The 72,089-nt window shown below is 43.2% G+C and overlaps 1 pseudogene; it reads left to right on the plus strand.

The window, feature by feature from the left end:
* The first annotated feature begins 3,368 nt into the window (after positions 1–3,368).
* On the plus strand, positions 3,369–20,576 carry LOC129029970 (protein ILRUN-like; annotated as a pseudogene).
* Positions 20,577–72,089: the final 51,513 nt, after the last annotated feature.

The raw sequence follows: 72,089 nt of genomic DNA on the forward strand, positions 1-72,089 counted from the left end.
GTTTTTGAGAGACTGATTAATTTTTCATGCCTGTAATTCCCTGGCTTAGCCCCATGCAAGGACATGACTACTGAAGGCCTGTCGTAAATCTAATTATTTTTTAGAAGTTCTAGTATTATATGAGCATCTGTGATGCTATGGATGGGGCTGCTCACTAGTTCTGATGGCAAAGCGCAGGACACTCTCTGTCCTCTTCAGGGCCCTTTCCTCCCCTTTTTTCTTCCACGGCTTTGCCATGTTCTACCCTTCTTAGCACGGTCGATATAATCCAAGGTCACCTATTCCTGAAACAGCGTAGAGATTTATGAAGCAGGAAGAGATAGCAAGGGCTCCTGATTTGATACATCTCAGGAAAGAATCCAGTTTCAAAAAATGAGTCTAGTTTCACCTTAAAAGAAAAAGAAATGTTTAATATAAGGAAAGTTGATTCCCAGGGTTTGACTCAAGTCTGTCAGCTATAGTAGCTGAGCCTTCAAGGTCTCAGGAGGAAGGAGAGCTCTAGAGATCTGAGCTGCATCACTATGTTTTCAACGGAGATGCAAACCCCTAAGGCCAGTACATGTCAAGATAAATTTTCTCTGCTTTGAAAAGAGAAACAGTTTCTCTTTTCAGTGAATGTTTGATACTTTTGAGGCCCCGATTCCCTTAGTTCAATGCCAACATTTTTCTTGTATTAATCTTATTTTCTCTCTCACATTTAGATTGTAAGTCCCTTGTTCTTAGCCCAGTACACAGTACAGAGAAAGCCCTTAAATGAAGAATGAATGTCTGGCTCTGTTCTCTAATATGGGGTCTTATGTCATGCTAGCAGGAAATGCTTGTTTTTACAGTGTGCAATTTAGGCATATTTATTCTCCTGCTGGTAGCTTCTAGGGATTAACCAAAGACCAAAACCTGTCTACTCAAGCCAAAGGGCCTGACAGTCACGTCTGGAGGCTCTGACACTGCCCAATGGGGGGACCAATCGCCTTTCATGGAAATATTTCCTCTTCACCCATTTATCGAAGATTTATTAATGACCTATTGTGGGCAAGGAACTCTACAGGGCTCCAGGGATATAATGTTAGGTAAGCCATGGTCCTTCTCCCATGAAGTGGGGGCAATAAAGTAGAGTTACCTGCTTTAAAAAAAAAAAAAAAAAGTGTGCTGAATTGTGTTTTTATTTCAGATAAGTTAGGAATAATTTTTTTAGTATATTTGTAGTAGAAGCATGCTCCTTGCAATATGTGGGCCATACGTATATTACAGAATTATTCCTAGTCTATCTGAAATTCAAATTTAACTGGGTATCCTGTATTTTATTCCTGTGTTACAGTGGCACCCACTGTTGTAGTCAGACTGCTGTCTGAGTTCAGGAGAGATAACCTAATTCTGCCTGAGCAAGGCACGGCAAATTTCTCAGTGGTACTGGAAGAGTAAAGATTAGCTCATTTAATCTCTTGCAATTGTTGTCACTATTACGCCCTTTTTTTTTTTTTTTTTTTTGAGATGGAGTCTCACTCTATCACCAGGCTGGAGTGCAGTGGCATGATCTCGGCTCCTTGCAACCTCTGTGTCCCGGGTTCAAGCAATTCCCCTGCCTCAGCCTCCTGAATAGCTGGGACTACAGGCGTGTGCCACCACGCCCAGCTAATTTTTGTATTTTTAGTAGAGACGGGGTTTCACCATGTTGGCCAGGATGGCCTTGACCTTTCGACCTCGTGATCCACCCACCTCGGCCTCCCAAAGTGCTAGGATTACAGTCATAAGCCACTGCACCTGGCCTATGCCATTTTTAAGCTGGGAAAACTGAGAGCCAGAGGTTAAGCAGCTTGCCTAAGGTCAGTTAGCTAGTAAGTGTCTGTGCTGGCATTTGAACCCGGGCAGACTAAGCTATTAGCACACATGTAACCACTATGCTATCCTTATATTGCTACTTCTAATAATTTATTTATGTGATTTGCTGTACAAACCGTTTTCATATTTCTTGGCTTAAGTCTTTCACGTGATGCACACAGGGACTGAGAAACTCAGTAATGAATGCCACTTTGCCTTCAGTCAATGCGATTTATGTATTCATTCAGCACATGTTTATTAAGCACTCTGTGCTTTATGATCATATTGTCAGATTTGCTATCATGCTCTCTTTGGTATAAATTGGGACACATAGATTAGGTAAATTGCCTTTAATATTAAATATGTCATCTGGGCCAGCCCTGGAACTCCTAGACCACCTCCTGTGTCTATGACAGAACCTAGTTCTGCTTGGTGGGTATCTATTTCTCATTCAATAAAATGAGGAAAAATGAAAATAAATTCATACTATGATATGATGATCTTATCATCCATGTGAAGTATAGAAATACCATCCTTTTAGGTCTTTAAAAACAAAAGTGACCTTCCTATTGGGAGAATGTGTTATAGTATGTGGGTCTCACCCTTGAGTGGCCATCAGAGTCCCTTAGGGGCTTGTGGAACACAGACGGCCCAGCCCCACCCCCAAGTTTCTGATGCAGCGGGTCTGGGGTGACCCTGAACATTTGCATTTCTAGCTAGTTCCCAGGAGATGCTAATGCTGCTGGTCCAGGGACCACCTGCGGAGAACCTCTGGTACAGCAAAGGGAAGGGTGAAATCAGAAAGCCTGGGATCAGTGTCCAGCTTCCAGCCTTGAACAAGGCCAAGTTATAGAGCCTGATGGAGTCTGTTTCTTCATCCAGTTAGGCTCTTGGAGCCCTTCTGAGAATGAAATGGCATAAGGTAAAATAATAGTTATTTTTCTTGCTCTTCTCCTTTGGAGATACTACAATTGTGCTTCAGCGACACACACAGCATCGTGAATTACCTGTCTTGATTGCTTCCGTCGGTTTCAGCTGAGAAAAGGCTCCTGACTGATGGATGATGTGGGGAGTGCAGGAATCCTATTTGGCTTGATGCTCAGCCCAGAGATGCCAGTGGTGAGGTGAGATGCACATTGGGGTCCTGCAGGCCGTCCCTGGGCCGTAGGACTACACCCTTGTCTTTACTTGGTTTTCCCGGAAGCAGACCCTGAGACAAGGTGCAGTTTGTTTAGGAGGCGATCCCAGAAAACGCTGGCGGGAGAGCAGGAAGGGAAGCCCGGAGGGAAGAGAGGCGTTAAGAACTCCTCCATCAGGCCAGTTATCACAGTGGGCATGGTGGCCTGGTCCGGCTGGGGGAGCTCTGGCTTTCTTTGGAGGCTTCCCTGGGGATCTTTATCTGTCATTCCTGCAGCCTGAGAAAGCCCTCAGGTGGGAGGTAGTTTAGCTAATGCAGACAGCCCCAGGGCCTGGGGTCCAGAGATGCCCATGGCAATCTCCTCCATCTGCGGGCCTCTAGCCAAAGCTCTAAGGCACCCACTGTTACTGGCCATATGCCATGCGCTTCACGTGCGCCAGGCAGAGACGAGCTCAAGAGCCGCTGGTCTCCACTGCAGGTGGCAAGGCGGCTGGAACAGCGCACTTCAGTCATTCCGTGTCAGTCTCCACGCCTGGTAGCACCAGAGCCTCCCAGGCGTCCCCGCAGTCCGAGCCAGCCTCAGCACCCAGCGCTTTCTTGCTGTCGCCTGGTTGTTCCCGCCGCGGCCGAGCTCAGCACCTCTCACACTCCCTGCCTCTCGAGGACTCTGCTTGTTCCTCATCACAGCACGGTTGCTCTCGCAACCAAGGCGGTGTCGCCCCCGCGCCTCACCACGTTCTCTGCAGAGATCTCCTGCGGGGCGTCCGGGCCTTGGGAGGGCATCGCGCATCTCCCGCAGCGCCCTCCCGGACTAGCGCAGCGGCCTGGCATCGCTTCCTGAGGTTTGACCCCAAGTTTTACGGCTTAATGAGGCACATAAATAGATAAATTGTCTTTATCACGTCAGCGATTGCTTTCACTCGGCAGGAGACCCACATATTACTGCACCTTTGGGATTCCCCTTCCTAAGTCGGAGGCAATCACCATTATTCACATTTTACAAAATAAGAAGCACAAGCTCAGAGGGGGTTCAGAGAAGTTTAAACATGTATCCAGTGGTTAAATGGTCAGGTTAAGACGACCATTGAACATTTAAGTTTAATGATTTATAAAACCATATAGACAGCGTGGGCATGTGATCTGTGCGCCGTGGTCCCCACCGAAGCGGTGAGAACGCGCCTGGCCGGCTCAGCCACGCGGCGCGGTGGCCTAGGCCCTGCTGCAGGCTCTGGATCCAGCAGTCACGGTTTCGCTGCGAGGGCGCCTCCCAGGGGCTGCTCCAGCCCAGGGCAGGGCGTTTCAGGGGTGATGGGACAGCCCTGCTTTTGGGAGGCGCGGTATTCAGCCGAGGGCCACCCCTGGTAGCCCTCCCCAGCCTCCTTGGGAGCACACAGCTGTCGAGGATGCTTCTGGGCATCCTTTCCCTCCGTTCCACTCAGGGTCTGTGGTGCTCCACAGGGAGTCTCCAAAATGGCCCTAATGACCTAAAGACCCCCACCTCCTGCTCTCCACATCCTGAGTGGGCCCCTCCTATTTTTTACCCGAGCAAATCTGTGTGAGTGTGAATAAATTATCTGTGTGAATGGAATATAGAAGAAGTAATGATTCGTGACTTTTGAGATTAGGTTATAAGGGACTACAGCTTTCATCTTGGGCTGTCTCTCTGTCTATCTCTGTCTGTCTCTCTCTTTCTCACCTCTTTCTCTTCTCTCTTTCTTCCTGTCTGTGTCTCAGATCACTTGCTCGGGGGCAAGCAAGTGGCCATGTTTGAAGTGCACTCAAGCAGCTCGGTGGAGATGCTCACATAGTAAGAACTAAATAAGGCTCTCAGTGCCACTGAGACCAGCCAGCAATCACATGAATGAGTTTGGAAGGGATCCAGGAGGCTTCAAATGGCTGCAGCCCGAGCCTATACAGCTTGACTGCAAACTGTAATTACTGTTTTTATTTGTTTTTTTTTTTTTAGCAATTGTATGTTACCATATGGGTAGAGTTGGGTTTTGCCTTGTTATATAATCTAAACATCTTTTTTTGTTTAATAGGTGAATTAACTTGATAAGTGTTTAATAGGTGAATTAACTTGATAATTAACTTGATAAGGTATTTGCTTTTGGAGAGGCGAGAGGTGGTGGAGCTAGAGGGGTGGGGGTGGGGAGAGTGAGTGGCAGAGTGACTTTACCCCTGTGAGACCGAGAGAGGCCCCGGGGCCTACCTCAAAGGAGTGGGGTCACAATGCTAGCTAGCAGCCAGCCCCCTCCTGGTCCCTGGGCCTGGCAGCACGGTGGCAGCTCGGTTGTGAGTAGGCGAGGAAGCAGGTGTCCAGCTCCCTGCCGTGGAGGGCATGGATATGGACCGGGACCTGGAGCTGATGCAGAATTTCAGCTGCCTGAGCACCACCAACAAGGACGTGCTCATCTCCGAGTTCCAGAGGCTGTTCAGCTTCCAGCTCAACCCTGGCAGTTGCGCCTTCTTCCTGGACAGGACCAACTGGAACCTACAAGCAGCAATTGGTGCCTCTTATGCCTTTGAGAGCTCAAACATCAGTGTGCCCTCTATGTCCTTTGTTGAAGATGTCACCATAGAGGAAGGGTAGTCAATACCTCCTGATACTCAGTTTGTAAAAACATGGTAGATCCAGAATTCTGGGACGGAGGCCTGGCCTCCAGGGGTTTGTCTTAAATATGTCGGGGGAGACCAAGTTGGACATGTGAACATGCTGATGGTGAGACTGCTAGAGCCGCAAGAGATTACAGATGTTATTGTCCAGATGTGCAGCCCCGGCAGAGCAGGAATGTATCAGGGATGGTGACGGATGTGCACTGCTACAGGACTCTACTATGGAGATGTCATCTGGGTGATTCTCAGTGTGGAGGTGGGTGGACTTTTAGAAATAACACAGCAGCTGTCATCTTTTGAAACGGAGTTCAACACACAGCTGCATAGCAAGGTAGAAGGAAACTTCAACCCTTTTGCCTCTCCCCAAAAGAACCAACAATCAGATGAAAACAACTTATAAGTCCCTGGGGGTTCCAAGTTCTACTCGATCAGCAAAAACACATGGGCTCCTGCTCCTGACCAAACTGAGCAAGACCAGGGCAGACTGTCACAGAACTCTGTAAATCTGTCTCCCAGCAGTCATGCAAACAACTTATCAGTAGTGACTTACAGTAAGGGGCTCCGTGGGCCTTACCCCTTCGGCCAGTCTTTTTTTTTTTTTTTTTTTTTTTGAGATGGAGTCTTGCTGTGTTGCCCAGGCTGGAGTGCAGTGGCGTGATCTCAGCTCACTGCAACCTCCGCCTTCCGGGTTCAAGCAATTCTCCTGCCTCAGCCTCCCAAGTAGTTGGGACTTACAGGCACACACCACCACGCCCAGCTAATTTTTGTATTTTTAGTCGAGATGGAGCGTCACCATGTTGGCCAGGATGGTCTCGATCTCTTGACCTTGTGATCCTCCTGCCTCGGCCTCCCAAAGTGCTGGGATTACAGGCGTGAGCCAGTGTGCCCAGCCCCCTTAAGGCCACTCTTAAATGGGTGTCAGCAAGAAGAAAAATTAACAAAAGACAGAAGGCCTGACTTTGGGGGTGGGGCAAGGGGTTTGTCTGGATTGCAGACCACATTGCACAGACCCCTGGCTCTGACCCCCTCTCATCCTGGAAGAAGAGGAAGAAGCAGAACAGACTAGTTTTGAGTAAACTTAGTATGTATGTGTAAAAAAAAAAAAAAAAAGTACTAGCTCTTAGTTCTGTCCTTTCATTTGATACTAGCTACTTTGATAGTTATTCTTTAGGTTGTTCACTATATTGTTGGTTTTCTCTCTTCTTTTGTGTGTGTGTGTGAGTTTGATGTTCAGGAATGCTCGTGTTTGTGTTGTGGTGTCTAGCCTTATATTTATACCATTATGTAATAACTTTAATCCTCTTTTCCTTTAACAATACCTTATTCCCACCTAAAATGAGCAATATAATCACTGTTTTCTCTTCCCTTCTATCTCTCCTCTACTACCAAATATTACCCAATACTATCTTTCTTAGCATGCTTAGACTTTTATTACATGGTTTGTTGGCTTTAAATAAAATCCTCTGACTCTCAGCTATTACTTATAAATCCCGCAATACATTTCTTTCTTTTCTGTATCGGTACACATCCACACCCACTTTTTTCCCCCTTTTCCCCCAAGTTTTTGTCAGCATGTATAATATTTAGATATTATTTTCTCACTTCAACTTCTGAAACCCAGAGGTTTCAGCCTCAGTAGTAAAGTTAAATATATTTGATATTGATCACCAGTCCTTTTGCCCACATCTCCCCCATCAGCTCTTGCTTGACTACTGTTCAGTCTTCTGGAAGAGTCTTTAAAAAGGCTCGTGGGAATATTGTTTGAGCTTTTTCATGTTTAAAACAATTTATCTGTAGCTTTTATTTTTGAGAGCAGCGTAGATGGCTCTTGGGTCACATTTTCTCCCTTTGAGTATCTTGTAGGTGTTGTTTTACTATCATTTAGCATTAAATCTTTTTGTGACCAGACAAATGTGTTCCTTTATAAGTGATTTGTGTGTGTGTGTGTGTGTGTGTATGTGTGTGTGCCTTTTACTATGACATGCTTCAGTGTTGACTATTCTGGATTAATATTTTCCTAGCAAAAAATGAGCCTTACATAGATATTAGTTTTCTTTAATTTCAGGAAACTTTCTTGAATTATATATTTAAATTAAATTTGTGTGTTTTTTAAAGTAATTTCAACTTTTATTTTAGGTTCAGGGTGTGCTTTGTTACATGGGTATATTGTGTGATGCTGAGGCTTGGGGTACAATTAATCCCATCATCATCTAGATAGTACCCAATAGTTTTTGTTTGTTTGTTTGTTTTTGAGACAAAGTCTTGCTCTTCTCCCCCAGGCTGGAGTGCAATGGTGAGATCTTGGTTCACTGCAACCTCCGCCTCCCAGGCTTAAGCGATTCTCCTGCCCCAACCTCCCGAGTAGCTGGAATTCCAGGTGTGCACTATCATGCCCAGCTAATTTTTGTATTTTTAGTAGAGATGGGGTTTTGCCATGTTGGCTAGGTTGATCTCGAACTCCTGACCTCAAGTGATCCACCCACCTTGACCTCCCAAAGTGCTGGGATTACACGTGTGAGCCACCACGCCTGGCCAGTACCCAACAGTTTTTCAATCACTGCCCACTTTCCTTCCTCCCACCCCCATCTAGTAGTCCCCAGTGTCTGTTTTTCCCATTAATATATCTGTGTGTTCCCAATGCTTAGCTCCCAGTTATAAGTGAGAACATGTGGTCTTCAGTTCACTTAGGATAATGGCCTCCAGCTGAATCCGTGTTACTTCAAAGTATATGATTTTATTCATTTTTATTGTTGTGTAGCAGTCCATGGTGCATATGTACCACATTTTCTTTAGCTAATCTACTGTTGATGGGAACCTAGGTTGATTCCATGGCATTGATATTGTGAATAGTGCTGTGATGAACATACAAGTGCGTGTGTCTTTTTGGTAGAACAATTTATTTTCCTTTGGATATATACCCTGTAATAGGATTGCTGGGTCGAATGGCAGTTCTAAGTTCTTTAAGAAATCTCCAGACACTGCTTTCTACAGTGGCTGCACTAATTTACATTCCCATCAACAGGGTATATGTGTTCCCTTTTCTCCACAGCCTTGCTTGCCAGCATCTACTGTTTTTTGACATTTTTAATAATAGCATTCTAACTGGTGTGAGATGTTATCTCAATGTGGTTTTGATTTGCATTTCTCTGATGATTTAGTGATATTGATCATGTTCTCATGTGTTTTTTGACTACTTGTATGTCTTCTTTTAAGAAGTGTCTGTTTATATCCTTAGTTCACTTTTTAACAGGATTATTTTTTTTTTGCTTGTTGAATTGTTTACATTCCCTATAGATTTGGATATTAGACCTTTGTCAGATGCATAGTTTGTGAATATTTTTCTCTCATTCTGTAGGTTGTCTCTTTACTCTGTTGATAGTTTCTTTTGCTGTGCAGAAGCTCTTTAATTAGGTCCCACTTGTCAATTTTTGTTTTTGTTACAATTGTTTTCGAGGACTTAGTGATAAATTCTTTCCCAAGGCTGATGTCCAGAATGGTGCTTCCTAGGTTTTCTTCTAGGATTCTTAAAGTTTAAGTCATATATTTGTGTCTTTAATCCATCTTTAATTTTTGTACATGGTGAAAGGTACAGATACAGCTTCATTCTTCTGCATATGGCTAGCCAGCTATCCCAGCACCATTTATTGAATAGGGAGTCCTTTCCCACTGCTTGTTTTTGTCAATTTTGTCAAAGATCAGGTGTGCAGCTTTACTTCCGGGTTGTCTTTTCTGTTCCATTGGTCTACGTGTCTGTTTTTGTATCAGTACCATGGTGTTCTGGTTATATAGTTTGAAGTCAGGTAATGTGATGTTTCCAGCTTTGTTCTTTTTGCTTAGGATTGCTTTGGCTATTTGGGCTCTTTTTTGGTTTCATATGAATTTTAGCATAGTTTTCTCTAGTTCTGTGGAAATGATGCTGGTAGTTTGATAGGAATAGCATTGAATCTGTAGATTGCTTTAGGTAGTATGGTGATTTTAACAATATCAATTCTTCCAGTCTGTGAGCATGAATGTTTTTCCATTTCTATGATCTCTTTCAGCAGTGTTTTGTAGTTCTTCTTGTAGAGATATGCTTCAATGTTGACCACTCTGGGCTCATTTTTTCCTGGTGAACAATGAGCCTTATACAGATGCCAGTCCTTTTGAATTTCAGGAACATTTCTTGATTTCAATATTTAAATTTTTTTGTGGTTTATCATTTTGGTTTTCTTCTTTGGGAAAAAAATAAATTTCTTTAGTCATCTTCATGTGTCTTCCAGTTATTCTATTTTTCTCTGTAATTCGTTTTATTTTCTGACATATCCATTTCATTGTATTCTCTTTTCTTATTTGTAACCATATATACACATTTCTAATGCTTTTTCTTAGAATGTCTGATCTCCTTATGTGTCATTTAATTTTGTGTTTAAATTTGTAATGAGTCTTTTCTTTTACTTCTTTGTGGATATCTTCCCTGAAATCTTACATTTCTGTTTCTGGTTTTTCTTACTAAAGTTAATTGCTTTGATACATTTTAAAAATATTTATTCTTTTTTTTTGAGATGGAGTCTTGCTCTGTCACCCAGGCCAGAGTGCAGTGGTGCGATCTCGGCTCACTGCAACCTCTACCTCCCGGGTTCAAGTGAGTCTCTAGCCTCAGCCTCCTGAGTAGCTGGGACTACAGGCACACACCATCACGCCTGGCTACTTCTTGTATTTCTAGTAGAGACCGGGTTTCACCATAATGGCCAGGCTGGTCACGAACTCCTAACCTCAGGTGATCTGCCCACCTTGGCCTCCCAAAGTGCTGGGATTGCAGGCATGAACCACCATGCTCAGCCTAAAATATTTATTCTTATAATATCTTTATATCAATGTTATGTAGTTCTTTTGAAAAATTTTATTTTTCTACATATCCATAAAACTATTGAACTAATTGGCTTTTTATTAGCCAGCTATTTGCAGAAGATGTGTGTGTGTGTGTGTGTGTGTGTGTGTGTGTGTGTGTGTGTTTATAGAGGAGTGTTGAGAACTGGAGGGAGGGAAGGGGAAGACCAGGTTGGTTTCCTAAGCTTCACAATTCAAAGGCTCTCTCACTTCTCTCACCAAAAAGAAAGGCCGCTTCTGCATCTATTGATCGGGTGTATGATTCTTTCCTCTGCTTCTATGAATCAAACATAGTCTAGCAATGTTTCTTCTACTGGCTGTACTTACTCCAATATCTTCAACCATTGCTACAAAGGATGGATATAGTCTTTCCCTTCTAGAGTGAGTCACTCACATCTATAGCATAGCATATATTTTTAATGGTACATTCTGAGTTGTGCCTTTGCAGGGTCCCTTATCACCTGCTCATTATTTTTCTGCCTTCTTCCACATGACATCTATTTTTGACATTTCTTTCAGATATTTTAGCATCTGGAAATTATTTCTATTTTTCATTCTTCTTTTGCTTTTGTTTAATTTCCAAGCAGAGAGGAAAAGTATGCAGACTTATGTAGCTATGTAGTGGAAGTGCTCACTGACATCTCTTGACTAGTCTTCTTTGTAATTAACAACATAGGTTAGCAAGATGACTGAGTGAGATGAAACTAAGGTACGATTTCTGTTCCACATTTAATTTTTTTTTTCTTTTCTTTTTTTTTTTTTTTGAGATGGAGTCTGGCTCTGTCACCCAGGCTGGAGTGCAGTGGTACTATCTCAGCTTACTGCAAACTCTGCCTCCCAGGGTCAAGCAATTCTCCTGCCTCAGCTTCCTGAGTAGCTGAGACTACAGGCGCTTACCACCATGCCTGGCTAATTTTTTGTATTTTTAGTAGACAGGGTTTCACCGCATTAGCCAGGATGGTCTCGATCTCTTGACCTCGTGATCCGCCTGCCTTGGCCTCCCAAAGTGCTGGGATTACAGGCATGAGCCACCGCGCCCAGCCCTGCGTGTTTAATTTCTTGTGACTAGCTGGCTGGTCAGTGAGACCACTTAGCTAGCGAAAATAAGTAAACTAGTCTGACAAAATTGTTCTAATATGCACAATCTAAAAGTATTTCCATAAAAATAAGTATTTTTATTTGCTAATTCAGTTGAACAGCAGCAAAAACAATAAAAATAAAACACCAAGGGCAATTGACAAAATTACAATCTGAGGATTTTACTTTTGAATTTATGACCATAGTCATCCTTCTACATTTTGTCATAATTTCTTACATTCATGAAAGATGACAAAAACGATTTGAATGCAGTTTGTTAATGTCATTTAATATTATTTTAGAGAAATATTAAATCACATCTAGCGCAACTGCTATGGTTGGAATGTGTCCCCTTCAAAATTCAAGGGTTGAAACTTACTGGCTAATGTGATAGTATTAAGAGGTGAGGCCTTCAAGAGGTGATTAGGCCATGAGGGCTTTTCCTTTGTGAAAAGGATTAAGGTCCTTATAAAAGAGACTTCATGTAGCATTTGGCTCTCTTGCCTTCTTGCCTTCAGCCTCCAGAACTTTGAGAAAATAAATTTCTGTTCCTTTTGTTTTTTGATGTTATGACTTTGGATTTCTATTCTTTATAAATTACCTAGTCAGTGGTGTTCTTTTTTTTTAATTTTCTTAAACAGAGACAGAGTCTTACTCTGTTGCCTAGGCTGGAATGCAGCAACATGATCATAGCTCACTATAGCCTCAAACTCCTGGTTTCAAGTGATCCTGCCACCTCAGCCTCCCATGGAGCTAGGACTACAGACATATGCCACTGCACCCAGCTAATCTTGTAAGTTGTTGTTGTCATTGTTGTTTAGTAGAGGTGGAGTCTCACTAAGTTGCCCAGGCTGGTCTCAAACTCCTGGGCTCAAGTGATTCTCTTGCCTTGGCCTCCCAAAATGTGAGGATTGTAGGCATGAACACCTAGCCTAGGTCTGTGGTATTCTATTATAGCAGCATAAACAGACTAAGACAGAAGCTCACTAAACATACTTCCATTAAGGCTGTTTTGGCTAATCTTTTGCCATGGTTTTTTTTGTTTTTGTTTTTGTTTTAAGTAGTGCAACTTGGCTAAAAACATTGTCAAAGTGCTTTGAGGGTATTAGATTCAAATTCTGTTTGTATGGTTTTATTGTGTTTGGGCCCTAGAAATAAAGCTTACTCAGTAGAAGGATGTTTTCCAGTACAAAGAGTTGAATTTTCGGCTCCATGATAGCATGGTAATAAAAAGTTATGGCATTAAATACAGTCTTAGGAGTTGCTTTTCGATTTTCGGCCAAACCCAAAGATCCAGATTATAACTTATGTCTTCATCACTTCTTTGGAAGCTCATGAGCCCCTTCCACTAATATTTCCACAGTAAATGGAAATCTGTCCTCCATAATAGCATACTTGTGGTCAGCTCTTATGGTATTTGGAAGAGTATTTTTTAAAAATTCTTTGCAAACTAAAAGAGACAGACCTTTTGAGTAAATTTTTATGTCTTCTTAGAAGTAGGTATCATAATTCTTGGCCCAGGAATGTAGATAATGTCAACTCTCTGGAACCCAGATTCTTCATTTTTCAAATGCCAGAGACTAGATGAATTGCTTTTTAATGCCTCTCAAGTTGTTAACTGAAAGGTGGGTGTAGAGCTATCTCAGAACACAATAGTTTTGAGGAATAACTTTTGAAAGTCATTGGGTAGGATGACCACCTAAGGCCCATTTGCTTGTGCTAACTTTTTCTTTTGAACATTTATTCAGGGATGAGCAATATTGGGGCTAAAATAGAGGTTATTGGGCAGATATTATTATCTACTCTCAGATAACCCTACTGTTTGTGATTACATGATTTTAATTTTATTCATTTAGGTAGTTAAAAAAAATTAAAGTTGTTTCTACTTGAACTACAATTACTCCCAGAAGGGATTATGCCTTAAGCTTCTGCTACTGACGGCTTTTATTATCATTTAGTACTTTAGACTGAAATCCCATTGGCATTCAATTTTACAAGACTGTTGTGGTTCAGAGATTGCATCTTATAAATATAGGAAGTGGGGTGGGGAGGGATAGGGAGTTGAAAGTCCCAGTTTTTTTGTTTTTGTTTTTGTTTTTGTTTTTTTTTGAGACAGAGTCTCACTCTGTCGCCCAGGCTGGAGTGCAGTGGCACAATCTCGGCTCACTGCAACCTCCACCTTCCGGGTTCAAGTGATTCTCCCGCCTCAGCCTCCCGAGTAGGTGGGATTACAGGTGCCCGCCACCATGCCTGGCTAATTTTCGTATTTTTAGTAGAAACAGGGTTTTGCCATATTGGCCAGGATGGTCTCGAACTCTTGACCTCATGATCTGCCCACCTTGGCCTCCCAAAGTGCTGGGATTACAGGCATGAGCCACTGCGCCTGGCCTATAAATATTCTTTACCAAGTTAAGAAAGTTTGTTTTTATTTCTAGCTTGCTGATGATTTTTAATTGATAAGTAACATTTGTACATCTGATATTCTGTTACATGCATAAAATATGTAATGATCCAGTCAGGGTATTTGGGGTGTTCGTCACCCTGAGTATTTATCATTTCTATGTGCTGGGAACATTTCAAGTCTTCTCTTCTAGCTATTTTGAAATATACTAAACATTGTTATTAATCATAGTCACCCTACTCTGCTATTTAACATTAGAACTTATTCTTTCTAACTATGTGTTTGTACCCATTAACCAATCTCTCTCTATTTCCCTCCACACCCCCTGCCACTACCCACACACCCTTCCCAGCCTCTGGTATCTATCATTCTACTCTTTACCTTCATGAGAGCAACTGTTTTAGCTCCTAATATGAATAAGAACATGCAATGTTTGTCTTTATGTGCCTGACTTATTTCACTTAACATAATGACCTCCAGTTCCATTCATGTTACTGCAAATGACATGATTTTATTCTTTTTAAGGCTGAATAGTATTCCATTGTGTATATGTACCACATCTTCTTTATTCATTCATCCACTAATGGACATCTAAGTTGATTCTACATCTTTGTTATTATGAATAGTGCTTCAATAAACATGGGAGTGCAGATATCCCTTTTATATGCTGATTTCCTTTCCTGTGAATAAATACAGTAGTGGGATTGCTGAATCATACAATAGTTCTCCTTTTAGTTTTTTGAGAAATCTCTATACTGTTTTTCATAGTGGCTGTACCAATTTACATTCTCACCAACAGTGTTTGAGTTCCCTTTTCTTTGCATTCTTGCTAGCATCTGTAAATTATTTTGTCTTTTTAATAATAGCCATCCTAATTGGAGTGAGATGCTATCTCGTTTTAGTTTCGATATGCATTTCCCTGATGATTAGTGATGTTGAACATTTTATCATAAACTTTCATAAACTCATGGCTGGCCATTTGTGTGCTTTCTTTTGAGAAATGTCTACTTATGTCTTTTGCCCCCTTTTTAATGGGATTTTCTTTCCCCACTGTTGAGTTGAGTTCCTTGTATAATCTGGATATTAGTCCCTTGTTGGATGAAAGGTTTGCAAATATTTTCTCCCATTTAACTGGCTGTTTCTTCACTCTGTTGATTGTTTCCTTTGTTGTGCAGAAGCTTTTTAGTTTAATGAAGTCCCATCATTCTATTGTCATTTTTGTTGCCTGTGCTTTTGAGGTCCTAGCCATGACATGTTTGCCTAGACTCAAGTCCTGAAGTGCTTCCCCTACGTTTTCTTCTAATCATTTTATAGTTTCGAGTCTTACATTTGTCTTTAATCCATTTTGAGTTGATTTTTGTATATGGCAAGAGAAACGAGTCCAGTTTCATTCTTCTGCCTATGAATATCCAATTTTTACAGCACTGTTTATTGAAGAGAGTGTCCTTTCCCTGAGGTATGTTCGTGGTGCTTTTAAAAAAAAGTGTTTGTTTTTACCAAGTGTTTTTGCTGCACTACTGATATGATCATATCTTTTTCTTCTTTATTGTATTAATGTGGTAAGATACATTGTTTTATTTGCAAACGTCAAACCAACCTTACATTCCATGAAAACTCCAACTGGTTGTGATTTTTAAAATTATTGCTAGGCTATATTTTCTAATATTTTCTTTGAGGTTTTTGCATCAATGTTCATGAAAAAGCTTGGTTGGTAATTTTCATTTCATTTGATGTCCACAGATTTTGATATCCAGGTTTTCTCCTCATTTAATGAGTGGAATGCAGTCTCTCTTTTTATATTTTCTGGGAAATTTGTGTAATATTTTTGTTATTTCTTTCATAAACATTTATAGGAATTCACAGGTAGAGCCATCTAGGCCTAGGATTCCTTTGTTAGCAGGGTTTAAATTCCATATTTGATTATCTGCCTTTTTGTGTCCCTGATTATTTTATACAAATGCCAGATGAGTATGTATGCTATATATAATTGTTGTGTGAAGGAGTTACATATACAAAGTGACTCTCAAATGTGGAAAGATCCAAGAAACCAAAGAACTAAGCAGACAAATCTAGTTTGTCGATGGAGGGCAATTTATTAGGGAACTTATGGATGGAAGCATGGTCTCAAACAGCTGCAAGACAGGTAGATTTCCACACTATTACTTCCGAGACTCAGGGCTTACATACCATAGGGAAAGGGGTATGTGCTCTATAGAGACAATTGAAGGCAACCCTCCAGAACAGGCAAGGATGCTGTGTGCGTCGTGGCCTATAATCTGGGTGACCACATCAAGGGTGCTTGGATCTAAAGGCAGGATTTATGTTGAGTACATGTTCTCACACTAAGAACAGCAAATAAAGTGGGAACCAGGAGGCATTCACAGGACTGGAGCTAATCAGAAGTCAACATGGCAGACTAGCATCCAAGTTGGAGTCACTTTTGTCTCCACAATAATTGTAGTTAATTTGAATCTCTGTGCGATGTTATCTTCCTCAAGAGAGGATTTACTACTGTTTCTCAGAAGGGTGGGTCCTTTAATAATCAGAGAGTGAGATGACTTGAATCTGGGCCTCGTTCTTTGGGAGGATAGTCTGTTTCTGGCACCCCTATCTCTAGGGTTTACCCCTTCCAAGGTCCAAACTGGAAGCTTGGGTATCTATTAGGGTCCCTTGTTTTTGCTGAAAGAAAACAGCCTTCTTTGCTTTTCCCGCCAGTTCCTTGGAATTGTTTCAAGTTATACTTAGTTTCTCAGCGGTTGCTCTCTGTCCTGACTGTGTGCTTCTCAGTCTATGTTGTCTGAGTGGCAAATGTCCCCAGGAGAAAAAGTCAGATCACATCTTGGGTTGACTTTCCTGGGTTTCCAATCTCTCCGGGATCTTCACAGAGATATTTATTTTATTATCTCCAGCTTTTCTGGTTCTTAACAATGAGGAGGTTGGCCTGAAACAAGTTAATTCCACCAAAGTCAGAAGTTAACATTGCACGTTATCCTTGAATGAAAGCATAAAGGAAAGGTGGCTTTTAAAAAGTAAGTACTCGTTCTTAACAATGAGGAGGTTGGCCTGAAACAAGTTAATTCCACCAAAGTCAGAAGTTAACATTGCACCTTATCCTTGAATGAAAGCATAAAGGAAAGGTGGCTTTTAAAAAGTAAGTACTCCTGTTATTAATACTTACCAGTGCAAGTCCAACAGTCTTAGGGAAAGACAGTTTAAGAAACTTTGAGTATTGAAATTTTAATTTGCACTTTGGGTAATGCATATTCTAAACTGAGAAAAGTAATATCCATTAGTAGAATGTGTTTATCGAAGAATAGAGACCCCTGGTTCTTTCTAGCAGGATAAGCAGTGATTGCTGAACTTTGAACTGGGTAATAACAAGTTGATACTAAGCACTATACTTATTATTTACTCTTTACTCTTGTGCACTTGTATTTCTCAAAATGTACCGTGGAACAGTTGGAGCACAAGTCGAAACAAATCTAAAAATATTCTTGTGAAAAATGAATCATACACCAGCTGGTTGCTACGTTTTTGTTGACAGGAACCTGATGACATGTATTGTGGCTTTATTTTCTAAATAATGATGTGCTTTTTTTTTTGAATATAAAAATAACACCACCAGACAGCAACTTTAAAGCATGGACTTTAGGCTGTTTTTAGCAGTACTGATAGGTTTACCTTTACCCACTTGCCCTCACCTTTCCCATCTGATAGAGTCCTGCCCATATCTTGCATTTATGGGATGAGTCCTCAGGTTATGTATTGAATCTACTCCCTTAACTAGAAATCTTAGACTCCTAAACATAGCGTTTTCTCTACTGAGCTAATAGGCCCAGCTCGTGTAAAACCAGTGCTTAATGTCATTAGTAAAGACTGAAATCTTATTAAGATAAATTATTTATGATGGGTGATGCAAAGATTCAATTCAAAGTGGTATAAACTATCAACATACAGGAGCCTGAGTTACTTTTTGTGCACTTATAGTTTCCTTAACAGAATGAACTTCAGTGAAAGGGAGGAAAATAAACAATTTATATTCTGGGGAATTAAACACATTGATCTTTAACTAGTATAAGCCCAACAATTGTTTAAAGGGAGACAAATCATGCTGTATGTAGCTCTTATTCAACTGTCATAAACAAACTAATGATCAGTGGTGATTCCAAAAGTAAATGTGAACCAGGCGTGGTGGCTCACCTCTGTAATCCCAGCACCTGGGGAGGCCAAGGCAGGTGGATCACCCGAGGTAACGAGTTCCAGAACAGCCTGACCAACATGGCAAAACCCTGTCTCTACTAAAAATAAAAAAAATCAGCCAGGCATGGTGGCAGGCTTCTGTAGTCCCAGCTACTACTCAGAAGGCTGAGGCACGAAAATTGCTTGAACCCGGGAGGCGGAGGTTGCAGTGAGCTGAGATTGTGCCACTGCACTCCAGCCTGGGCGACAGAGCAAGACTCCATCTAAAAAAAAAAGAAAAAAAAAAAGCAATTGTACATTAAATATAATGCTGTTTAAATTTTGAGCCCTTCTGAATTATGTAAAGTGTTTGTTTAATAAAAGTGAAGTACCCTTTAAAACTGTGCTGTCCGATACAGTGGCCAATTGTCATCTGAGTGACTTTGAGCACTTATAATGCAGAGAATGTGCATTGAGGTGGGCTCTAGGTGTAAACCTCATACCTGATTGCTATTCACCTGAGTGAATAACAAAAACAGGAATATAAAATATCTCATTAACTATTTTAAATATTTATATGTTGAGGTGATGTTGCTTGTACATTAAATTAAATGCAAAATATTATTAAATTTAATTCTACCTGTATTTCTTTTTACTTTTTAATGTGGTGACTCGACAATTTTTAGTTCCATATGTGGTTTACATTGTATTTCTATTGGTCAGAACTGCTTGAGAAGCTCAAAAATGTTGGACAACATTTAGGAATGTAAAAGTAAATCTCTCCACATCCAGTATTAATATGAAAAGTGGAATATTTCTAAACACAGATGCTCCCTTCCTGCCGAGGGGCTGCAGACACCCTAACTCTAGCCCACAGAGACCTACTGCAGCTCCTCACCTTCAGAACTGTCGGATAATGAATCTGTGTTGTTTTAAGCTACCGAGCTTGCAAAAATTTATGACAACAGCTAGAGGAAACTCATACAAACACAGAGGATGAAACTGAGACTCCAAGAATTTAAGAAACTTAACCAAATCACAGGTGTTTGAGGAGCGTCTGTGGCTCAGACCTAGGGCTTCTAATTCCCAGTGTAGTGATATTGATCTCACACCACTGATGCAGTGAAAGTAATAAACCAAGAGACCACTGTAAACTGAGGTCACAGCTGTCCCCTCTTCTCAATGCACTGAGGAAAGCCTCCTTAGAGAAAAATCAATCAAATATTAGATCAGTAAATTGCTTTTGAAATTTAAGATGTTATGGTCTCCTTTAAAAGTATTCTTGTAATAAGACACTTAGGAAACGTGTCTTTCCTTTAGTCAGTGGGTGGGAGGACAGCGAAGTTTGAAACAGACTGTAAAAGAGATGAATTTTAACATTAAAGATTTATGCACTCATGACTATGAGCTCAGAAATGAAGGTTAATTGGGGAAATATCCTTGAAGAATTGGAGCAAAGATTGCTGGAAACCACTGCGGGCATCATTATGCGGAATTCGTGCCACATTCTTTTAACTCTTCATGAGGCAGAGAAAAATGCCTGGTTCTCAGCACTCACAGGGTTTATAGCTCGGTCAGTTACAGTGTTGCAGGAATGGGGCCACCGTGGAGGAATCGCAGAGTACTCTATGGTTCTAGGTCACAAACTCACTCCCACATTCTGGGAACCTACTTGATAATGGCAAGCTGGTAGTCAAAAGCCAGGTTGAGGGCAGCTTTTCTTCTTCCCAGCTCTCTCCTTTTCCTGTCCTTGCGGGTCCTTCTGTTCTTCCCTTCTGCCTCTGGCCCTTCTCTCCTGCATCCCATCTGTTACGCCATCCCATCTGTTCCCCTGGCCAGTTTTCTCCTGATATCGCTGGAAGTTCCTGCTGGCCTTTGTGACAGGGTCAACCTACCCAGGACTCTACAGACCCTAGTCTCCACCCACCTTCTCTTCTGTCGCATTTGTCAGCTCAGTAACGCTTCCCAGGTGATCAGTCGCTCAGGTCAAACACGGGGCCCTCGCCTCTGCCCTGTCACCTTGTCACTGGCCTTGTCCCTTCCAGGCCCTTCTCCAGGGATCCTTGAGGGGCCCTCGGCTCAGCGTGCCTGTCCAGCCCTGCGATCTGACACTCTCTCATCGGTCCATGCCCACCTCCCGCCCTGCCTCTTTCGTCCTGCTTTCCTGCTTGGAAGATTTATTCTTGCTTCAGGACCCTTGCTCATGCCTGTACCTTTTGCTAAGAATGACTTTCCTTCAAGTATAGGACCTGGCAAGGAACTTCCCACTGATCTTTAAGACTCATGGCAAGCTTTATGTTTCCTAGAAAGCTGGCCCTGACCTACAGCCCTCCCACTGGGGGAACTGAGGCCCCTGCCACTGGGTGTTGGCGCTGCCTCTGCAGACACCTACTGATGCCTGTGGCCTGGGCCGATGCTGGCCACGCCGCCTCCACTCTGCTGAGTGCCCGCCTCTGCACAGTCTCTGCTACACTTCATGGCTAGAACATGTGTCTCCTTATAGCCGGATCACGTCTCAGCCTCATGCCTCTGGGGACTGACGCACCTGTTACATGGGAGCTGCTCAGTGGAAGATGAGCAAAATCATCCCAGTCACATGTCAAGAGATTTGTCACTAAAAGAACAGATCATGTAGGCATGAATGTTTGAATATTTGTCTCATCATTACATTTCTCTAGAAATACAAGAGCACGTGAATAGCATACTTTTTTTGTTTTACAGAGAACTATTGCTTTCTTTAAAATGGCAAAACAGGCTGGGTGTGGTGGCTCACTCCTTTAATTCCAGGACTTTGGGAGGCTGAGGCAGGTGGATCACCTGAGGTCAGGAGTTCAAGACCAGCCTGGCCAACGTTGTGAAACCCCGTCTATACTAAAAATAAAAAAATTAGCTGGGTGTGGTGGCTCACGTCTGTAGTTCCAGCTATTCGGGAGGCTAAAGCATGAGAATCGCTTGAACCCAGGAGGCAGAGGCTGCAGTGAGCTGAGATCATGCCACTGCACTCCAGCCTAGGCAACAGAGTGAGACTTGCTCTCAAATAATAACAATAATAAATACATAAAATAAGACAAAATAAAATGGCAAAACAGAGTTGAAGAGAAAATGACAAAAACTGGATTACTAATCATTTTACATAAAGTCATCTAGCAGGGAAATATTTCAGGGAGGTATTTTTCTTTTTCTTTTTAACTTCTAAAAAGCTTATTATGGAAATGTGCAAAGATCCACAAAAGAAGAGAGAATAGAGTGTAATGAAGCCCTATGTAACCACCACCTTGTTGCAACAATTGCCAACAGCTTGCTGATTTTATTTTATTTTATTTTATTTTATTTTGAGATGGAGTCTCGCTGTGTCACCCAGGCTGGAGTGCAGTGGTGCGATCTCGGCTCACTGCAAGCTCCACCTCCTAGGTTCATGCCATTCTCCTGCCTCAGCCTCCCCAGTAGCTGGGACTACAGGCGCCTGCCACCATGCCCAGCTAATTTATTGCATTTTTAGTAGAGACGGGGTTTCACTGTGTTAGCCAGGATAGTCTCGATCTCCTGACCTCGTGATCCGCCCACCTCGGCCTCCCAAAGTGCTGGGATTACAGGCATGAGCCACCACGCCCGGCCAGCTTGCTGATTTTAATTCATTTATCTTCACACCTTTTCTTTCCTGGAGTGTTTTTTAAAAATCTAAAGACAAGCAAATCCTAGACAGTATATCATTTCACCTGCCACTATTTCAAGATATACTATTATTAAATATGGACCTTTTTCTTAACATAATTACCTTTATCACTGCCCCCAAATCAACAATAATTCCTTGGTGTCATATAGTACTGTTCATACATGTGGTCCATGTTCAACCTCTCCTGATTGTGTCCAATATATCTGTTTAGAGTTGGTTTGTTTCATTTGGGATAAAAATAAGTCTACACATTGCATTTGGTTGATTTTTCTCTAAAAGTATTTTTAAAAATATTCATTTTAAAATAATTTCAGACTTACAGAAAAGTTGCAAGGATGGCACAAAGAATACTTGGATCCCTTTCACCTAGATTCATGAAATATTAAATCTTTTGCTACATTTGCTTTACCATTCTCTGTGTTTGTCCTATTTTTCTGAATCTTCTGAGAGTAAGTTGTCCTTTAATGTCTAAATACTTTTGTATATTTCCAAAGAATAACTAACTACAGAATAGACATAATCCCACATTTTAACATCATACGATGACATAATTTAATCCACAGCTCATATTCAAATTTGGTAAAACGTCCCAATAATGTCCTTTATAGTGATTGTTTTTCCTAATCCAAGATCCAATCCAGAATTATGCATTGCATTTGCTGTCCTTTCTCTTTAATCTTCTTGGATCTGGAATAGTCTTCATGCTTTTTGACCTTGACATTGTTTTCAAGTACAGGCCAGTTACATGGTAGAATATCCTGCAATTTGGATTTTTAGGATATATTTAAATAATTAGATTCAGGTTATATGTTTTTGGCAAGAACACTTCAGAAGCGATATGTGATCCTCTCAAAGTATCTTATCAGAAGGCACTTGATGCTAGTGTGTCCTAGTATCGGTGATGCGAAATCTGATTGCTTGGTGAACATGGCATCTGCCAGTGTTTTCCACCTCAAAGTTTTTATTTTTCACTTTAGAATTCATAAGTAATTTCTGGGGTGATACTATGAGATAGTGCCAATATCTGTTTCCTCATTAAACTTTCATCTACTAGTTGTAGCATGCACGGATGATTTTCTAACTGCATTATGCCTTCCATATTTATTAGTTGGCTTTCTGTTGTAAAGGCAAACTTACCCTTCTCCATTGTCTCTTTCTGTCTATGTGCACCTTTCCATTCGTACTTTGTTTGGTGGATTATAACCCACTGTGCTTACCACTCATCCGCCCTGATCTGGCCAGTGGGATTCTCCTGTGTCTCATGCCATGCCCCCATCATCCCTTGAACACTCATACTTTCTGGCACAAGGAGATATTCCAGGATCATCTATACTTTCTGTGCTCCATCCCTGCATTTGGCCATTTCTCCAAGGAATCTTCGTGAAAGACCGAATTTTAACCACCACTTCTACAATAATGGATGGTGCATCTAATGTTTTTGAACTAATATTATTTTAAAGTTAAGCAAGAGAGTCCACTTCACAACTAAACAAAACAATTTGAGCTGAGTTAAAAAATAAGCTTAAAAAAACCCCTTCAGATTAACAGTATTTGTTAATTGATACTATATAAAATGTAAACATGTTTTAAAACTCTGGATATAGGCTTAATACCATTTACAATATAAATAATCCAGAGTGACCTTCGAAGCCTTTGAATTCCTGCTTCATTTTCTGAAATGGAATGGGCACTTAGTTGTCTGACTAAATTATTTACCAGCATCATTGAAAGGAACTGTTGTCTCCCGTGAACTGTCTCACTGCAAGGCAGCATGACTGCCCCTTAAATTGAGATGGAAGCTCAAAAATCTTTTGCTTAGATTTCTACCTCTTGTTCTTTGCAAGCTCTCTCCCATGTATCCCTCAATAGAAGATGGAGTTCTGTTGTTCAGATTACACCATAGCAGTGCCTCATCAATTTAAGTGTTCATAAGAGTCACTTGGAGTGCTAATGAAAACTACAGATTCCTGGCTCCCCTTCATAAACACGCAAAGCTGGGGTGGGGCCTAGGAATCTGCATTTTAACAGACTCCATCTGGAGTCACTTGGGGAGAACGACTATCCTAGTGTCACTTAGCTTGCTATGAATGATGGAGGACCTTTAGCCATGGAAGACATGAAATAGTAATTTGCAGTTAGAAAGTCTGCATGTGGCTACTTGGAATTAGCTCATTTTATCTGCATCAGCAGCCACATCTGAATAGTCTAAAGAGAAAAGGACTTTTCACATGAAAAAAGCTAGAGATTTTCTACAACTTGATTTTAAAAAGGTGTGAAACTGTGGCGTTTGAGAATTGAGTGAAAACATTTGTCACAATGACACTGATATCAGAATGCAGAATGAACTGTAGTGACATCAATGTTCTCAAATGAAAAGTTTGGTAAATATCAAAAGGAGATGAAGAGAAGACAGCTCCAGAACTCTGTTCAGCAAACTGAAAAAGGTAAGCTCTTCTCATTGCATTGCTTGCTTCAGTTTTCAACTACTGGTCACTGTCTGAGCTCTGAGATGAAGTGCACATTGGAGAGGATTCTGAGGACTTGGGTTTCTTTTTTTTTTTTTGGTGGAAAAATAATATGTGGTATAAAACATAGTGGAGGAAAGTGAGTCATTAAAATTGAAATGTTTAAGAACTACTAGATTACATAGGAGTATTAATTATAAAATTCTTCCTCCAGCATCCTGCAGTCTACCTTTGGAAAGTCCTGGTGTCTCCTGTCCTACAACCACAGTGCAAGAGTTAATATGGTTGTGGTGAGCCGCTAATGTGCTCACCAGAATGTCCCTGCTTTTCTGACACATAGTAGGATTGTACTTTCCTGTCCTCTTGGTGTTAGTGGTGGCCACGTGACTTGCTTTGGCAAATGCTAAAGTATGAGTTGAATTGACAGGTGCCAATTCCAGGCAGACCTTTAAGAATCAGTGCATAATTTATCATGCTCACTTCCTCTGCCATGGTAAATGGAAATGGTCCAGATGGTAGTAGCTGATCTATTAGTCAGCCCTGGTGCAGGAGGAAGATGTGGAGTAGAGGTCCCAGCCAACCCACAATGAGTGAGAAATGGGCCACATTATTTTACATCACAGATTTGGGGGTTGTTTTCTACTGCACTTGACCTAGCACATCCTGAATGATTCAGTAATTAATGGCAATGGTTCATAACCTTTCCACAATGAGGACCCCTTTTTATTTCAATATCCATTGACTAAGAAATGTGTTGTGTGAAAGCTACTCTGAATGCAATAGCATTTTAAAATACATTTTTATTTTGCTAACCATACATAACCTTTACATATGTTTGAAAATCCATGAGTGGTAGACATCAGTGATACACAATTCTTGGTGGACATATAGACTTGGGAGCTCTTTGCAATGAAGTCTTGGTTTCCCAGTGGTCAGGTAAAATAAGCTTCACCTTGGGAGACAAAAGTCAGAGGGTTTTAGAAATAGAACTCTGCCATTATATACTGTATGGTTTGGGGTTGGGTAATTTCCTTCCCGTATGGACTTCAATTGTCTTATATACAAAGCAATGATATGCCAGCCCTCCACTGCCTTTTATAGGGTGATTAAATGATAATGTGACAATAAGAAATTGTTTGAAAAGCTACAAAAGATATTTTAAAGTTCATAGTATTATTTACTGTATCAAGTCTGTGTGTCCTCAAATGTCATTTAATCCTTGTCTTTAAAAAATGCAGGAAGCTGGTGGTTTAATGGAAATGTTATAGACTATTTGTTTGAGGACAACTGATTCAGGTTCATCTGTTCTTTCAAAATATTACCTCATAAATATAAAATAAATATTCAGACTTTTGAAATATAAGTGGATAAGCAAAGACTAAAAATCATTTCAAAAAATTAAGGAAGACAAGACAAAATACAGGATGTGCTTCCAGAATTAAAGCAAAATAATCAAAACATAAACATAAGTGAATTCACTTATATGGGTGTGTATGTATATGTATACACATATAAACATCAAATTCACTTTCTCTTCTTTTCAGAGTATTGTTACTGAAATACCAGGGGTTCTGTGTAGGTCCTGCTGCTCGCTGCACAGAAAACCAAGAACTAAGACATGTTTTGCCAGGGAAGAAGGATTTGATTGGGTGCTGCAGCTAAGGAGATGGGAGATCATTCTGCAATCCATCTCCTCAACCCACTAAAATTAGGGTTCTATATAATGAGTAAGAAATGTAACCATGTGTGGAAAAATAGGAATTAGGGAGGGGCAAGAAAGAGGAGTTGGTCAACAGGAAGGAGGTGGTCTTATAGGCAGTCATGAGGGGTGAGGGGTCTGACATCCCATTGTCCAGATTCAGTAATTGGTAAGTTTCAGTTTCTTGATAGTATTTGGGAAGGCTGATGGTTGGTTTCCTGAGAGAGGAAAGCTCAAATAAGACAAATGTAACTTCCTCAAGTTTTAAGACTGGGAAGGTCAGTTTCTATGTTTATTCAAAAAAACCATAAACATCAGTTGACATCAGTTCTGTGGGACAATTGGGCCAGTTTCGGTATTTTCATATATATGTGTGTGTGTATCATTCACACACACAAACACACATACACAGGGTTGACCCTTTGTATCTGCAGATTCTGCATCCGTAGATTTAGCCAACTGCAAATCAAAAATATTTTTAAAAAACAATAAAAAATAATACATATTAAAAAACCAATACAGTATAACAACTGTTTACATAGCATTTACATTATATTATTAGATATCATAAGTAATCTAGAGATGCTTAAAGTATCAGAGGATGTGCAAAGTATCAAAGGATACACATAGATTATATGCAAATACTATGCCATTTTACAACAGGGACTTGAACATCTGTGGATTTTGTTACCCATGGGGGTTCCTGGAACCAATCCCTCACGAATAGTGAGGGAGGGCTATCTATATTTTTTGATATATGTAACGGATATATATATTTTTTCTGATACATATATATTTCTGATATATGTATTTTCTGGTATATATATTTTATATGTGTGTGGATACACACATCAAATTCACTTTCTCTTTTCATTGCTTGGAAAAGAAGAGAAAGTGAATTTTGACAGCAGTTGATTAAATAAATTTTAAAGGCAAAAATTTAGGATTTGAGCTTTACATTTTTACAATGGAAATTGTAAATTGGAAATGTTAACACATTAACACAATGTAAGAAATTAAACTAAATTAAATTTCTACAGGTAGAAATGATCTAGGAAAAGCCAAGTTTCCCTAGAGCACATTTGGAATTTTAAGTTCTTGGGACTTTCAGTCCTCGACACCCTGAGGCTGAAGCAGAGCACGGCCAAGACGCTGTGCAGAGCTCAGGTTGCTGGGGAAGGCCTGGCGCCTCCTGACCACATTACCCATCCTTCTTCCTTCAAGAAGCTTATCTGTCCTGTGTCCTAAATCTTAGGGACTTGCTGACGACAACGTGATAAGCTCAGCGTGCAGTTAACATTTCATCACATTTCGTCCAACCCACACCTGGACACACACTAGGTAGTGTGTGGGAATTAGTGAGAAAAACAAAAGGTGAGTGAAAAGCCAAAGCTCACGATTTGAAGAACAGGGCTGAGAAAAGCAAGGGTCTCTCACCCATGTTCTCCAGGCCTGCGCCCCATGTTCAGCTGTGTCCAGCTGTGTCCAGCTGTTCTGCCCTCTGGTTCAGCGTTCAGTGAGCCCCCAGGACTCCCATTTTCTCTCTCAGCGCAGCAATAAAACCAAGAGTGCAAATGGCCTGACACGAGGTCCCCTTATGATGTTTTCCCAGAGCTAAGTTCTAAGAGGTGTGAGTGGCTGCCACCCAAATTGCAAATACTTTTTGGGAAGTCTGCCCCTCATATATTTTGGCTGAAGAAACACATTGATTTCTGGACCCGGTCCCTTTCGGCATGCTCATTTGGGTTGACTTGAGGGTGGATGGGATTATCTAATATGGGCCATATGTTTATTCTTTAGTGTAACCTTTTGGGGTCAGAAAAATAATCCTTTGTATCTAGGAGGCATCGTTCCCTCGCTACGCTTGCAGAGCTTCCCCCTTAATCCCTCAGTAATCCCCAAGAGGCAGTTAGCTCACCTACTGTCCTCATTTCCACCCCAAAAATAGGAGTTTTACTTCTCTCTAAGGCTGGCGTTTCTATTTCCAGCCCCTGGGACACGCACAGCCAACAGATGGCCCTGCCAGGTGCATGATGTGTACAGGAGGGTTCCTACTCACCTCTGCCCCCGGAGGTGAACCGACTGCTTCTCTCAAATACAAACACCATGTGGCAAGGATCACTACAGTGTCAGCCTTGACTTTGTCAAAATCAAAGTGCCTTTTTTTATTTTATTTTTTTGAGACAGAGTCTCGCTCTGTCACCCAGGCTGGGGTGCAGTAGCAGGATCTCAGCCCCCTGCAACCTTCACCTCCTGGGTTCAAATGATTCTCCAGCCTCAGCCTCCCGAGTAGCTGGGATTACAGGTGTGTGCCACCACGCCCGGCTAATATTTGTATTTTTGGTAGAGATGGGGTTTCACCATGTTGGCCAGGCTGGTCCCGAACTCCTGACCTCAGGTGATCCTCCCACCTCTGTCTCTCAAAGTGCTGGGATTACAGGCGTGAGGCGCCACCCCTGGCCAGAGTGTCCATTTTTGAAGTGTTTGTGCCACATCCTGTCCTACGTGACTTGGACTCACCCTAGTCAGAGGGAACAGGAGATTTCCTTTTGATCATGACTCGGCTTTATGCAGGTTTGGGGACAGGGTTGGGTCAAACAATGCCCCTTTTAATGATTCAGTCTAACTGGCTTTTTTTTTTAATGAGAGAAAATTTACATAACATAAATTTACCATTTTAGCCACTTAAAAATGTACAATTCAGTGAATTTTAGTACATTCACAATGCTATGGAGCCATCACCATTGTCTAATTCCAGAAAATGTGCAGTTGTTTATTTGTGGTATTGGGAGGGTGGGGACGGGGCGGATGTCCTAGCTCAAATCCAAAGTGGTCTACTCCTTTGCTCTGGTAGGACAGAACTGCCAGAAATCTACCTGCATGGAGGGCAGAACTTGGCTAAGAAAAGCAAGAAGAGGCCGGGGGCGGTGGCTCACGCCTGTAATCCCAGCACTTTGGGAGGCCGAGGCAGGTGGACCACGAGGTCAGGAGATCGAGACCATCCTGGCTAACATGGTGAAACCCGTCTCTACTAAAAATACAAAAAAAAAATTAGCCTGGCGTGGTGGCGGGCGCCTCTAGTCCCAGCTACTCGGGAGGCTGAGGCAGGAGAATGGCGTGAACCCGGGAGGCGGAGTTTGCAGTGAGCCGAGATCACGCCATTGCACTCTAGCCTGGGCGACTGAGCAAGACTCCGTCTCAAAAAAAAAAAAAAAAAAAAAAAGAAAAGAAAAAAGAAAAGCAAGAAGAGTGAGGTGAGGAAAAGTGTTGGGGAGGAAGTTGGTCCCAGGAGCATGGCCAGGTGCGGGGTGCGCGGGGGCTGCTGCAGCCTGAGTACTCCAGCCAGGCACCTGCCGCCCTGGAAATCTCCCACCTGGCCCCGGGAATTCATATCTGAGTCCTTCCTTTTAAGACATGGGGAGAGGAAACGTGGAGAAGAAGGGGAAGAGGAAGAGGGCGCCAAGTAAAAACCGAGAGCTCACTTTCACTGGGCACCTGGGGCAAAGGTAGGACTCTGGAGTCCACTTGGGAGCAGACACAAAGCAGGAGGCATCATCCTCCATCCTTGGGGTTGGCCCTTCGAGGTTGCCAGCCCCGGAGCAGAAATGGCTACATTGCCCCTGGTACAGGGGCCTGAAGTGAGAGCAGAGAAACTAAGCCCGATGCCTGGTGACAACTGAGCAGCCTTGTCGACAGGTGCACCGCAACTTTAGCCTCCCTGGGAGGACGACCCCTCTCCAGACTGTGAGCTTCTGTGCACCAGGTCCCACCTCCTACTTGTTTTTGTTGTTGTTAGTGAGCAGAATGGCCCATAGTAAGAACCAACTTAGATTAGAGGAACCAATGCTTGAAGGCATGAGGGACTCAGCAATGTTTCAGAGGTGAAGTGGTGAGCTAGCATTTCCCTTTTCCCTTTTCCATACGGGAAAGCCTCCTCCCAGGGATGTGCATGTTGGGAGGAGTGGGGGAGAGAAGAGGGGAGAAGGGAAGCAGGTAGCAGCAGCACAGATCACCCAGGGACACCATGACATGCCGAGTAAGGTGGCGTTGCTGTGGTTGTAGGCGGACATGGTAGGCTGCAGAATTCCTTTTAATATTTCCTGCACAGGAATGCAGGGAGGGCCTGTGTACCCACATGCCACAGGGCTTGGGCCCCTGGCAGGGCCCTACTTTCATGAGCTCCATGGGCCCAGGCATGATGTGGCCATGGATGTGTGGGTGTATCAATGCTGACTTCATGTTAGAGAAAAGCTTGTTTGCTTGAATATAATTATTGCTTTGCTTGCGTCTGTAGATTATTCATTAAAAACAGCCCCAGGAAAACAGGACTTTCAACAGAGATAAAAGAAAATACACTGACCAAGAACTCTGGGAACTGGCTGACCAGCCTGATGAGAATAGCTTGAGGGCTCCTGCAGAAGGCCACACGAGATTGACCAAGAAACTAATGACTAAGACATACCTGAGACTGCGTACATTACACAAAAATGCTTTGATCATCATTTGCACTCCCCTAATTTCCCATAGAAACCCCTAATCCGGAGATACAATTCAGAGAGGTCGTCTTTGAACATGAGTTCACTGCCTCCCCTGGGTAACCAGCTTCTCAAATAAAGCTAACTTTCCCTTCACCAAAAACTTGTCTTGTGAATTTCAGCTTTCAAGCCACATGTAGCCCAGACCCGAGTTGGGTTCCATGGGCCTCCCTGCTGCTGGCTCTCACTGCTGTAACTGTGGGGGCCTCATGGTGTCACGACTGAGCACTTAACTCAGCGTGAAGATGCCGTACCTTCCCTGCTCCGCCCCTCCCAGTTTTGTGAATTAAACAAATGACTTAACTTCTTTGTATCTCAGTTTTCTTATTAAAATAGGGACCTGTAAGAGTTGGTATGAAGATTACACAAGTTAATAGATGTAAAGTGTTTAGATGTAGGCATGCTATGGGCTGAATATTTGTGTCCCTGCAAAATTCCTCTTGAAATCCTCATGCCCACTGTGATGGTGTTAGGAGGCAGGGCCTGGGGAGGGGATTAGACCCTGAGGATGGAGCTCTCATGAGTAGGATCAAAGCCCCTGAAAAAGAGACAGGATGAGAACTGGCTCTCACTCTTTTGGACACGTGAGGACACAACAAGGAGACAAGCCACCTGCAAACCTGGAAGCTGGCCCTCACCAGACATCGAACCTGCCGGCACTCTGGTCTTGGACCTCCTTCCAGAACTGGGAGAAATAATTTCTGTTGTTTAAGTGGCCCAGGCTGAGATAGCAGCCCAGACTGACTAAGATACCTACACCCACTAGCTATTATTACTGATATGGACAGGAGATGGGAAAATACTGGGTAGAAGAAGGTGGTTCCCCAGCAAAGGCCCCACCCTCAAGCCTGACCCTCAGCCCTAAATGAGGACAGGCATTCCTGTTTCCATGCCCAAAAAGTTGCCTTTTGGCCCACCACACCCCCCCATCCTGCGCCCATATAAACCCGAGATCTTCGCAGGCACACACGTAAGCGGCTGAACGTCAAGACTAGCAGACCAGAGATGGTCTGGATGCCGAGGGGAGTTCAGCCAAGGGTGGTGGCCAGGTCCAGCCGCTGGATGGCCCAACTCCAGGGGAAGACCACCTTCCCACTTCATCCTCCCTTCTGGCCCCCATCCACCTCACTGAGAGCCACCTCCGCCACTCAATAAAATCTTGCACTCATTCCTCGAGTCTGCATGTAACCTGATTATTTCAGGACACTGGGCAAGAGCTCCAGATACAGAAGGCTATCACACTGGCCCTCTGCCCTTGTGATAAGGCAGGGGGTCCATTGAGATGATTAACACACAAGCTGTCTGCAGACAGCAAATCTGAAGGAGCTTTGTAACATATGCCCACTTGGGCTTTGGGAGTCACAGACACCACCCTTAGATTCTGCTGTTGTCGGGACGGAGCCCAAAAGTGTTCACCGCAACCTCTGCACCTGCTCATCTGCATGCTCCCCCTAGGGGTTTGAGCTGTGGGTGACCAAGCAGGTGAGCCACACCCCTGTTGCATGCCCTTTGAGGGGAAATCAGGGAGCTCTCCGTTTTCATTATCACTACTATTATCCACTGTGGCTACCTTTGCACATGGATCTCCCATCAAAGGGGGTAAGACAGGGCCAGGAAGAACCTATGAGGCTCAGGGATCTTGATGAAGACACCAGGGATGGAAAAAGAAGAGGTTCAGTGCCTGCTCTTATTTCTCAAGCCAGATTTTCAGGGCACTTGAGTTCAGTTCACAGAAAGGATTGAGAGGTAGGGATCTGGGGGATTGTGTCAGGAAGGAGAGGGCTCAGAGCCAGACTCTTGTTTGAACTGGAGGAAGGAGTGAATGGTCCAGGGAGGGGGTGCCCCTCCTCCCCTCTTCATGGAAGAAGCAGAACCTCCCCAGCCTTGGTCCTCCATGTCCTCTGGGAGTGGGGAAGGTGTGGCCAGGAGCTAATCTGCTGCCCTTTGGAAGAAGGATGGAGGATGGCAGTTTCCATCAGTAGGCAGAGAAAGGCTACAGTGGCTGCAGAAGGAAATGGGGGCTGGGGGTGCTCCTGGGATGTTGGACAAAGCAGAGGCAGTGGGAGCCAAAGCTGCACAATTTCCCTGGTCAGAGGAAGCTTTGCAGCTCAGACTACTGGTGGGAATGTGATGTAAATAACTGATGTAAAAACCTAGTAACTAACCTAGGTCCTTAAGTTCCTCTGAGGCAGGCGCAGGGGCAAGGCTGTTGTCACAGATAGAAGATGAGTGGCAGATTGTACAGGTTTGGGGCTGCAGTAGAGCACCAGAGCTGGTATATTTCCCTCTCTTGTGGCAGAGGCAGATGAGAGCTTTGTGTTTCTTTCAGCTGTTCCTAATCAACTCTCCAGGCTATCACTCGTAAAGCATTCCCACGATTAAAGAAACCTATGAGATCTTTTTAAAGAATCCAGACTATTTCATAATACCATGTATATGTTAAATGCATTTTGCCCACTATGTGTCATAAATGTAGGACACAGCTTCCCTCAGCTGCAATTACAGCAAAATAGGAATGATAATTTACTGCGTGAGTCTGAATGCCCACACAAAGCTTTGATCAACTGGAAAGGTGCTACTTAAATACACACAAAGAGAAGAGAAACAGCATTATTATATATTTGATAAATTATTCAAGAAGCCAGTGCTCATTAACTCCTTACTCTGGTGATTTCTGGTTTCACATTCATGGACTTGAAGAGCCATTTCTGACTGAAAGCTTAATCCTAGGAACATGCAAAAGTATTTTTATGCTTTCCTATGAACTTTGAGAGAATAAGCTCAAATGCCATCCTCTTTTCTAGGCACCTGTGTTAGTCAGCGTTCTCTAAAAAGACATAACTCATAAGATGGGGGAGTTTACTAAGGAGAACTGACCATATGATCACAAGGTGAAGTCTGACAATAGGCCGTCTGCAAGCTGAGGAGCAAGGAAGCCAGTCCAAGTCCCAAAACCTCAAAAGTAAGGAAGCTGACAGTGCAGCCTTCAGTCTGTGGCCAAAGGCATTGGAGCCCCTGGCAAACCACTACTGGTTTAACCACAAAGCCCTAAGGCTGAAGAACTTGGAGTCTGATGTTCCAGGGCAGGAAGCAAACAGCATGGGAGAAAGATGAAGGCTGGGAAACTCAGCAAGTCCACTTCTCCCACCTACTTCTGCCTGCTTTATTCTAGCCTCACTGGCAGTTGATTAGATGATGCCCACCCACATGGAGGGTGGGTCTGCCTCTCCCAGTCCACTGACTCAGATGTTAATCTCCTTTCGTAACACTCTCACAGACACACCCAGGAACAATACTTTGCATCCTTCAATCCAGTCAAGTAGACAGTTAATATTAACCATCACAGCACCTCTGCTTTCTCCCACCACAACCCAAGATGGGACAGATGAGCATTACTTTTCTGGGATGGACGCTGTCCTTGTGTAGCTGGGTCTGTGACAGCCCAGCTAACACTGGACAGATATAAGTATAGCCTATTTCCTGGTACCAACTCTTGAGGAGCTTATTGCTCTTTGTCATAGACTGCCCTGTTTGTGCTCTCCACAACATTCATGTTGAAACTTTAGCCCCCACATGATGTTGTTTGGAGGTGGGGTCTTTGAGAGGTAGTTAGGTTTTGATGAGGTCAGCAGGGTAGAGGCCCCATGATGGGATTAGTGCCCTTAGAGGAAGAGGAAGAGACCAGGATCTCTCTGCTCTAAGCCATGTGAGTATACGGAGAGAAGGTGCCATCTATGAAATAGAAGGTGGCCCCCATCAGACACCAAATGTGCCAACACTTTGATCGTGGCCTTCCCAGCCTCAAGAACTATGAGAAATAAATGTTAAGCCCTCCAGCCTATGGTATTTTTTTATAGTGACCCAAACAGACTAAGACTTCTCTCGGGAATCTTCCTAACCCCCAAGTCTGGAGGGAAGGTCAACAGGATCAACAGGATCAAGAGATCTGAGCCTCTTCCAAACACATCTCCTGGCAGAATTGGAGATCTTCACACACTTTCGACTCCTCTTTTTTTTTTTTTTGAGACGGAATCTCCCTCTGTTGCCCAGGCAGGAGTGCAATGGCGTGATCTCAGCTCACTGTAACCTCCACCTCCAGGGTTCAAGCGATTCTCCTGCCTCAGCCTCCAGAGTAGGTGGGATTACAAGCACCTGCCACCATGCTCAGCTAATTTTTTTTTTCATATTTTTAGTAGAGTCGGGGTTTCACCATGTTTGTCAGGCTGGTCTCGAACTCCTGCCCTCAGGTAATCCATCCACCTTGGCTTCCAAAGTACTGGGATTACAGGCGTGAGCCACTGCACCCGGCCTGGACTCCTTTTTTGAAGGTTTGAGCATGTGAGTGACAGGAGCCCCTTCTGCCCCACCCCACCGCCAGCATTCTCACTTCTGTCTGTGCATTCCTTTCCCAGCAGCACCAGGGGGACATCCCCAGTGGCTTTGCTGAGTTCACCAACCAAAGGTACTTACAAATCCTGAAGTGAAAGAGCACCTTTCCTTCACCCTGAGGGTGAGTAGGAAGGCCCACGTGGCCTCTGGGTTTCAGAGGACATGACATACCCTGGCCTACGCTGACCCAATATCTTCTTTCCCAATGTACCCCTGGTTTGTGGAAATATTGAGTCCCAATTTGATAACACCAATGGCAGGTTTTATAGCAGTATGTGTCCTGGTGAGGGTTCTTTATGTAGTGTTTATCCCTCAAGCACTTATTGTGAATGATGCTGTCAAATAAACAGAAGGATGAGAAGTATAAATATTGTCTTCCGGAGCGGCTGCGTATGGCAATGGTATTTCTCTGACACCATTATCACCCTGCCTGCTAACACTTACTTGTGAAATCCAGAGCTGTTTCGTAAGCCTTTGCTTTGTTTGGGGTTTGGGACACTTATTTTTTGGGGTATTTGTCTACCACAGCCATAAGTTATACCACACATATAACTTGTGTGTGTATTTTAAATAACATGAAATTTAAAAAACGGTTGACTGGAGCCTAAACATTTCAATTCTGAATGATGTTTCATTTGCAGGCTTTTTCAAAATTTATTATTCAGAATTTATTAATATGCATTATTCATATTTTTATTATAATATTATATGAAATAGTATATAGTTATATATTATATTATATATAACATGTACTTATATAATATATAATATATATTTCATATATGAAGATTAATACATGATATATTTTATATATTTCATATATGAAAATTAATATACATGAAATAAATACTTCATTATATTATGAATTTCATTAATAATATTTATTAATTTTGATATATTATATTATACTAATAAATATTAATGATATTTATTAATTTTAATATTCATTTATTAAATATTATTCATTTAATAATATTTAATAATAAGTTAATAATAATAAATTAAATATTATTATTTAATTTCCTAGCTTCCTTCCATATTTTTTGGCTCATTCCTTTGCTTCTCCCTCCACTATCTCGCTTCAGTGATCCTGGGCTCCTGCTTTTTCTGGAGAATAGTCTTGTTTTTCCACGTTTTATCCCTTTGGTCATGCCAACTCCCCCAGCCTAGGCATTTTTGACACTCTCTCTATTCGGGGACCCCATTTCAAGTTACAGACTAAAGGCTTTAGATTTTCCCCATACCCTGAACTATCTTTGATTCCTCGCTTCTTTGTGCTTAGGCCCTGCTGACATCTTTGTTTCTTTAACAGTATACTGGCCACGCCACTTCCATGCTAAGACGTCTCCGCTGACTCTTGGTTGCCTGTGGTATCTCACTGTCTCAGGTCACCAGACGGGAAATTAACACAAAATCCAAGTCTTAATTGCGCAACACTGAGCCCCCAACTCCCCACAGAGAGCCCCGTCAGCCTCCCTTCCCCAGTTCTCTGGGGTTGCCCAGGGGAGGTTCACAGGTAGCCAGGCACCCAAAAATGCCCCTTTCTATATTCTTTAATAAGAGCACGCTTTGTTTATAGCTTTTTTTTTTTTTTTTTTGAGATGGGATCTCCGTCTGTCGTCCAGGCTGGAGTGCAGTGGTGCGATCTCGGCTCACTGCAAGCTCCGCCTCCTGGGTTCACACCATTCTCCTGCCTCAGCCTTGCGAGTAGCTGGGACTACAGGCTCCTGCCATCACGCCCAGCTATTTTTTTTTTCGTATTTTTAGTAGAGTCGGGGTTTCACCGTGTTAGCCAGGATGGTCTCGATCTCCTGACCTCGTGATCCACCTGCCTCGGCCTCCCAAAGTGCTGGGATTACAGGCGTGAGCCACCGCCTGTAATTGTGCCTGTTTATAGGCACTATAATATAATATATAATATATAATAATATATAATACATATTATATATATTTTATATGTTGTATATAATAATATAATATATAATATACAATAATATAATATATAATATAATATATAATATATAATAATATAATATATAATATAATATATAATATATAATAAAATATATAATATAATATATAATATATAATAATATAATATATAATATAATATATAATATAATATATAATATATAATAATATAATATATAATATAATATATAATATATAATAATATAATATATAATATAATATATAATATATAATAATATATAATATAATATATAATATATAATAATATAATATATAATATAATATATAATATATAATAATATAATATATAATATAATAATGCCTGTTTATAGCTCTTTTAAGGAGCTTGCAACAGTATATCAATACCGAGGCTTCTAAATTCCTGGACCACAGGGATGAGATTTTCTTCATCCCGCTATATCATACCCAGCCTAGCATGGTGTCTTATAGGCAGTGGGTAGGTAGTAAACATTTATTTGAGCTTTTAGATGGTAGGAGGATTCCTTGACTTGGGTTTCTTTAGAAAATAAAAATAATATTTTTTACTTTTTCAGAGGAAAGAGAGAGGATTAATTACGGCAGCTTTGATAGGAGGACATTATTTAGGAGTTACAAAGCAATCAGTCAGTTGAGAATTGCACAGTAGGCAGGGCATAAGATGTAAAGAAATAGCTGAAAATACTGAAAGAGAAGGAGCAATAGCTCAACAATATTAATCCTCATTTAGGAGTCCAGTTTTTCATTAGATGAAAAAGTAATAAGTTCTGAGCCCTGGAAGATGAACTTTCTTTACTTAATCAACTCATATTGGTTTCAGAATGTTGATTTGTTACAGGAATACCGAGAAGTATAAATTATAATACCAACTATTCTCTGTAAGGCGAACCAATATTATCTTCTAGAAAAAATGAGAAGTTAAAATTAATTAATTCATCTCTCCCTGTCCTCATCCATCTATCCATCCATTCATCCATGTATCCATTCACCATCCATTCATTCCTTCATTCATTGCTCCATCTATCCTTTCTCCCTGTCTCCTTTTCTCTCTACTTATCCCTCTGTCCATCATCCACCCATTCCTTCATATCTCCATTCATTGCTCTATCCATTTTCCTTCCTATGTTTTCTCTCTCACTATCCATCTTTCCATCTTTTTATCCATTTATCCCTCCACTCATTGCTCCATCCAACCATCCCCTAAACTCCTCCATCCCTCCACTCATTGATCCATCATTCGTCCATCAATTCCTCTATCCATCTATCCCTCCATTCATTGCTCTATCCTCCTTTCATCTTTTCAACCATTCCATCAATCCCTCCATCCATTCATTCCTCCATTCACTGCTCCATCATCCATCCATCCATCCATCCATCCATCCATCTTCTATAGGCCTCATCGAGATGTTTACAAATTAGATGGTATTTTTAATAGTGCACTTACAACAATAAGATTACTAAGGCTTTAGTCCTTGTGACCTGATTGCTGGACTCCTCCTCAAAGGTTGTCCCAGGCATTTCTGAATAGCCTCCATCATGGTACTCAGATATATTCATCTCTCTGGCCACCTTGGGGGACAGTGGGTGATCACTGTGTGATGACTGCCTGGCTGTCTGTGCCTGCTGACCAACCATCCCCTAAACTCCTCCATCCCTCCACTCATTGATCCATCATTCGTCCATCAATTCCTCTATCCATCTATCCCTCCATTCATTGCTCTATCCTCCCTTCATCTTTTCAACCATTCCATCAATCCCTCCATCCATTCATTCCTCCATTCACTGCTCCATCATCCATCCATCCATCCATCCATCCATCCATCTTCTATAGGCCTCATCGAGATGTTTACAAATTAGATGGTATTTTTAATAGTGCACTTACAACAATAAGATTACTAAGGCTTTAGTCCTTGTGACCTGATTGCTGGACTCCTCCTCAAAGGTTGTCCCAGGCATTTCTGAATAGCCTCCATCATGGTACTCAGATATATTCATCTCTCTGGCCACCTTGGGGGACAGTGGGTGATCACTGTGTGATGACTGCCTGGCTGTCTGTGCCTGCTGACCACTACTGCTTCAGTAAAACTGTCTCCAGGGAAGAAACACATCCTTTGACTTCTGAGTCTCAAACACTGGCCAGTTATTTTCTTAATTCCTCATAACATCACGGAGCCAGGCCCTGCATTGAGGGTTCAGGTTAATATAAGGGAAGCGCCTTACAGAGAATAACTTTCCAGTGAACGTGGCCTGATGGAGAGCGTCCCTGACTAGTGTTCAGCCTGATGCCTAAGGCAGAGTGAGCCCAACAACCCTGTGACAAAGACCATGCTCTGAACTCACACCCCAATGCCAAGACCCAAACACACGCAGGCCCAGAGAGCAGAAGTGCTTCCCCATCCACCTTAGTGTAACACAGGGGTGTCCAATCTTTTGGCTTCCCTGGGCTACATTGGAAGAAGAACTGTTTTGGGCCACACATAAAATACACTAACACTAACAATAGCAGATGCGCTAAAAAAGAAAAAAATTGTAAAATAAACTCAATGTTTTAAGGAAGTTTACAAATTTGTGTTGGGCCACATTCAAAGCCCTCCCAGGCCACATGGAGCCCGTGGGACACAGGTTGGACAAGCTTGGTCTGAGACATATTTTGTGTACCATTCTGTTCTGATTGATAGCAGGCTTATCAGCAAGTTAGCCAGCGGGGACATCCATTACCTCAGGAAAGCCCTGCCTATACCTGCTGGGATGTGGTTTCATCCTATGGCCCTAGTTAGACAACTGAATCACTCCAGGATGGTGTAGACCAACTTCAGTGTGGGCTTAGAACATTTTACCTCCAAACACTCTCTCTCATGACACAGTTTATCCTTGTCTAAATTATAGTTCATTCTTCATTTTGCAGTTCTATATTGGTTTTTAAACATTTATATACTCAGTGATTATTTAAAGGTTTCTGAGACCCAATAAATAAAATCTGTTTTCCTTAGCCATTTAAAAGCACGAGGAGACAAAGGAATCTGCAGATGGAGACTGAAAAATGACAGAAGGTGCTGCAAACCACAGATTCCTCATTGCCTGCCTGCCCCACAGTCCTAAGGCCATCTCAGGCTTCCCTACCTGGGGCCTTTCCAGAATCACTGAGGCTCCGGGACCAGAGACACTGGGGGCAGGTGGTTCTCAGAAGGCCAAGGGGGATTAGGTTGCACATGGCCTGGCTGTCTTTCAAGCCTCCTGAAGTGTCCTCGTTGTCTGCGATAATACCCGAGGTTTGTTGCCTCATGCCAAGAAAATTAAGGACATGGACACACACAAGGAGTGAGTTTAAGAGTGGAGGATTAGGCCAGGCATGGTGGCTCACACCTATAATCTCAGCACTTTGGGAGGCCAAGGTGGGCGGATCACTTGATGTCCAACATGGTGAATCCCGTCTCTACTGAAAACACAAAAAATTAGCTGGGTGTGGTGCCCCACACCTGTAATCCCAGCTACTCGGGAGGCTGAGACAGGAGAATCGCTGGAACCTGGGAGGTGGAGGTTGCAGTGAGCCGAGATCATGCCACTGCACTCCAGCCTGGGCAAGAGCGTGAGACTCTGTCTCAGAACAAAACAAAAAAGAGCAGAGGTTTAAATAGGGATAAGAAAGAGAAAGGAGTTAAAAGTGGAGGCTTAATAGGCAAAAGAAAGAGATAGGAGAACATCTCTCTCTCTCTCTAAGAAAAAATTGCAAAAAAAAAAAATCATAATGTTTTAAGGGAGAGAGAGAGAAAGAGAGAGAGAGACAGATGCGAGAATGGAGATAGATGCCGAATGGGAATCGGATTTTATAGGCAGGCTTGAGGAGGTGGTGTCTGATTTACATAGGGCCCACAGATTGCTTGGACCAGGTGTGATGTTTGCATAGTGCGTGGAGAAGCTGGCCACCACACTCTAATCGTATTATGCAATGGGGCCTTCCACTTGGCCGGCACCATGTTTTCTGCTCCCTACTGCACAAGTGGCTGGCGAAGAGAAGGGAAGACGAAGCCACCATTTTGATCATGCCTAGTCTCAGGTAGCCTTTTCCTAACGGCACAGCTGCTAGCATTCACCTGTGAAAGCTTCCAGCTTGCGTGTCTATGTCTGTAGCTCAATTTTACAGGCTGCTCTTTGTTAGAAAAGAAAATGATTTGGGGACTGCTTTTCATGAAAAGGAAAACCTTACCGAGGACTTCCTTACCCTCACTATCTGCCTATATAATTTCTTCTTAACTCTTATATCACTCCAATCAGATAAATCCCACAAGAGAAGTGACTGAGAACATGGAGGGAGGCCTGGTGCTTTACCCATGTGGCTAGAGTGAGCAGCATCCTGGTTTGTCTAGGAAAGAGGTGGTTTCCAGGAGGCAGCACTTTCAGTTCTGAAACTTAGGCAGTCCCAGGCGAATCCGGAGAATTTGGTCACCCGGGTTATGGAACGCCCTCCCCATGATGGGAATGATTAGAAATGGGGAAAGATAATTCTAGTCCTAGTTTTCCCTATATTTTAATTCTCTGACACTGTAGTTCTCAAACTCCAGCTGCATCGGCATCCCCCGGGGATCCTGTGAAAACACTGGTGTCTGGGCCAACCATGGAGTGTCTGGGTGGGGCCTGGGGGTCTGCACTTCTACCAGTTTCCCAGGGACAGTGCAGTTGCTGGCCCAGAGCATGCTCGGCTGAGGACCGCTGCTCTGATGCGTGGAGAAGAAACATGAAGTCCGCAGCTGCCCACATTCAGGGAAGATCTTTGAAAGCTCTTCAGACAGTGCCACCCATCTTCATGAAGCTGATCCCCGGATCTCACTTGCTTGTTTCTCCTCCTTGACCTGCTGATGATCAGTGTAGACTTTAGCCCTCAGAAGCTCTCAAAATGTCAGTGCCATTACATAATTAAATTTATGGCTTTTCTCTACACAGGGCTAAAAAGTCACTCTTGATTTTATTTCCTCTCCCAAAATACGACATCAGAATTTCTGGAATGAGATTAAATAATATCAGTGATATTCTAATAATAGATGGTTAAAGATAGTCCAATAATAAAATTCCCCAAACACAGAGATGTCCACAATGTAAATATATGTTAAATTTTTGTGAAGAGTAAGTCACCAATTAAATCACCTGGCAAATTAAACTTAGTCCAAAATCAAATTATTTTGCTCTTGTGAGTTAAAAGTCCAAAGGTGCTGGAGTGAAAATGCACCATTCTCAATTTCTTACTCTGTTCAGTCTTTGCCAAGGAGTTCTGGATGCTGGTAAAGTCAGGTTTGGGTTCCCTTTAGCAGCTGTACTGCTTCTCAGGGCTTTCCACAGGGCCCTAAGCTGAATTAGTTTAACCTCAAGTCTCCTATGTCTTTACTTTTGAAAGTGTCAAAGAGCCGCTGGGACTCACATACTTCACAGGCCTTACTTGACATTTTTAGAAAATGAACCAATTTCCATCCCTAAGCAGTTAATGTAGAATTATGTACGTAGGTTTGCAAAGATCATAGCAGACACTGAACAACATCTGAGTGAGGCAGACACCTTGCTTACTGCCCCACTGAATCCCAGGCACTCATTCTGTCAGAGGCTCAGAGAATGTGCTCCAGGGCTGTCTTCCTGGGCACAAACTGTGTACTGCACCCAGGAACTTAGAGACCCCCACTTGACTTAAAGTTTTGCTGTTGCTCTCAAAATTTTTAATGATTTTAAAGGGCCTAAATTTTATTTTGCAATGAGCCACTTAAATTATGTAGTCTATTTTGCCATGGTCTTTGAACTCAAACCCAGCTGGCAAGGGAGCTCTCAAGGTGAGCTCAAATATGGCAGTCTGCTGATCCTACCAGGGAGAAAAATTCCTCAAACACAGAATATACCCTGTGTTCTCTGAGAAAGAGAGTAACATTTGAGACACTGCTCCCATCTTGCAAAGATGAGAAATCTGCTACCGAGTGATCCTCGATCACCTGGCTGTATGTGTGGTAAAACTTCCTTACTATCCTGTTCATTTCCCCTTTGAGCCCCAAGTTTCTGTAGAAGTAGACAAAGCCCAACCAAATGAGAAAAGCAAAGGCTATTTATCCAGACCTTGCTCTAGCAGGAGGGGTCAACTACTGTCACTTGTGTTTTGGCAGAGACTCAAAGGCAGGCAGAGCAGTGGAAAGCTTCATGGTAGAAAGAAGGGAAGATTCAGATGTGCCTGACTGGAGGCTGTTGGCCTGGGGACCTCAGCCCCCATCTGGGAGCTGCAGATGGCTAACTAGAAATAGGGCCTTCTGTGTGATGCACTGGGGGGCAATGTTTGGCTTTCTAGGGTTGGTCCTACATTGAAAGTTGGTGTTACAAGAACATCAGGAGTTTAGTCTAGGTCCTGTTGCTCACTACACAGAAAGCCAATCCCTGAGACAATGAATATTGCTAGGGAAGAAAACTTTTCATTCAGGTGACATCAACTAGGAGAACAGGAGGTAAGTCTCAAATCCTTCTGCCTGAGTAAATTTGGGGTATTTATATAGCACAGGAAGAGATGTAGCTGCAAGGGGGAAGGAATGAGGAAGGTGTAAGAAGGCAATCAAGATGAATTGCTTTCTCATTGGGTCGGCTATCTCATTGTCTAGATGCGGTGATCTGGTGAGTTTCAGTCCCTGGAACTCCATCCGATTAGGTAAATGTAACTTTCAAGTGTTAAGCCTAGGAGAGTAAATTTCTATGCTTATTCAAAAAGTCCTGTAAATATCAGTTCTCTTAGACAATTGGGCAGGTTTCATAGGGACAAAAAAGAGGAAATTTGTCAGTCACTAATCAAGTGTCGGCCATGTGGGGCTGATTGTTACAGGGCTTATGGTTTAGCTTCCTGGATTGTTGCTAGAGATAGTGGCTTGACTTCCCACCAGCCTGACATAATAGTAGGCTGGCTTCCTGGGCTGGTTATTGTAGATAAGGGGCTGGTTTCCTGGGCAGGTTGTGGGTCAGAGTTCTATTTTCATACATGGTCAGGCCATTGTCCTTTTGTATATTCATGCTCCTGTTTCTGATGCCCGAGGCCTGGGTTGAGGCTGAGCTTTATTTCCGGACATTGTTTTCTGTGGGCTTGGTGGCTTCTGGCACAGCCCAGGCCTGGGAAGCCTAAGGCAGGCCTCTCCTTCTGTTGAAGTGTGTTCAGCTGGAGAACTGCCCTCAGCCGATTCCTGAAGTGGTGCTTTCCAAACTTTAATGTGACCAGGCATCATCTGAGACTCTTGTTTCAGGAGGTGGGTGGGGCCTGAGACTGCACTTGTAACAAGCCCCAGTGGTCCAGTGCTGCTGCTCCAAGGACCATAGTTGGAGCAGTGAGAGCCCAAATGCACATTGTGTGTCTTAAACTAAAGCTGCTGCTGCTGCTTCAGGAGTATATTCTCTTAGTGGTCTCAAAAGCACTTCATCATCCCTTGCATCTCCAGGTTCTGAGTGGCATTTCCGTCTGCTGTGCATTGTTATTTTTATTTTTGCCAGTGCAAACTGTACCTCTGGTGTGCAGTTCCCCACCAGGCTGCGCATGGGAATCCCCTGGAAAACTGGGTGCCTCTGCCCTACCCCAGGCAGAGGTCCCATCATGTCTGAGGCCCACGTCCCTCCCATACGCAGCCAGGACTCAGAGCACCCACTCCAGTATTTCTCTTCACCCACTCTCCTCAGCCAGCCTCCAGCAGTCTGTAAGAGTTAAACTGCTTTTTAGATGTCTTGCCTTCCTTCTACATACATGGGTCATGCACAGGGCTGGAGACACCTACTGGAACCAAAGGCCCTTCTTTCTGAGGTTTTTCTTTGCCCTCTGGCTCAGGTCTGTTTTTTTCTAATACACTGTTCAGATTTTGCTCAGTGGAGTCTCCCACAGTGGGAGATATGCAATCAATGGGCCCAGGGCTTGCCAAAGCATTCACTGATCCATAAATCTTGTCCACACTCACCTAGTTAGAAAATCTCTCCAACCAATACCCGATCTAGGCCAGAACTCATTATCCTGTTGGGTCCCATTTAATAAACCTCACTCTTGCTCACCTTCCCTATGGGCCCAAATTCCACACAGGTCTTGGGCATGTTTGTTGAGGGCATAGGCAGTACCGGCACCTTAACTATCATAACTGGTTCTACTGAAGCATCATACAGCAATTATTTTTATTTTTATTATGGAAAAGTACACATCACATGAAATTGATCATTTTAAGCATTTTAAAGTAAACAGTTCATGGCATTTAGTGCAGTGATAGACTGTGCAGCCATTGCCACTATAGATAGTGTTCTACCATGTTTTCACCACCTCCAAAGGAAACCCTGGACTCATTAAACAGTGTACTTTCCATCCCTTCCTCTCCCCTGTCCCTAGCAACCACTAATTTGCTTTCTGTCTCTATGAATTTACCTATTCTGGATATTTTATATAAATAATGATAATATGGCCTTTTGTGACTGGCTTCTTTTCATTTAGCATAATGTTTTCAAAGTTTATCCACATTATAGCTTGTATCAGTGCTCAATAACCAGCACCTCTTTTTTCCATCCCAGTGTGGAAACAACAGGGAGATAAGATGTAAGAGTCTGCAGTGAAGTGCAATGAAGGACAGAGAATTTGTCAATTGATTTGTCTATATGAGGCCAAAGATATAAAATACATTTTTTTAAAAAATGTACTTGGCCTGGCGTGGTGGCTTACACCTATAACCCCAGCACTTTGGGAGGCCAAGGCAGGCGGATTGCCTGAGTTCAGGAGTTTGAGACCAGCCTGGGCAAGACGGTGAAACCCTGTCTCTACTAAAATACAAAAAAGTAGCCAGGTGTGCTGGCATGCGTCTGTAGTCCCAGCTATTCGGGAGGCTGAGGCAGGAGAATCGCTTGAACCCGGGAGGCAGTGGTTGCAGTGAGTACGGATTGCAGCACTGCACTCTATCCAGCCTGGGAGAGAGAGCGAGACTCTGTCTCAAAAAGAAAAAATTATGAATACAACTCACATACCTAAAGGATACAATTCAATAGTTTAAAGTATATTCACAGAGTGGTGAAACCATCACAGAATTAACCTTTCAACTTTGGCACTTCACCTCCCAAAATGAAATCCCATACTTGTTAGCATTCATGGCCATTTACCCCTGACATCCCTGCCACCCCCACCCCCTCTTCAGAAACTCCTAATTTACTGTTTTCATAGATTTGCCTGTTGTAGACATTTCATATAAATGTAGTCATACAATATGTGGACTTCAATGACTGGTTTCTTTCACTTAGCATAATGTTTTCAAGTTGTATCCATGTTGTAGCACCTGTCAGTATTTCATACATTTTTATTGTCAACTAGTATACCACTGTATGAATGTATCATTCTTTTTTCCTTTTTTCTTTTTTGAGACAGAGTTTCGCTCTTGTTGCCCAGGCTGGAGTGCAATGGCGCGATCTCGGCTCACTGCAACCTCTGCCTCCTGGTTCAAGCGATTCTCCTGCCTCAGCCTCCTGAGTAGCTGGGATTACAGGCATGTACCACCATACCTGGTTAATTTTTAGTAGAGACAGGGTTTCACCATGTTGACCAGGCTGGTCTCGAACTCCTGACCTCAGGTCATCCACCTGCCTCGGCCTCCCAAAATGTTGGGATTACAGGCATGAGCCATGGCACCCTGCTGAACATATCATTCTTTACTTATCTACTCATTAATTGATGGACATTTGGGTTATGTCTACATTTGAGGTCTTATAAATAATGCTACTATGAACATTCTAGTGTACATTTGTGTGTGAACATTGGTTTTCATTGCTCTTGGATATATATCTAGAAAAGGAATTGCTGGGTGAAATAATAACTCTATATTTAACTTTTTGAAGAACTGTTGTACTATTCTCTAAAGTTGCACCATTTTACATTCCCACCAGGAATGTAAGAGTGTTCCAGTTTTTGCACATCCTTGCTAGCACTTGTTACTTTCTTCTTAAAAAAAAATTATTACCATCTTAGAGTTGTGAAGTAGTATCTCACTGTGGTCTTGAAACGGCCTGAAGGCTGAAAGACCAGACTGCTGGTCGCAGGTTCCTGCAACTCAGACTCAGAACTTCTGTTCCTGTTTTCCCATCCTTTCCAGATTGATTTTTTCTGAAGAATGCCTTTTAAGCAATCGAATGTTGCCTTTTCCAATGCTACCGACAGTCTGCCCCTCCCCTATTCTGAGCCAATAAAAAGCCTGGGATCGGCCGGGCACAGTGGCTCACGCCTGTAATCCTAGCACTTCAGGAGGCCGAGGTGGGTGGATCATGAGGCCAGGAGTTCAAGACAAGCCTGGCCAAGATGATGAAACCCCATCTCTACTAAAAATACAAAAAAATTAGCTGGGCGTGGTGGCACCGCCTATAATCTCAACTACTTGGGAGGCTGAGGCAGAGAATTGCTTGCACTCAGGAGGTGGAGGTTGCAGTGAGCTAACGTTGCGCCACCGCACTCCAGCCTGGGCCACAGAGCGAGACTCTGTCTCAAAAACAAAACAAAACAAAAAACAAACAAACAAAAAGACAGCCCGGGACCCAGCCTTGCAGGGAGGAGAGAACCACCCAACTGACCCAACTGTAAAAGTGGGGGACCACCTTCCACACTCCCTCTCTGCTGAAAGCTGTTTCATGGCTCAATACAATTATTTTCTGCCTTCCTTACCCTTCAATGTCCAGCATGTCCTCCTTCTTTTTGGGTGAGGTACAAGAGCTCAAGGACCGCTAAACGCAGGTACAAGCTATAATTCAGGTGAGCGGGGCCATGCCAGCATGGCTGGGCATCACTGACTGGGGGGGTCCCTGGCTTGCAAAGTGACTGAGAAGAAAAATCCTACATCAATATTGAACATATTTTAATGTGCTTATTAGCCTTATGTATATTGGCTTTGGAGAAATATCTCCTCAGATGCTTTGCCCATTTAAAAATTGTGTTATGTGTCTTTTTATTGTCTGTATTGAGTGTAAGAGTAGTTTAGAGTTATTGTGATTTTAGTATCATATTGAAGAAGATTGCCTAAACCAAGATAATGAAGATCTATATATTCCTCTAAGAGTTTATTTTGTTGTTGTTGTCATTGTTTTTTATTTCCTCATTTTTTTTGAGTTGCAACTCATACAGTTAGTTCTATATCTACTTGGAGTTAACTTTTGTTTATGTTGTAAGGAAGAGTTGCAGCTACATTCTTTTGTATGTGGTTATTCAGTTGTTCCAGCACCACTTATTGAAAAGAAATGTATATCCTTTTGTAAGGAGCAAGAAAGATCATTAGATGAGCTCAGAAGAGAATCTGGCAGTCTGTTCAATGGAAATATGAGTAGAGATTTAAGAACAACTCATACAATGAAAAAGAGAATAGCTCATGAATAATTAAAGTCTCCATATTTTATTTTCTTTAGCTGTTGGTGAATATTTACTTTGTATCAATAAACTGTGTGGCAGACACTGTGGATTGTTTAGCTCAGCCTATTCCAGTTCCCTTCAGATGTTCAGCATCTTGGAAGGCACTGGAAATAGACTTTCCAATTTCATTTAGGTTCCACCAATAAAGTGCATTTGTGTAAGACTTTGGTTCGGAAATGGACCAAATGGGAGGTTGTGGCAGAGACAGTACGATCCTGAAACCTGCAGCTGTAGGTGTAATTTCCTGTTTTCTCGAAGAGTTTCCTGATATAGCGACTTTCTGATCCTGGCAAGGGTAGAGTGATTTAGGACCTGGCAAGTGTGGAAGCAGCTCCTGAGCTTTGCAGCTTCTTGAGGGTGACATAGGCAGCAGCTCCCTTGGAAATCTGGGTTTTGCGATGTGTTTCTCAGAGTGCTGGAAGTTTGCTCTCCAGTAATTCTACACATAATTTACAAATGTCTTTCTGCTTAAATTAGCTAAAGAAGACTCTGTTATCTGTGATTAAGTAAACTGATAAATGGAGTAAAGCTAATAGAAGTGGCCACAGAAAAGACTCCAAAGGAAAAGGGAATCTGGGGCTGGCTCTCCAGCCTGAATGGGTTTGAAAGCAGAGAGGCACCAGTTGCCCTTTAGAAGATGGAGCATTGGTTGTCCTTGGTTGTCCTTGGTATCCCCTTAAAAAGCATTTCTCATCTCTAAGTGATAAGATGGGACCCATTCTCAGACCTATCTCAAGTACCATATGCCCAGAAATGGTAAGTTTCCTCCAGTGTGCAGCCAGCTGTGAGAGAGGATGTCTTTGATGTCCAAATGCCTTCTCTCTCACTCTCCAAGTTAATTTACCACCTGCCATGGAAATTCTTAATGCCTAAAGCTTTTTAAATCCATCCATTTTCCTTTATCTCCATTACAATATTTTTGTCTAAGTCACTACTCTTTTCACCTAGGCTACTAACATGGCCTTCTGGCTGACACCAGATACCAAGTGTCACCTTGGTATCCACTTTCAGTCTAAGGAGGCTGCTCCTGTCTTGCTGGAAGACCATGTAGTAGTGACCTTAAGTAGTGACTTCAGGGATGTTGATTCTTCCACCATAACAGAAATGGAGACCATACCAGCATGCCTCAGTGGTTAGTTACAGCATCATATCTGGGAGTAGAATTCTTACCTGCTAAACAATTTGTAAGTCTGTGAGACTTAAATTACTAAGGATAACCAATGCTCCCTCAATCTAAATCTGCAAGATTTAAATTACCACCTGCAGCCACCTGGAATGAAGAGCCTATTGAAAGTGTGGGAAGGATGAGAAATAAGAGGAATTTTGTTTGTGCTGTGTTTTTCCACCTGGGCTAAGGAACTTTAATAATTAAACTAGCCCAGCAATTCCACATCCTGATTTAAGATAGGTAGTTTCTATCACTGTCTGTGTTAGTCTGGATTTTCCCCAGAAGCAAATTCTAATATAAGTAGTTTACTTGAAAGGAAACGCAAAGTATATGGGTGAGAAAGTAGACCAACAAAGGGACAGTGGCCAATGAAGGGTACATTTCAAGTGAGTTATCCCTCTAGGCAACTGCAGCACAATCTCATTGGAGAACTCCAGATGGCAGTTCTCCATCCAGAATGTGCCTCAGAGCTTTCTCACCCCAGAACGAGGACACTCTTGTCAGGCATGGATACAGGCTGCTCCTAGGGGTGGTATTAATTAGTTGGTACTTTCAGCTTTTCTGTGTACAGGCAGAATGGATGGCTTTGGCCACAAAAGGCATCAGACACAAAGCCCGAGGGGATGCTCTTAGCTATCAAGTTAGCATGCACAAAAATGGCAGGTGTTGAGGGGAAATGTGTGGTGCGCCAATAGAATCTGATACATTAAAAAAACTATTTTCTCGTAGTTTGTAGCTGCAGATCAGGCCCAGGTACAGCTTAAAATTGGACACAGAGCCTGCTTCTGTAGGCTCCTGATAGTTGGGTTCACAGCCTTGCTACATTTCTTAGATGAAAATCAGGGCACTGATTATGAAAGAGTATAATCTAGATAATTTGAAAGGTCATATTTGATAAGATTCAAATGAGTCATATTATCCTGAATCCCCCAATCCCAATGAGCCTTCCTTGCCTGGAGAAATAGGCCCACCTTCAGTCTAAGGAGGCTGGTCCTGTCTTGCTAGAAGACCATGTAGTAGTGACCTGAAGTAGTGACTTCAGGGATGTTGATTCTTCCACCATAACAGAAATGGAGACCATGCTGGCATGCCTCAGGGGTGAGTTACAGCATCACATTTGGGAGTAGAAGGCTCACCTGCTAAATGATTTGTAAGACTGTAACATGTATTGTAGTACAAACCTGGAGGAATATGTGTGGGGTAGATACCAAGGGTGCCAAACATGATTTTTGATCTTATTGAACTTATCCATATGGGTCATCTTATCAAGGATTCTGCATTTAATGAGCTGTTATGTACACCTGGGAATTGTTTTGCTTGCTTGACTGCCAACTGAAAGCTGGACACACCAACACATGGAGAAATTATATTACTAGAGGAAGCACTAGCATCTTGAAAAGAGCTCTAGTGCTCGTCCTCTGTAGACAAGAGAGGAGGATGAGAGTTGCTGCCATTGAAATGGGCCCCCTGATTACAACGGGGTGATGGGATTCCAGGGGAGCTGAGGTCACCGACAGCAAGATGAGCCAGGCTGAGGTAATTAGCAGGCTTTAAGCCACAGGGATCTTTGGTGATGAAACATCCGTGCAGTCCATGAAGGTTTTACTTGATCTGTATAACTAAAAGATCTAGATTTGTCAAGAGAAGGTCAGCCTTGAGTCACTTACAAGGTAAGGTCATAAACTTTCTCAGTTCACAATCAAAGTCTCTTGAATGCCTGGGGGAATCAAAGTACCCTTGAGAGAGGACCCTCTGGTAAGAAGACAAACACATATTGTGAGTCTCTCTCATCCTTTGCAAAAGAGACCTGCAGCCATGTCCCAGAAGAAAGAGAAATAACCCAAAAATGGTTGGCTCCTGGCTCAGAGTCCCAGAGACTCAGAGGACCACTGTGGTCCACTGGTCAGAGCAAGACTTCTTAGGAGGGTCATGCTGTCAAAGAGATTTGACCTGAATCTCACCATGTCGCAATGGTGAGATCCTTTGTTTATTTTCTGAATATAGAGACAGGATAGGCACACCCAGCTGTTGGCAGAATCTCTATGTTAGCATCCTGACCAAGGAAGTGAAGGCTAGGATAGCAAGAAGGGCCCAGGACAATTCATGGCTGTGCCTATTCCCACCAAAACTGTGGACCAAAGAAATTGGTGAGAGGCAGACAGATATCAAGTCTTAAAAAATTCAGGGGTGTTGATTCTTCTTACCACCCATTTATCATGACAGTTTTGTCTGTGTAGGAGCTATGTGGATCTTGGGAGGGGATAGCAAATTACTATAAGCTTAATTCTACCTCAGGGGAACAGCTGTACCAGAATGATCATTTTAGGAAAATATATTGGCATGGCTCCTGGTATGGTGTGCAGTTACTAACCTGGAAATTGTTTTTATCCCCTTCTGTTCCATTAACAGAAACCACTAGAAGCAGTCTTCTTTCATCTGGAAGGATTGGTTCTCTCATTGTCCTACAGAGTATTGTGCTGGTCCACTACACTGATAGCATCATGATGATGCCATATAGGGCTACATGGTGCCAGTAACAGGGTTTGAACACTGCCATATTCCCCACCCCCTTTCAGAATGTAACTGTTCTCTTTTGAGAATATCTCTTGGTTTGCAATTGGGCCCTGATAGAGACTGGACCATTAGACATCAGTTGACCATTTAACCTGAACTTCCTTTCAAGAGTTGAGTATTACCTGAATTATAAAGCCATCAATTAGCATTCCATCATTGTTTGGAGTGGTATGGGTATGGGACTGCGCTTGTGTGAATCTTGTAGGAACAAATAAATTGAATATATGGCTTACACTCCCCATGTGCTTACCCCTGAAATACCATCTTATTCTCAGCCCACAGCTAAGCCTCCATGGAGAGTTCTCCGTGACCAGTCTAATCAAGGAAGATAACTTTGAACCTGGTTTACAGATGGTGCCATAGACATGCTTGCAGCAGTGAGAATGAGACTGTCATGACTTTATATATTTATTCAAGTGTTGGATAAATATATAAAGTTGGATAAATATATAAACTTTTATATATTTATAAATATATAAGCTTTATATATTTATTCAAGTGTTGGAGGAGAGCAGACAAGATAATTCCTTCCACGTAAGCAGAATTAAAAGTGGTGATGTTGTCTATTTTCCTGAAAGAAAAAACGGCCTGAGGTGAGAATTTACACCAATTTATGGGCTGTGACTTATTATTAGGCCAGATGGACAAAGGTTTGGAAAGAAAAGGACTAGAGGGCCAGGCGCGGTGGCTCACACCTATAATCCCAGCACTTTGGGAGGCCGAGGCGGGTGGATCATGAGGTCAGGAGATCGAGACCATCCTGGCTAACACAGTGAAACCCCGTCTCTACTAAAAATACAAAAAATTAACCAGGCGTAGTGGTGGGCACCTGTAGTCCCAGCTACTCAGGAAGCTGAGGCAGGAGAATGGCGTGAACCCGGGAGGTGGAGCTTGCAGTGATCTGAGGTTGCGCCACTGCACTACAGCCTGGGCGACAGAGCGAGAAAAAAAAAAAAAAAGGACTAGAGAGTAAGTGAGAAAAAGATCTGGGGAAGAGAATGTGTATAAGACTCTCAAAATGGGCCTGGAATGTGAGAATATTTGTGGCCCAGATGATTTTTCACTAAGGAGTCTCCACTTTGGAGGAAGTTCCTTATAATCAGGTAGACCAATTAATTACATGCCTTGTTAATTTCAATCAGCCTCTTTATTCAGCCATCCCAGTGGTTTCTCAGTGGAGCAATGGTGGATAAAGTGAACTGAGTGGTTGTGGACAGGATTGGAACACATGGACGCAACAGCATGGACATCCTTGGAGGAAGGCTGACATCTACCACCAAAGCTGAAGACCAACTCACGGCATCCATGACACACACTAAGCTGCTGAGAGAGTACCAGATCCTGGGGCTGAGGAAACTAGCCAGCCACTTGGAGGCAGTGAGGCTATATTTTCACCTATTATAGAGGGCCAGTGATTCACGCTTAGCAAAATAGACATTAGTACTGGAGATGATGCTTCTGCAACACCGAGAGAGAACTTACTGAATACCTTATTCATGGTGGTGATATGCCACTAGACATTGCTTCTGACCAAGGAAATTATTTTATAATCTTCTTCCCCTTGTCAAGCCTAGAGGATCTGATATTCAAAGTGAACCTCATCATTATATAATGTCGACCTTTTAGAATGGTGTAATGATCCATGGGAGACTCAGTTATGGCATCAGTTGGAGGCCAACACCATGGAAAGCTGGGATGCTATCCTATAGGATGCAGTATGTACTCTTAATCAGTGATTGACAGATGATGTTGTTTCTCCATAGCCAAAAGTCAAGCATCTGGAGCCCATTGTAGAAATGGAAGTGGAGTCTCTCATTAATGTACCTAGTAATACACTTGTACTTTTTTTACTTCCTATTCTCACAACTTTGGTCTCCAATAGGAGGTTGTTGTCCTTAAAAGAAGATTGCTTGCCACAAGGGACATGTCAGTGGTGTCTTTGAACTGGAAGTTGGGACTGACACCTGGCTCCACGCATCACAGGTGAGAAGGTTCAAAAGAAGTTTCCCACGCTGGCTGGGGTGGGCGACCCTGATCACTGAGGGAGCTCTGTCTTTGCCGTCACACAGGGCAAGCAGCAATGAGGTTTCCTGAAACTCGAGGATCCTCAATGTGCTTTCCAGTACTGCAGGTGTAGCAGTCAAAGTTAGTGAAAAACCATAGCAAAACCATGTAAGTGGGACTACGAAGTACTCATACCCTTGAGAATGAAGGATCAGGTCATCCCACCAGATGGAGAAGTTTCACCCGCTGAGAAAGTGAACACAACTGGAATGGGCTGTAGGAACAGAAGGTAGTGGATGCCACTATGGCTCTGCTGCCGGTATGGGGACTGCAGCAGTTACCTGAAGTTCAGTCCCTTCCTATTGTATAAAGTGCACATTTCAGTATTGTAACTAAGTGGCACTCCTGTGGAGGACGGATCCTAGAACTAGAGGAGATCTTGAGGGCGCAAACCTTGAACAGTCCCAGAAATCTAAGGAGGGGTTTGAAATTCCATAGGCCTTGACAATGAGCTACTTTAGCCAATTTAACTTAAATTTTGAGGAACAGGGAGGGAGGTTTTGCCTTGCCTAACATTGTGAGAAGCGTGTGAACCAGGAACAACTCCATCTTGGATAGGGGCTAGGTAAGATGAGGCTGAGACCTGTTAGGCTGCATTCCCAAATGGTTAAGGCATCTAAGTCACAGGATGAGATGGGAAGTTGGCACAAGACACAGGTCATAAAGACCTTGCTGATAAAACAGTTTGCAATAAAGAAACAGCTAAATCTCACCAAAACCAAGAAGGCGGTGAGAGTGACCTCTGGTCATCCTCATTGCCACACTCCCACCAGCTCCTTGACAGTTTACAAATGCCATGGCAATGTCAGGAAGTTACCCTAGATAGGCTAAAAGGGGGAGGCATGAATAATCTACCCCTTGTTTAGCATATAATCAAGAAATAACTACAAAAATGGGCAACCAGTAGCCCTCAGGGCTGCACTGTCTATGGAGTAGCCATTGTTTATTCCTTTACTTCCTTAATAAACTTGCTTTCACTTTACCCTATGGACTCACCCTAAATTCTTTCTTTCGTGAGATCCAAAAACCATCTCTTGAGGTCTGAATCAGGACCCCTTTCCTGTAACAACATCAAAAGGATCAAATAGCAGAATTTGCTCTGCTCTTCAGACTAGGTTTTGGGAGTCATCCAGAAAGTGATTTAGTTCATGACACTCAGATATAGTAGATACCACCCCCCAAATCTGAAGAGATACTCTCAGTGTTGGGTCCCCTTTTTAGTGGTGGTGGGAGCTAGGTACACCACTTGCTTTTCCTTTTCCTTTGGGCAATAATCCAATTGCTCCAAATTCTGAAACATCAGACACTGAAACGGGCAGGTGCCTCTATTTTTGTTGCACTTATTTTCTGTCCTCTATCACATGAGTTCTTGAGTTCTATCCAAGATGTCCTGGAACCTACTATTTCTTGCTCTGAGGGTCCTAGCCAGGATGCTGCCCCTGCAGGGGGCCAGGACGATGTCCTGCAGGCTGAGTCCCTAGGGCCATGTGAGCCTCTCAAGCCTGGTTAGGTCATGGGGTGGGAAATGTATGGGATTCACTATTACATTGCCCCAGCTACTTTCCCTCTGATGGTCACTGCTGCACCCTGGCTCTTCTCTTCAGTGCAATCCTGAAGCCCCTCCCATGGGCATTCCAGTCCAGTGAGAACAGCTAGCACAGATTCTTTAAAGTGTCCTGCACTTTCTTCCCCAATTTCTTCCTCAGGGTCTACATGAAGGGAACCTCTCTGGGGAGCAGAGGGTGTATGTGTGGGTAGAACAAACAAGCTACATCCAGCCCAGCATTCCAGTCTCCCCAGGCCTTTGATTTCCCTCATTTTTGTTATAGCAAGGAATGCATGGCCTTTTGAAGTCATTTGCCGCAGGCCAGCTTTCAGCCTAGGTCTGCATCCGCCATCCAAGCAAAGTGACAGATCTCCAGCCAGCTGTGCATACTGCACACCCAACTGCCCTCTTGGTAAATGCAACCATAGCACAGATTCAGCTCGGTCTAACATTTTGTTCCAGCACAGTTAGCTGAGCCCTCTCAAAATCTACTTCCACAAATATTTTCTGGAGCCTGTATGTGTAAAAAGCACATTTCTGTATCTCCTTTGAATCTTTAGTGGAATCCCATTAGGACTGATTGTTGGAGGGGAGGATTCAATGGCCATGACCTTGATAGGCTTTGGAGCTCTAGTTCCTGATTTTTTGGAAGCCAATTGTCCAGTTGTGTAAACTTCAAGGTATTCTCTTTACACATTTTTTTTCTATTAAAGCCAGCTAGAATCCTAGCAAATACAGATATTGGTGTTACTGGAAAGGAGTCCGGATCTAGACCCCAAGAGAGGGTTTTTGGATCTTGCTCAAGAAAGAATTTGGGGCGAGTCCACACAGTAAAGTGAAAACAAGCTTATTAAGTAAGTAATGGGATAAAAGAATGGCTTCTCCACAGGCAGAGCAGCCCCAAAGGCTGCCGGTTGCCCATTTTTATGGTTATTTCTTGATTATATGCTAAACAAGGGGTGTATTATTCATGAGTTTTCTGCAAAAGGGGTGGGCAATTCCTGGAACTGAGGATTCCTCGCATTTTTAGACCACATAGGGTAACTTCCTGACATTGCCATGGCATCTGTAAACTATCATGGCACTCGTGGTAGTGCAGCAGTGAGGTTGACCAGTGGTCACTTTCATCGTCATCTTGGTTTTGGTGGGCTTTGGCCGGCTTCTTTACTGTAATCTGCTTTACCAGCAAGATCTTTATGTCCTGTGCCTTGTGCTGACCTCCTATCTCATTCTGTGACTTTGAATGTCTAACCTCCTGGGAATGCAGCCCAGCAGGTCTCAGCCTTATTTTACCCAGCCCCTATTCAAGATGGAGTCGCTCAGATTCAAACACCTCTGACATTGGCACCAGAGAATAAGCTGCTGACCGTGGACTTTCAGAGAGACAAGGAGTGGCAATACTTGGAACTAGTAATTGGCCCAAGATGAGAAAAAGGATGGGAGGGTCTTAATTGTTCTCCAAGATGTGAAGCAGGCCCATGTTGGGGGTTGAGGCAACACAGCTAGTTAAATGTGCACCTGTGGTCCCAGGGGACAGGAAAGCCACAGAGGGTAGAATCCGGGGGAGCCAGGGCTTCTGATTGCAGATGGATAGGGCTCAGGTCATCTGGGCAGCACTTGCTCTAACATCATGGAGAGACTCAAATTCCAAACATCTTTAAAGGAACAGGACGAAACTCAGAGCCCTTTTGCAGCCACTGGCTAGGGAGCAGAGCAGGTTTTAAAACTAAGTAAAGGGATTGATTCTGAATATTAAAGGCAGTTGAGTTCACAGTTGTGTGCAGTCCCTTTTGTAAGCGTTGGTGATGACTAAGAAAGAGTTGAACTGTGAAATCCTGTGCCTCAGAGACCCCATGCTACACAGGGTCTCTTGCCTAAGGAGTGTGTCTCCTGGGCCAGAGGAGCTGTAGCTGTTTATCCTGTCCGTCTCCTCCTTACTGCACAGCTAAAACAAGGATCTGAACTCAGCTTGGCTTGGAGAAGCAAGGAACAGGGGAGGGTGGAAGGATGAGCAGATAAAATGCTAAAATAGTACACAGAAAAGAAGAGTTAAAGCTGGAAAGGAAATGGAGACCTTTTATTTGTCTGAAATCTGATTGGCTTAGCCCAGGTAAGTCCTACCCTTGGTTGAATGGGAGAGTTCCGGGGCAAACAGCCGACCCACAGTGGGAGGGAGAAGGGATGTTCCCCAAAGGAAGGGCTTCTCAGGGAACCAGCACTAGGAAGTTTACCACAGGTGGACATTGGGCACCTGACCCTGATATGGCCAATTCCCAGGCTTCTTGGGATCCATCATTAACAATGTGTACAGGAATTACAGCTAATCTTCACTGAGCACTTACTATGTGGCAAGCCTCCTGCTGGGAGTCCTACATAAATTTTCACATGGAACTTCATAAAAACTTGGGTGTAGGTACAGTTACAAATCCCAGTCTGCAGAGCAGGAACCATTGTGGGTGGAGTGAGGCCTGGGCAGTGGGACTCCACAGCACCCCAACCGTACAAGAGCTACGTTAGCTAGGATGACCAGACTCATGCTCCCCAGCCTTCACTGGAGCAGATAGGAAAAACATGCAGTCATTGGTTAGAAGGGAGAAAAATGGATATGCAGAGAGAAGCAAGGAAGAGGCGGGGAGAGAGAGGGAGAGAGAAGTTGTTGGTCCATAGAACAACTTAAAGTCCTGAGGAAGAACTAAGTTCTAGTCCACTTACAGCCTTAAAATAAATTAGCCCTTTGAAAGAAAAAGATCCGACGCCAACAACAACAACAACAATAACAAATTGCTTCTGACTGAAGGTGACTCCATAGAATTTTGCTCATTGTAACAGAAGAAGCAAACGGAGGGGTAATAATGCATTAGGCTGTTGTCAATATTCACAACCTCAGGAGAGGGACTTGATCTGATTGCTGAACTGGTGAATTTGACAGAAGGGGGATGGCAAGCCCAGGGGAACTCCAGGTTCCCAGGGGCCAGAGCTAGCCCTTTTGATGACTTAGGAAACAGCAGCTAGGAAGGCCACTCGGAGGTGCTGCTGTCTTCCGGGCTGATGGTCGCAGGGGTCTAGTGTTTCAACATTATAAAAGCTCCCTGGGGATGTAGGAGCTACAGTTCAAGACACTGGAAGAGAATATATATTTTTAAAATTAAGAAACATTTTTGAGACCTAATGTTTGTTTGTTTGAAACAGAGTCTTGCTCTTTTGCCCAGACTGGAGTGCAGTTGTGAGATCTTGGCTCACTGCAACCTCCGCCTTCTGGGTTCAAGCGATTCTGTTGCCTCAGCCTCCTGAGTAGCTGGGACTACTGGCATGTGCCACCTTGCCCGGCTAATTTTTATATTTTTAGTAGAGATGCAGTTTCACCATGTTGGCCAGGCTGGTCACGAATTCCTGATCCCAAGTGATCCATCTGCCTCGGCCTCCCAAAGTGCTGGCATTACAGGTGTGAGCCACCACACCCGGCTAAGACCTAATGTTTTGCATATAATGTCCCAACAACGGTACCTTTTGGATAAATCCATGGCTTCCTCCCTCTCTTCCTCTCCATGTGTGTTACTCACAGTCCCAGATGTTTCTCTAGGGACAGTCGTTTGGGGGCATGTCAGACACTGCAACAAGAACACACTTAAGATCTAAATTTCCAGGCTGCAGACACTCATTTCCAGGCCAATGACACACAGACTAAGGTTGTTTGCTGAGGTCCAGGGCTGCCATCACCTGAGAGAACACATCAATATTAAAAACATAGAGTTAAGGCTAAACAGAAATAGTCTACTATGCAAAGAAAGTGCTTGTGTAGGAAATTGAAGGTGTTTGCCCATGTGATGGATGAGGCTCCTACCAGCTTTTACATACTTTTAAATTAGAACAGTAAGGCAAGCTTATAAAATAGAGAAAACATCACCCATAATTCCATCACCGTAACACAATTTTAAAAATTCTTGTGCGTTCCTTTGTTCCCACGCTTGGGTATACATTTTACCCAGTTGCATAAAGCCCTTCTACTTTTCTCTACTCAACAGGGGAGCTGGATATTTTTCCATGTTGTTATTTGCTAGCTGTCATTATGTAAATCCCAGCTCTAACATTCGAAAGCTTGTAAAAGACTTTATTCACCGGATTCCAGGTAATGGTTTATATATTAGTCCATTCTTGCACTGCTATAAATACCTGAGGCTGGGCAACTTATTAAAAAGAAAAAAGAGGGTTAATTGGATCACAGTTCTGCAGGCTGTCCAGGAAGCATAGAGGCTTCTGTTCTGCTCCTGGGGAGGCCTGAGGAAGTTTTCAATAATGCTGGAAGACATGCAGGGGAGGCAGGTATGTCTTACATGGCCAGAGTAGCAAGAGAGAGAAGAGGCAGGTGCCACAGACTTTTTTTTTTTTTTTTGAGACAGAGTTTTGCTCTTGTTGCCCAAGCTGGAGTGCCAGGGTGCAATCTCAGCTCACTGCAACCTCTGCCTCCCGGGTTCAAGCAATTCTCCTACCTCAGCCTCCTGAGTAGCTGGGATTACAGGCATGCACCACCATGCCCAGCTAATTTTGTATTTTTAGTAGAGACAGGGTTTCTCCATGTTGGTCAGGCTGGTCTCGAACTCCCGACTTCAGGTGATCCACCTGCCTTGGCCTCCCAAAGTGCTGGGATTACAGCCGTGAACCACCGTGCCTGGCCACCACACGCTTTTAAACAACCAGATCTCCTGAGAACTCTGCTACAAGAACAGCAGCAAAGGGGGAAATCCACCCTCATGATCCAATCACCTCCCACCAGGCCCTGCCTCCAGCTTTGGGGATTAAATTTGACATGACATTTGGGCAGGGACACAGACCCAAACCATTTCAGCTTAGATATAGGTTGATGGGAGAGGTTTCCCAAAACTTACTCCTAATGGACTTTAGATTCTTACTGTGACATGACTTTGCTGTATCGAGTATATTCAACTTTGCTATAGAGAACAATGAATAGATGAAAAGGGTGAAACTGAGAAGGGTATTAAGCACAGAGAGTAGGCGAGCTGCCAGCTCATGAGGTGCAGGTGCATCTCCAAGGGTGTGTTAGGGTAAGGAAATGAGTGAGAAGTGGCTTGTGAAGTAAGGGCAGATTCATCAATGTGTTCAATGGTGAGTTAGTTACGGGTGTGATGCGTTGAAGACAGAAGTCTTACATGGAATATATGATGGTGCAAATACTGTTACTGATCATGCCCTCACTGGACTGACAGCTCTGTTACCCCTGCATCAGCCCAGAGCATGCCAATCAAACTGTGGCTGTCCAGCAGGCTAACTGACGACCTGCAGCTATAGCCAGTGCAGTACATCTCTCAGAAGCACAAGTTGCTGTGTTTCTCCAATAGGACACATCTATGCTGTTGGTGCTAGGTGCCCTTTGTCTGTGGGGCCCTGATCCAACTCCAAATCTGGTCTTCGTCACCACCCCATCAGCAGGGAAAACTGATGTGGGAGAGGAAGACAGGACATGTGAATATGGTGCTAACCAGGCCTCATGCTCTGGGCTTCTTCCCAAATGCTGCCCTGCCATTAACCTGCCCCATCTCTCACCCCTCACTTCCCTATGTGTGTTTTAAACACATTTAATAAACCATGGGCTCATCACAAGGTCATCAGATGATGTCATACCTTGGAGACAACTTTCATTTCCCTAAACTTGCACTTCTCTAGTAGTCCTAGTGAAGCTCTTCAGTTTCAGAGTTTACATTTCGTTGTATGACCACAAGCTTGAACTTCCACTGAGGAGGCAGAAAACTATGGTTCAATGCCACCAAGACACGACACTTTAAAAACAGCTTATCTTACTTAATTTTAAGTACAGTATACACAGAAATCCCCAAATGAGGTTAAGAGATGTGTGTGGCACACTTGCACCGATTTCTCATTTGAATCCACATACGCTTAAAATCTCTTTTTACTTGGTTTAGAGCTTGGTTCTAGAGGTGCCCTTCCGCTCTCTAAATACCAGATTTTAGCTCCTTGTGGAATGCCCAAGGAAGCGACAAGGAATGAAAAGAAGAGCATGGCTGTTCTTACTGAAGTGGCGGTCGATTTCTAAAAGCCCTTGCGGAGGATTTCTGTTGTTGCCACCTCTAATTAGTACTGCTGGGATTAAACTTAATAGGTTCTGAAGATAAAGTTAGCACGAAGGAAAAACAAACATATTGACAAAGCACATTCAGAATCAGCCGTGGGACAGCCGTTACACCTGCTTGTTGCTAAGCTAGCTTCAGGCACCTCGCTTTGGAAATCAGCAGGGTAATGAATGTAAAATAAATGAGAAGTCTCTGTGAGGCTCCTTTTCTGATCTGCACTGAGAGCTGGTGGATGCATGGCCCCAGAGGATTCTCAAATGCTCAGTGACTGAGGAGGCCTGCGGACCTTCAGTGCTCAAAGTGTTTGCACGCATCTGGGTGTGCCCAGACAAAGCTGCTGGTCTAGGGAAGCGTAAGTCATCAGCTTGACTACCAAAGACCTTGCAAGCTTCCTCATGGTGGCACAAAACTAGGCAATATGACACAATTCCCAAATAACACATGCCAGTGATTTGAAAAACGGGAAAATATGGTATAGGCAGGGTGGTCAATTCAGGGGCTGAGGAAGGTTTAGGCTGTGAAGCGGAATTTTGAGATGGAGCCTTCAGCCTATGTAGGCTACGTATACATGAAGAATATTCATGTTGTTGCTTTTTGCTTGAAACAGTACACTTATGGCCTGCTTTTCTCTTCACTTGTTCTTGAAATTGATCAGAAGTAGCTTTCTTGGCTTGTTGCATAAGATCTTAGGACTTGAGCATCTACTATTAGCAGTGATTAAAATTTCCCCATGTTGTAATAAGGGTGATTGTGAATCTGTGTGGCGCTTGAGATCTCACAAAGTGCATTTACCTTGGAAAATTCACCTTTGCGCTATCTAGAGCCGAGCAATGTCCTGAGTAGGAATTCCTGTCTGTAACACCCTTCCCCACCTCCTACTCCCCAGGTGTTCACCTGCATGTCACCATCTCTGGTAATAGCTGGCTTCCATGTGTCCAGGCACTCCTGGGTCTTGGCCACATATTTTCAAAGGTCGGGCTCTTGGCATCTGTGTTGAGCTTGGACCCCTCCCTCTTCATATTATGCACTCCACGCACCCACCCTTCCACACTGCCTCAAGGCTTCCCCTGGGGGCCTTCTTTGCCCTTCCTCATCAGGCTGGGCACTGCCATCTGAAACAATCTCATATGCAGTGTGTCCTCCTCCCAGAGCTTGTGCACTGTGTGACTCTTTATCTGTGTGACTGCATGTGTGTGATCAGTAGCTCATGAACTAGTGACACATGAGGATTTCAGAGCCGGGTTCTTGCAGCAGTGTGTGCCGGCAGAACTTCTGACTCTACCCGGTCACACTGCAAGTGAGCACGTGTTCACTTACACACCTTGGCCTCACTCATTTCAGGGCCAGGGCAGTGCCTGCCCCATGGAGTTGCTATGTTGATGACGAGGCACATGAAGCACTTAGCAGAGTGCCTGGTGCCCCCACAGCACTCGGGGCCCGTGTGTGGGTCTCACCTGTGTGCTGAGACCTCCTGTGTCTCTTCACCACTGTGTCTCCAGCAGGTATCACAGCACCTAGCACAGGGCAAGCTCCTTATAAATTTGTGAAATAAATGGATGAATAAGTGAGTTCAAGGGGAAATATATATATTGGTCCCAAAAGGCAAACATATTTATATTTCTAAAATTTAGAGAACTACTTTATGGAATTGAAGTAAAGATGTTTCTTGTTTCCACGCCAAAACATGGAAAGTTGATGTACTTGGGACACAATACCATGTGTGCAGTGTGCTCATCTTTTATTCTGAAGACAAATAAGGGGTCTTACTGTGGAATTAGGGGGCCACGTGGGATGCAGCTTCTGGGCATCATTGCTCTTTGCTGCTTAATTCCAGCTTACAGGATGTTTCACACAAACACAAAAACATTGTTAAGATGGACCATATCATATTTATCATTGTCTCTACAGTGTTTGGCTCAATGCATCAAACTTAAAAATAAGTGTTTGCTTGAATTCCAATTTCTTGATGGATACACGGCTTGGAAACCTTTGGCTGATAAAATAAAACAGAATCTGACATATAAAAAATTATTTAAGCTTTGCCAAGTGGGAAAAAAATTGTATTCTCCTACTGCTGAGCATCTTGGCTAACTTAATCACTGTTCCCATCACCAAATCTCCCTTTTGTCTCACGGGACTTCTTGATTGTTAAATCTATTTCATAGTGAACATAAGTGAATTTTATTTTATTGTTATTCTTGTTTATATTGAGAATCAATTATGAGTGGAAATTATATACTTCATGTTATGTAGATGAAGTTAGGGTGGATGTTATATTCCAATAATTTTATGGTTTGAAAGAAATTCAATTTTGTTATGTGGAATGATTTCCTAAGAATGAAAAAAGAAAATGACAGCTTCAATGATCAAAGAAAGAATCATGCAGAGAATCATTCATGTAGACTTCTTAAATTAAAAAAAAATCCAAGTATTACTGTTTCTTAATTATGTGGTCTCAAGATGAGTGTTGGAATAATTCTGTTATTAGAAACTCAGCCTTTGTGAGAAATTCATATTTTCATTACTTTATTTAAAAAGCTTTTCAACATTTCTTACTGCAAAGAAATGATAATTAGCCCTAGGAGACCAGCCCACCAAAGTCGCATTAATGTCAATCTCAAAACAGATAAAAATAGGACCAAGAATGAAGTCAACTGGCAGTACTACTCACTCATTTAGCAAGTCGGCTTGTTGTTCTGGGTGAGCCAAGCAGGCAAACCCCCTGCTTTCAGGACTTTCACAGTCTTGAGGGGGAAAAAATAAATAAATCAAGCAAATAATCATCCAAATACTCTTTCTTTTCTTTTCTTTTCTTTTCTTTGAGATGAAGTCTTGCTCTGTCACCCAGGCTAGAGTGCAGTGACGCGATCTCAGCTCACTGCAACCTCTGCCTCCTGGGTTCCAGCAATTCTCCTGCCTCAGCCTCCCGAGTAGTTGGGATTACAGGCGCCTACCACCACGCTAGGCTAATTTTTCTATTTTTTAGTAGAGATGGGGTTTCACCATCTTGGCCAGGCTGGTATCGAACTCCTGACCTTGTGAACCACCTGCCTCGGCCTCCCAAAGTGCTGGGATTACAGGCGCGAGCCACTGTGCCTGGCCCCAAATACTCTTATAACTACCTTTTGCAGTAAGTATTCAAAGCGACAACTAGAGGGTGTCTTGAAGGCATATCAGGGGAGCTTCATTCAGCTGGGGGAGTGGAGACAGCCTTTTGGGGAAAATGACCTTTAAGAGACTCAGTGGTCTACAGGAGCCCAGCAGGAGGAGAGGGAATGAAGAGTTTTGCAGGGAGCTGGGTGTGCAAGGGCCCTGTGGTGGGCAGGCTTGGTGGGCTGGGGCAGAGGAAGGCAGGCAGGTGTGGTTTGAGGTACGCCACGGTGGCATGCTGGCTGTGTGACAAGGTCTGCAGCATGCCTGTTTGTATCTGTGTATCACCAGGACTTCCCACTAACTCTAGATCCCTCTCTGTCATTCACGCACAAAATTGGTCAGTTTCTTCTCTCTTGCGGGTGGTTAGTGACCCCCCCACGGAAGTAGGGCCACTCACTCCTGAATGTGAGGTCAGACGTCCTCTTCCCCTAAAACCAGATTATTTCCCTTTGGTTAGGGCAGTGGTATTCAAACAAGGGGCAGTTTTGCACCCCAGGGCACATTTGACAATTTCCGGGCACAATATTGGCTGTCAGAACTTGGGAAGGGGATGCTAGTGGCACCTAGTGGGCATGTTGCTAAACATTGTACAATGAACAGGACAGCTCCCACAACTGGCAATCACCTGGCCCAAAATGTCAAAGGTATGAGGTTGAGAAGCCATTTTAGAATGCATTTTTCAAACTGTAAGATGCGACCTGTTAGTGGATTATGAAATCTCTCTCTATTAATGAAATAGAGACCAGACAAAGTCGAAGTACATTACACGTTGTATGTATGTTTGCATTACATGAATGTCCACCACATATGCATGTATATTTCTGTATATTGAGTGGCATTGTAAAAGGTATTCTTTATTGCAGTTTGCAGTTTAAAAGGTTGGGAAGTCACTGGAATAGGGAACCTACCAACATATTTCATCCCTTCTATCCTTCCAACTCCACCACGAATCTGCCCTATCTTGGCAGAGCTGTATCCAGAGCCCAGGCATGGCTTCAACTACAGCCTCTGCCAGCCATCCCATTGCAGTGTAAGCTAGAGCTCAAGGCTGTTCACTCTCTGGCCGGACCACCTTTCCCCATGGCTCAGCATTCACTCTACCTCCAGCCAACTTTTCCTTCTTCCAACTCTCCATAAACTTTGTCTTGACTGTTCCCTGTCTGATACACCACTTGCCACTTTAACTGGTCAATTATTATTTAACCTTTGAAGAGAAACCTTCAGCCTGCCCTCCTCTGTAGATCCTTATGGACTTCAGCCCTTGTAGAGTTCATGGCCTCCGTCTCTGTTGTCTGCACAGCATTTTGCAAATCCCTCTGATATAACAGTCATTATCTGGGGTTCATGGCTGGTCAGCTGTGGGCTCACCTCGGGCAGTAACTAGATCTGACTTCTCTTGCCATCTTTGGAAGCTAAAAGAGTGCCTTATATACATATGAGGTGCTCAAAAGGCATTTGACTAATACAGTCATGAATAGAGATTGTTACTTAAAGTCCTTATATTACTAATTATTTCGTAAACTGAAATATATTTTTGTGAGGAAAAACTCTCAATATATACGCTGAATTTTCATTAATGTGCATTTTCTTCCACTTTCAAGTTAATTCTTTTTTTTTCTGATTATTTAACAAATACATGCCTATGAAAGACAACTTTGGGTAGACCAGAAGGATGTAAAGAAATCCTTCCCCATGAATAATATATAATGTATAAAATAGGTTATATAAATATATAGGTATATATTATATACGAAATATATATTTTATATGACGTATATATAAATATAAAAGTATATACATTTTACATATGTATATGTACTTATGTGTGTATAAGTGTATACATATGCGCACATCATCCAGCCCCGGCTTATCAACTGAGCAGTGCCCCTAAAATTTCGGTACGTTGCTCAGGGTCAGGCTAGACTCTGCTGCCCCCGTGTGTTCCAGCGCAGAACTGCATAAAGAAAGAGGAGCGCTCGGCCATGCCGTACAGGTCCGGGAGGTCCGCGTTAATATCCCCTGTTTTTGAGACCAAGGAACAAGTATTTCGTCATGATTACCACTCGCTATAGGCTCTGTTAACAGTGTAAAGAAAGTTGGAAGTTCTGTCCTGAGAAGAAGTAACTTCAATTCGGAAGGACCCGGGCTTCTCATGTTTCTCTTTGTATCCTGACCGCTGGGAACTGCCTTACCTGCAGCTACAAAGAGTTAAGTCCTGCAAGTGAGGCTTAGGTATTTTCAAATAAAATATCAGGCTGGGCGGAGTGGCTCACGCTTGTAATCCCAGTACCTTGGGGGGCTGAGGCCTCCTGGGAAGATCGTTTGAACCCAGGAGTTCGAGACCAGCCTGGGCAATATAATAAGAACCCCTTTTTACAAAAAATAAAATAAAATTAGCCGGTCGTGGTGGCACACACCTGTGGTCCCAGCTACTTGGGAGGCTGAGGCTTGGAGGATTGCTTGAACCGGGAAGTTGAGGCTGCAGTGAGCCATGACTGCACTACTGCACTCCAGCCTGGGTAACAGGGCGAGACTCTGTCTCAATATAAATAAATTAATTAAACAAAATAAAGAATATAAAAGTACAAAGAAACAAAATATCCGAAACCTGTCAATCCATATTGTGAATATCAGGATCGTCTGAATTCCAGTAGCCCTGGACCATGGAGAACCTAGTAAAATTACTCTTACTGACTGGATGTTGGGCTGTCTTAGTTGGACAGCTTGTATTTCAAGCTTTCTATGAGTTTCACAGTTTCCATGGACTTGGATGGATTTCTGTGGATTTGTTGTGCTTATACACTGAAAGTTTCGTGATGTACATTGCCCATCTTTTCCATCTGATTCGATTGTTCTTCTCTACTCATGAAAGGCCTATTTTTCTTCAAGACTCAGATCTTGTGAAGTGTTTTCACATTTCCCCATGAACGCCTAGTGCGGGGCTGGGACTGCCTGATCTGCTGTAGTCATGAGCGCATGGGTGGCCTGTGTGCGGCCTTATCGCCAATAATTGCAGGACTTGGTGCAGTATGGTTGAACAGGTGCTCAGACTGGATTTGTGTCTAGCGAGGCCATCCTGAAGCTGCATGGGAGTTGTAAAAAAGTTACCAACAAGTTTTTAGTTATTCGAATAGGTTTTTTAACAGATTTGGAATGTGGGAAGCAGTTGCAGAAATAAACGTCTTAATGACTAAATGTAGCTTGCTGTTTTTAGCCCAGTTTCACAGATCACAACTCTGACCATACTAGTGGGTAGTTTATGTGTCTTCTCATGCGGAGAGAGCCGTTCAACTCACTCCTGAGGCTTAGGCCCAGGTTGGAAGGGGAAGGACTCACAGCTGGGCTGTTGGGGTCTGGCCTCCTCTCAGCTTCCTCTGGAGGACAGGCACAGCCCTTCCAGGCTACCTTTCCAGACACTGAATCCAGTCGAATCCACTTTCTTACCCATGACCCGAAGCAAGCCACTTCAGCTTCTGACTTCTCCACAACCTCATCTGCAAAATAAGGGACTAGGCTGGATGGTCTTTGAGGCCTCATCCAATTCAGAGATTCTGGATCCCACGTTGGAGAAGTGAGGGAGCCTAGTGTGAACTGGGAGAAGGCAGAGGGTGGGAGTGGGCTCTTTCTATCGGCTCTCTGAATGGCAGTAAATATTGGGGAGGGGACCTTCAGGAGTCATCTCACCTCCTGGAGGTTTTTTTGGGTGTTGACTGTTGAAGGCATTCTCCAGAGTGGACCTTCATAGGTCTGGAGCCTTGACCTTTGGGGGATGCTTGTAGAAAGCTGGTTCTTCAGTAAACTTTCAGTGCTTGCAAATGCAGGTGCTGAGCCTGAGCCCCCCAACACTCAGAGGAGGAGCATGCCCAAATGTCAGCAGGTGAGACGTCAAGGAGAGCCTCACACCTGGTGCAATCTTCACTCCGCATGGCTGGTGTCGCCCCCTGTGGGAAACACAGGGGACATGGGAAGCCGTGCTGTCGTCACAGGGTTTGCTATGCTATCCTCTGCGGGACGTAAGCACCTCTGTAGTAGGCTCCTGCTAAAAGCCAGTGGGACACTGACAGCAAGTACTAGCAACAAGTGTTTAATCCATATTCTGAGCCTGCCACCATCTCCTTTCACTGATATGACTCACATGGCTATAGCATCGCACAGTGAGGAAAGCAGACCCTGGCGATCTGGAAAGGAGTAGAATTGAGCCCCGTAATCATTAAATGTCACCTTTTAAATAAGAATTGAATGACCTCTCCCTCTGTGGACTATTCACAGACCCCACACACTTGACCTCACTGTTTATTGTACAAGGGATTAAGAACCATCAACAGATGGGTGCAGGCCATACCATAAAGGGTGGGATAGCTTTCCAGTGGGCATCAGTGCAAGCGGTTACAATTCCAGGCCTCTCTTTGTTGATCAAGAGGATCCCAGCACTTTGAGAGGCTGAAGATTGCTGGATCCCAGGAGTTCAAGACCAGCTAGGCAAAATAGTGAAACCCCACCCCTACAAAATATTAAAATATTAGCCAGGTGTGGTGGTATGCGTCTGTAGCCCCATGATCCCAGCTACTCAGGAGGCTGAGGCAGGAGGATCATTTGAGCCTGGGAATTTGAGGTTGCACAGTGAGCAATGATTGGACCACTGCACTCCAGCCTGGGTGACAGAGCAGGACCCTGTCTAAAAAAAAAAAAAAAGAATTCCATATTGTTGTCTACTTTTTCCTTAAAACACACTCTGCTTCTGCAACAATATAGTTTTCGCCTGCTGTTCTGTCTCCTTGGATGAGTCCTCTTTCAGCAATCACATAGATGGCCGACAAACAACAGCTGTAGTAATAATTACTATTATTTATGCTTTACTGCCACGACTCTAACTGAGGCCACTGACATGCTTTACCATAATTATGGGCACAGCCTCCTCACAGATTTCTGGTCCTCCAGTCAGTCTTCACATGGCATTCCAAGCGATCATTTATAAAGGCAACTTCTGAACATGTCTCTTGTCTGCTTAAACCACTTTAATGCCTCCTGTTTCCCATCCCAATAAGGCCTAAACCCTTTTGGATGGCTCACACTGATTTTCATGGACTTTTTGAAAAGCTAAATAAGAGAGCTAAAAAAGATGAATTACTTTATCTTTTCAGTAAGAAAGACCCATGAATAGAATTCCAGGGGCAGCTGTTGGAGTGGGTGGCAGAGTCGGAAGAGTTGCTGCCATTTTTTGAATATCAGCTATGTTTCCAGTGCTTTGATATAGGGTATTTCATTTATTTTCTTCAAAAAATCCTATGAGGCCTATCACGTGCTGTATTATTATCTTAATCTTACAGATGAGGAAACGTAAGCCCAGAAAGGATGAAGTGAAGCCAGCAAAGTCACACAGGCAGTAGGTGGCCTAGCTGGGATGTAAACCCAGACCGAGTGCCCACCCGGTGCCTGCTGCCTTCACCACCAGCCTCAGGACTGTCAGTGGGCAGTGAGTAAGTTGGAATTTTAATAACTTTGGAGATAAATTTAGCTTCTTAAACAGAAGTGTTTTCTTAGATAAGGAAGGAAATGATATTTTCTTACCACATTTAGTATAATTCATCCTAAACAGAGAAGTTATAACGACAGTGACAAAGCAGGAATGTGTATCTTTATTTTCCAGGTTGTGCAAAATAAACAGAAAGATTGCTCGCTTCCTGTTACTAGATTGTAAAATGAGGACTGGAGCCCGTAAACTCCAATAGCATTTTCAGCTTTGAAATTCGGAGACTCTCGGACTGTTAGCTGCAAAACAAGTATCTTAAGTTTCTAAGGCAAACGCTTATAAAATTAGGAGAACTCACTTATAGTTTTCACACATTTTAAAATTTAAATACATATGTGTGTGGTTACATAAATATACCCATCTATTGTGGGAGAAGCTATTCAGAATACCAAACATTTTATTTTCATTAAATATAACAATGCTATTTTTTGCTGTGGCTGGTGTTTTGGTCATCTGTTGCTGCATAAAAATCATTCCCAAACATAGCAACCTTCAACAGCAGTAACATATATTTTACTCATGAATCTGCAGTTTGAGGAGGGCTCATCAGGGAAGCGTCGTCTTGGCTCTGCTCAGCCTCCCAGGCAGACCGAGGGTTCGGGCTGGAGACACGGAGAGCTCACTCACTTATGTAATGGATGCAGGCTGTCTGCTGGGACCTTTGCCAGGGCTGCTGGCTCTGACCTGTGGCCTCTTCATGTGGCCTGAGGTTCTCATGATATGGGAGATGGGCTCTGAGGACGATCGTCTGGAGACAGAGAGAGAGAGGGAGGGAGAGAGTGCATGCACCAGGTGGAAACCCTACCACTTTCTGTGACCCAACCTGTAAAATCCTGTGGTGTCACTTCTGTACCTCTTCATTAAGGCAGCCAAAGACGGACACCCAGGAGACGGGAAGGGAAGTTGACTCCGTCTTGTGATGATGAGTGGCAATCCTCTGGAACATCACAGAGATCAGAAATAATAATCAGAACATCACAGGACCATTTTTTAAAAATGCAATTTGCTACAGCATGACTCACTATTGTCTTCTAGCACCATGGCAGACTAGCTCCCTAGAATGTCATTCCTTTGAGGAAAAAGATCTTGTCTGCCCAGTGCCTGGTGTGTAGTAAGTTCTGCTATCTGTATTTGTGGAATGAATGAAGACTCTGAACATTCAATGATAAGAAAACAACAAGCCAACAAAAAATAGGGAGATTTCAGCAGCCACTTTACCAAAGAAGAAAAAGAGATGAGAGAGAAGCACATAAAAAGATTCTAAACATCATTAGGGAAACGCAAATTTTTTAACTTTTATTTTAAGTTTGGGGATACATGTGAAGGTTTGTTACGTAGTTAAGTATGTGTCATGGGGTTTTGTTGTACATATTATTTCATCATCCAGACATTAAACCCAGCACCCACTAGTTATCTTTTTTGCTCCTCTCCCTCATCCCACCTTTCCCCTCAAGTAGACCCTGGTGTCTGTTGTTGCCTTACTTGTGCTCTTAAGTTCTTATCATTTAGCTCCCACTTATAAGTGAGAGCTTATGGTATTTGGTTTTCTGTTCCTGCATTAGTTTGCTAAGGACAATGACCTCCAGCTCCATCCATGTTCCTGCAAAAGACATGATCTCATTCTTTTTTAATGGCTGGATAATATTCAATGGGGTATATGTACCACATTTTCTTTATCTAATCTGTTATTGATGGGCATTTAGGTTGATTCCATGTTTTTGCTAT

The sequence above is a fragment of the Pongo pygmaeus genome, chromosome 12 (assembly GCF_028885625.2).
Source record: "Pongo pygmaeus isolate AG05252 chromosome 12, NHGRI_mPonPyg2-v2.0_pri, whole genome shotgun sequence".
NCBI classification, from domain to species: Eukaryota; Metazoa; Chordata; class Mammalia; order Primates; family Hominidae; genus Pongo; species Pongo pygmaeus.